General features: G+C 33.9%; 2 protein-coding genes and 1 non-coding gene across 3 annotated transcripts; all 3 read right to left on the bottom strand.

Annotated features, from left to right (window-relative positions):
• Window positions 1-14,065: 14,065 nt before the first annotated feature.
• Window positions 14,066-32,771, bottom strand: LOC136274526 (fucolectin-like). The gene is made up of 4 exons (XM_066081613.1): window positions 32,092-32,771; window positions 31,753-31,866; window positions 21,871-22,098; window positions 14,066-14,602 (listed from the first exon to the last, which is right to left on the bottom strand). Exons 1-4 carry the CDS (start codon window positions 32,114-32,116, stop codon window positions 14,388-14,390), a joined length of 582 nt encoding a protein of 193 aa, XP_065937685.1. The 5' UTR covers window positions 32,117-32,771; the 3' UTR covers window positions 14,066-14,387.
• Window positions 32,772-36,783: 4,012 nt separating this feature from the next.
• Window positions 36,784-43,734, bottom strand: LOC105322173 (uncharacterized). The gene is made up of 4 exons (XR_010712986.1): window positions 43,362-43,734; window positions 40,987-41,041; window positions 38,095-38,208; window positions 36,784-36,972 (listed from the first exon to the last, which is right to left on the bottom strand). It is a non-coding gene; the product is annotated as an uncharacterized protein (transcript).
• A 22,068-nt stretch (window positions 43,735-65,802) lies between these two features.
• On the bottom strand, window positions 65,803-69,254 carry LOC117685623 (fucolectin-7-like). The gene is made up of 4 exons (XM_066087310.1): window positions 69,156-69,254; window positions 67,850-68,026; window positions 66,553-66,780; window positions 65,803-66,017 (listed from the first exon to the last, which is right to left on the bottom strand). The coding sequence occupies exons 3-4, from the start codon at window positions 66,725-66,727 to the stop codon at window positions 65,803-65,805; spliced, it is 390 nt and encodes a 129-aa protein (XP_065943382.1). The 5' UTR covers window positions 66,728-66,780; window positions 67,850-68,026; window positions 69,156-69,254.
• Between the last annotated feature and the right edge of the window lie 2,835 nt (window positions 69,255-72,089).

A 72,089-nucleotide genomic window follows, 5' to 3' on the forward strand; every position in this document is an offset into this window, starting at 1 on the left:
GTGATTTACATTTGGATTATATCTTATCTACTTTTGGATTTTAATAATTATATCATGGGAAGGATTTAATTACTACCGGAATATTATACTGAGCTTTACTTTACGCTACATAAACATAAGAAATTAAGTAAAATCGATTAAAACTCGGAATCGCGCAGAGCTTAGAAGTATCTTTAACCTCATAATACACTTGTTATGGAAGGAACTCTGAACAATTTATTGTTTGGATTTAATAAGATCCGCAGTTCCTGTAAACAACACGGATTCGAGGATATTTGATGAAGCATGGAAGCTCACTCGATCATTGTCGATTAAATAAACGTACGACGAATATTTTATGAACGAGTTAATAAATTGTAACTGGAAAAATTTAAACTAAATCTTTCTTAAACAAATTCGTAAAAATCATGTGTAATGCAAAAAGTGAGGATGACAAAAACTAAGATGATCAGGATTATCGAGAAAACCATGAAAATGGAGCTATTACTTTGTTTTATTCACAACCAGTAGAAGATCAAGACATTGATATTTTTAAGCGAAAGCTATCTGTAGCGCGACCGAGGGGTGATGATGTTAACAAATATGTCTAACTCCACTTCAACCTCAGACTTCACAAATTTACTTGGGTCCTGTGCTACCCGCAATACATGCGTCGGATTTGCGATCTTTATAGATCAATGAAGAACAACACCATGCTTTTGTATAACAAATTGTATTGTACACCAATATTACAGCAAGTAAGGCAGGAATAATGGAGAAGTCCCTTTACACTTTTTCTCATCCTATATTTATACAAGTAATAGCTTTCCAAAAAGCTTGCCTGACTAAAATAAAATTATTCAATGGAAGCATACATGTATTAATTAGGCTATCTTATCAAACATGAATTTTAATGTCAGTCTTTTTAACCGGGTTTTCCAACGGAAAAATCCGGTTATTAAAATGGTGAAAATGGCGGGCGGGCGGGCGGGCGGCTGCCAAAAGGGTACCCTCATTGTACGGATAACTCCTCCTACAGTTCTCAAGATAGGAAGTTGTTCTTTTGCAGATCAATTGTACATATATCAGAGGTGTGCATATTGATAGGATTTTGATTTTGGCAAAATATTTCATATAGGGTACCCTCATTGTATGGATAACTCCTCCTACAGTTTTCAAGATAGGAAGTTGTTCTTTTGCAGATCAATTGTACTTATATTAGAGGTGTGCATATTGCTAGGATTTTGAATTCTGATAATTTATCGAAAAAATACCAGCTTTTGAACTTAGTCATTTTTTGGCAAAATATTGCATATAGGGTACCCTCATTGTACGGATAACTCCTTCTACAGTTCTCAAGATAGGAAATTGTTCTTTTGCAGATCAATTGTACATATATCAGAGGTATGCATATTGCTAAGATTTTGAATTCTGATAATTTATCGAAAAAATACCAGCTTTTGAACTTAGTCATTTTTTGGCAAAATATTGCATATAGGGTACCCTCATTGTACGGATAACTCCTTCTACAGTTCTCAAGATAGGAAATTGTTCTTTTGCAGATCAATTGTACATATATCAGAGGTGTGCATATTGCTAGGATTTTGATTTCCGATAATTAATGAAAAAAATACTAGCTTTTGAACTTAGTCATTTTTTGGCAAAATGTTGCATATACATGTAGGGTACTCCATTTCACTGGATAAGGGTTGACATGGATTATGGATACAGTTTACATAAAAGAAAACCCGGTTTGCTGTCACATTGACAGCTTTTCACTTGTTTTTAATTACCCACATTTCTAGTCCACATGGTGAGAAACATTGATTTTATACAGTATTGCATGTTTATATATATATCCCACCTGTACAAGTATATGCATATTGTAGATTGCTTTGCTTACTGCAGAAACTAATACATGCTATATTTAGACTGTAATGCTTGCTTTTTTTACACTGTAGTATATTGTGCATCTTATATATAGAGTGTTAATTAATGCATGTTTTCACTTATGTAGATGTTTCTAAAATTCTCATTATTTTATATTTAACTTTTATTTCAGTTGGATCATTAGCCTCCTCTAGTTTAACCGTCATTTTTCTCACTTCAAAATTCTTCTGTTTTTATATAAAAGAAAATTGGCAATTCAAAAAGCAAGAGCGGAGATGGATAATTTTGAAACTTACACAATTAGAAATCGATTATATAATTTCGAAGATGATAACGATGATGAAGTCACCCATTTCTACTCTGAAATCTAAACTGCTATGCATGATCTCATCTACTTAGTAACCTAATTAGGAACATTATCTTTTTAGTACCCTTTATTATTTTATCTTTTTAGTACCCTTTATTATTTCTTTCTTCTCTTTTTTTTGAGTTATATCTGGACTTATCCTTTATACATCAAACCAAATATATATAATAAGTGGGCATATTTTTAAAATTTATGAGATTCTTAAAAAAATTACAGAAAACTTCAAAATTGTTGTAAATTATGTTTCAAAAATGTCAAAAAACAAAAAAATCGCCCCCCCCCCCCGTAATTAGAACTCTCCCTCAAAGAAATAAACGACCCCCATCAGATATGGTTTTGATTTGGCTTTAATTATACTCTACACATGTGGCTTTCCTCTCTTTTGCTTTTGGTTAGACTAGATTGAATACATGTATAGCTTTTTTCTTTGCATTTGATTAATTACTCATGTGGGTGCTATCATCATCAGTGGAGTCACTTTGTTATGTATAGAATAATCTGTTAGCTATAGCTTCTTCCTAAGAATATAAAGAGGGTTTGATGGTTTTGAACATTTTTTATGGCGTCGAGCGAAGCTCGAAAGCCATTTAGGGATCGTACGTCCGGAAGTTTGCAAATTTTAAAGGAGCCAAACAACTCAAATGAGTGCAAAGTTTTCTTATGTGTTTGAAGAAAAACAGATGACATACTTCAACTTCGAGCAGAACTGTACGTCAACAAAACGAGTTGGCAGATACGAAATGGTTGATGTCTTTGAAAATGTTCATATTTTATTGTAGACAATATGCTTGGTTTCAGCAGTTCAGCGGACGAATACACTTGCACGAAGACATGCGATAGTTACGCCTACATACTCAATTTGGTTATGAAAAATACCAGCCTGCAAAACAGATTATTTTGTATCCATATCGAATATTGACAGTGCACAAAAGTTTAATCTTTTAGAAACAAAACTTCCTACATTAACCGATAAGTATATCTACAACCAAAAAATATTTTAAACCAACTAGTGAACTACTGTCACTTTGTAAACAACGTGAATGGGTGCTTTCTTTCATCTTTCCCTGATCTTTTCGGCCCGTGTCATTTTGACCCATGTGAATTTTAAACCAAATTGATAATAAGAGACAGTGTGTTTATTAGCAGTATACAAATTACAATATATAGAAATAAACACAATCATAATTTAAATATTTAATTCTATATGAATAGAGAGAAAAATATCTAAAAAAAAAATTTAACTCCTAAGATATTTCTAAACTAAGATTTTTATTCAACATTCAAATTTTTTTAAGAATTAGGTGAGTCAATTTGTAATGAATTGTAATTTAATTAGTTATGTGATAAAAACATAATTTTTTTTTATTTTTGAAAGTTGACTTATGTATTTGTCTTTATATATTTGTTTTTAAAAAGTAAGTATAATTGATACCAATTTCTAAATGATTGGTCAATAACCAAATCAGATTGATTTTTGAAAATATAAAATAAAATCATACTTAATTTTATATTTCTATTATTTTAGTTGACTGCGTAAAATATATATTAAATTCCATTTTTGTTAAATTGACCGCCCAACTCAATTTTTATAAAATTAATCTCCAACAAACAACAAGAAAAGTTGGTCTCATGTTAAGTACACACATTACTAAGAGTTACAAAATCATACTTTGTTTACAGGATTTTTTTTAATCTACAGTACCTAAGTGTGACTTTTTTATTAAAAGTCCAAAGTGCATAATACTTACTCTTTTTCATGTTTTGTAAACTATGAAATATTTACAATTGAATTTTTGTATTGTATGTACATTATTTTGTAGTTGTATTTTATGTATTTTTTCTTTTCCATTTAAAATATTTCTGTTTTGATCAGTTATACAAAATGTAAAAGCTTTTCTAGTAAGAAATTTAATTGCAAATAACTACCACATGTAAAGTGCTACAATTCAATGGTTTTGATTCCAATTAAAATGGCTGAATTTTTTTTATTAGAAAGTGTTAATTCTTATCTTTATACTTTTGTTTTTTTATTGCATTTCTTATTATATAATGCCTTTTTCGTATTATGTTCATGTGCTAGTCAAGATATTGCGTATTTCCTAGTCAGTTTGTTTGTTTTAAAACCAACAATTTTTTCAAACTATAAATGTACCAAATTGCATTTTATCTTTTCTCTCAAATGCATTAATGTTAACATTTTGTTATTTGTATTGTTTTTTTTTTAAATATTCAGATAAGTATTTGTTATTGTTAATAAACCTTCAAACTTACCGACGTTTTTATTTTATTTTAAATATTAATTATTGTATATAATATAATTGTATTTACTACAGTGGAAATAGTGGTAGGAATTCTCCTTAACGTGAAATAACACAGCTGGAAAAAGATGCTCAAATTAGCAGAAAATTGATTGTGAAATAATCATATTATTGTAAATAAACAGTACATATGTACATGTAATGAACAGTAATAATGTCTGAAAGAGATTTGCGGCCGAATCTTGACGCTTGCGTCAAAGTTTTCTTGTTTCTGCCTGTGAAAGTGGTGTATCCATCCACTGCCCTTCGATGTTGAACGGAGTGAACTCGAATATACAGTAAATGAATAACTAGAAGAAATAAACATTAACAAAATACAAAAGATTTTTCCCTCGCCGTTCCCAATAAAAATAACAGGAGAAACAAAAAAGAAACCAAACAGCTCAACAATAACTTGCATCCATCTGATGTCAAGATTGTTCTAGGTGTCATCACATCTGCAATAAAACAAAATTATATATATATATATATATATATTAATTTGAACACATATTTTAAACAGGGTGAACGAGAAAGAAGTAGAATTAGTTTAAACCATTTCAATTACCTCTTTATTAGCAGGGCAGAGGTTGTAACGAGCGACCCCCATTTGTGGGGGTGCTGTAGCTGCTCTGGGTGATGGTGGCCCCGCTCTGGGTGGTGCATCTCCCGCTCAGTGGTGCTAGAGCTGCTCTTGGTGGTGCTGTTCCCGCGCGTTGTGCTGCTGGAGCTGCTCTGGGTGTTGCCGCCACTTGGGGTGGTGCTGGAGCTACTCTAGGTGGTGTTGCAGCTGCTATTTGTGGTGGTGGCCCCGCTGTGGGTGGTGCTGGAGCTGCTCGGGGTGGTGCGATAGCAGCTCTAGGTGGTGCTGCCCCCGTTTGGGGTAGTGTTGGAGCTGCTCAGGGTGGTGCTGTCCCCGCTCAGGGTATTGCTGAGCTGCTCTGGGTGGTGGTGCCGGAGCTGCTCTTGGTGGTGCTGGTGGCGCTTGGGATGGTGTACCCGCTCTGGGTAGTGATGGACCCGCTCATATTGGTGGGGGTGGGGGCTGATTCCCATCTTCTTTCCATTTCCATCTAATAGAGCAAAAGCATAATACAATATGCATTGATAGTACATTTTATTTAGAGGAACTGCAGCTTACTTTAGAAGTTTGTTAAATGCCGTAAATGTCAAGGGAGAAGTAAGAAATGTCTATCGACCATACACACTTCTCTATTAAACAATTTTAGATGTCATGTGTTGTGTTTTATTTTTCCAAAAATTCAGTAAAGCATCTGACAAAGAAATTCCACTGCCACATAACTTTCAGAATTTATCATCTAAAGAAAAAAAAGCTTGGTTCAATGGAACATGTTGTAAAATTTTACAAGAATACTTTTTGAATCCCAAACAGACATTATGAAAGATCTTAGAGAGATTTTAACAGACATGGGTCATCCTGAAAAACTATTATCTTTCAAATCTTGAAAATGGAAGAGTACAATGCCATTTCTGTTTAAAATCATACACGTATGTTGGTTCCTTGAAAGTGCATGAGGAAAACGTTCATGGTACAAAAACTCCAGAAACAAAGAGATCAACAGAAAAGGTTAACGATGAAGTAGGAAACTATTGTCAACTGTTTTTTTTTTTAAATTTGCACAACTTCATAGAAACTTAGAAACAGCCGTTGACATGGAAGAATGAAACCGTAGTGTGCGGTCTGCAAAATATGAACTTCCCATCTATGTTAAAACAAACAAAACTAAATATGCCATTGGATCTATCCATCCTATTTCTTTAACAGAAGGAATACTGGATGAGGAAGAAAAGGAAAGACTTATTGCAAACAGGTGTGTAAACCTACAAAGTGGAAAGAATAATAACGTCGTTGGACGAATATGTAGAGTTATTGAATAGAGACAGTAAAATAGTTTGCTCGGGTTATAAAACTAAGGACAGTATTCTTAGACACTCAAAAGAGTTTCCACACTTTGTGAACTTTGTTAAGCACTATGATACTTTCTGTGGTGTAACAACCAAAAAGGGAATACACAACCTCCCTTCTTATGAACAGGATGTGAAAAAATGTTAAAGAATGCTTTTTTGCGTGTTAAGGGTAGAAAATTGAAATGCAAGACCTTGTGAACAAACAAAAATATTTTTAATGATAGTTGCAAAGGGTTTGCCACACTTGTCCATAGACACACACACACCTCTTGTTGCATTTCACTGTCTTAGAAACAAAACAATTTTAAGTTGCATTGTTTAAGCCAGCTGTTGTGATACTAATCATGCTAATTATGCATAATATTGATATGATATTTATAACGCTTTTGTCAAAATTGATAAGAATTGTTTTGCCATATGTCAGGTTTATACCGTGTGGTTTCATCAATATTGTTGAGCACCAATTTAAGTGCATCTTGTATTTGACAAAGTAGTATATGCCATAACAGATGTTATCATTAGAACTATTACCAAAATCAAAGTTTATTCAATATACCATTACATATGTTTCCACTTGAGTTAAAGAGTATGTCATTCAGTCAACTGTGGCTATAATATTAGTATAAAAACAGTTAACATTTTCAAAATGGATTACCAAAAGGTTTTATTTATTAACATGATTAAGCAGACTGGCTGGTCAACTAATTACCCATCAAATATACCATGAAATTTAATACATGTATTTGGTTTGTGTAGCTATAAATGATGATAATTTAGTAAAAAAAAAAAGTCCATTAATTAAATAATTAATCCATTAATAATTCTAGCTTTAAGATTTGATTATTTTCCTGTAATTTTGTACCAAGCTTTTCTTCTTAAGGAAATCAGTAGTCTGACCATTCAGCCCCCTTAAATAAACAATTGAAACTCATGTGAATATTACAGGTTATTATTAAGAACATTTATACATTCCATGTGTATATAAACTTTTACAACTTGTAGTACACAATTATGCAATGTTCAACACACTTCATGTTACGATGTTTAGTTTTAAAAATTATTTTGATTATAGAGAAAATAGTTAAATGAAGAAAAAAAAACCTGTGAAACTGATTGTTATTAATTAAATTTATATCACTCTTCAAAATGTGCTACAATTAATCAGACAAAAGATCATCAATATTGTCGTCAACCTCATCATAAGTATAAGATTCTGTATCAGATGAACTATGGTCACTAAATTCAACAGGATTCACCATAAAACGTTTCTCTGTAGGGGTCAAATCACGTGCCCTACTCTCACACTTGTCGGCACAGAGATCACAGCTTAAATGTGGTATTGTCTTATTCTTTTCCTTTAAAAGTTGGCCCTCTGAAAGAAAGGGCTCCAACATAGACTAACGTCTGCAGTCTTTTGAGGTGAAAACGTCCTTTTCCTCAGTGTCAACTGCCCTCAGGTGGTAGGTGGTAAAAATTAAAGAGCAGAAGGGCTATGTAAAACTACATCTAACCATCAAAATTGAGTTGTTGGATGAAGGTTGCGTCTTTGTAATCATTACAACAGGATGTGGCATCTTTTGCAATTTTCCTCACTAAACATACCAGAAGCAATTTCTTCTAAAAAAGTCATTAAGGTATTCCCTGATCGTAATTTTCTTCTGTTTACAGACATTCTCCTCTGCATAGAAAACACAAACATGGCTAATATATGTAGAATTCTGAAAAAAGTACACCATTTTATATGATGGCTTCAGATACACTCTTTCTTTGTGTTTTTACCATCGTTTTTAAACACAAAAAAATCCTTCCCTTTGGAGTAGGTGCCGTGCTCCTTGCAACTACACTGCTTCCTTTTGGGTGGCATTAATCTCCTATTTTAAAGTTATATGCATAAATTATTAATTTCTATCTTACTTACTCTATCTCTCTATCACACACACAAACACTTTTTTAAGATAACGTTGATAGTGTCTTATTTGTACAAATCATTTTGAAATGGATTTAGAATTATAAAGTATAAAAATTTTACAATATTTTACCAATAATCCACAAAATGAAATATTTTAAATGTTAGAATATTAGCAAAAGACGTTAAATGTGTCATGTATTTGTACAAAACGTTTTTATCGAATAAATGTTTATCTTTGCAATGCGTATCAGAGGCAATTTATGCAGCAAGTGGACTATCAGGATATCTTATTAAAGACAAGCACGCACTGAACGCCTAACTTTATGAGACGATGCGAACTTTTATCCGAAACTGCTTTTAATTGGATGATCAAAAAGTTACATGCTTCCGGTATAAATTCGATGAGTGAAGTTTGTGAACGGTAAAATGACGATTATCTCGCGAAAAGAGCATTAAAATGGCATGAAACTGAACAAGGTGATTCATCTGGTAAATATAAATATGTTGAAAACGGTTATCGTGTATTTAATCGATATAATTACGGGTTAAAACAGATAAATTGATCTCGTAAAAATGTAAACAAAGTACGGGGGTAGTGTCAAAACACGAACGGAAATTCAGAACATCAAACAATCAATAATATTAATAGAAAACTTAATTGATCATAGATGATCATATTACACCCCCCCCCCTCTCACTTAAAAAATGAAATTCTCCTGAATTGAGGACAGTATAATTGGAACATTTTTAGCAATGATGATATTAATAGTTATAAAAACTAAGCTTCCTGTCTCTTCTTATTTGATAATTACCGGCTTGGCTGACCCAGGAAGGCAAAAGAAGTCGTATTTACAGAAAAAGACAGATCTGGATGAGGTCAGGGATGAAGAATTGATGACACCATCCGTCTCAAGGGAGAGGGCCGTGAACTCCCACGCCTGCAGCTTCTGTTCCGGAGTCGTAGTTTTCCAGCCTGAGGGTGGCCAAGTGAGTTTGGGTCTATCTGGAGAAATCGGAAATGGTGCAAGTCCCGACCAGTTTCACCTTTCTGGGGGCAGCAGTGGCATGCTTGCAGTAATGTTGGGAACAGCTGGAGCAATGGCGACGGCATGGTAAAAACTACCTGGCTTGCTTCGCTGGCTGTCTCGTCAACCCAAAGCAAAATGCTGGTACGTTGAGGGAGGCCAGGGCTTCTGGATCTGCCAGTTCTACCAGAATGGATCCACTTGGAATACTGGCTGGCTCGTCGGCAGGAGTGTCCTCGGCAAGGGAAATTTCAGGTGGCGCTCGGAAATCAACTGCAAATCAATTGCAAAAGTTGGCTGGTCTGAGAGTATAAGAAGATGGGATGGGAGGAGGATCCTGAGGATGGCATGCACTGGACATCTTAGATGATACATAGGCTGGGGGGGGGGGGCAAGTTCTCTTCCTGATGCTCTGAAAGTGCTCTGGACCCACAGCAAGGACAATGGACAGCAGTCATGGAGGGCGGTGTCTGGAAAATCTACTGGACTTGATATCATAGTAACGTTTCTGGCGCTCTGCATTTGCCTTGAGATTATGCCTAGCTAAATCATGAATAGAATGGAGCTTGGTTTGGTAATAATATAATCTGGTTCTGTTTCATTTTCTGTAGATGGGGAGCACAGTACAGCTTCTAGAGACATAGTGTTGTTTCTACTCAAGACCATCATGTTTGGAGTGAAATGAGTACTACTGTTGACTGAAGAACAGTCTGCCATCATGACGTGGGGCAGAAATTCATCCCATTTTTACTGTTCTTTTTCACAATACATGGTAAGCATTGCAGCTAAAGTGCGGTTAAAACTTTCTATATTTCCATTGCTTTAGGGTCTCTGGGACTCACAGTTGCGCCCTTGATCAGTGTGAATCTGAAGAGGTGTACCGAATCGACAAATTGACTCATTTACAAATATTCTGCATACTGTCTCTGCTTCCTGGTTTTCTTTAGCATATGCCTCAGTCAACTTAGTGAAACAATTACAGACAACACGAATAAATCTGTTGCCTTCAAGGGATAAGGCAAGAGGACCCATGATATCCATCTCAATTCGCTCCATAAGATCACCAACTAAATACTGTCTAAGGGCAGATAGTCTTTTGTCTGGGGGTTTCTTTCTTGCAGAGCATATGGAACAGGTATTTATGTAATTCTTAACATTTTTTTATGGCAGGCCAGTAAAACTTATTTTGATCTTTCAAAGGTCTTCTCAATGCCAAGATCTCCAGCTGATGGACTGTCGTGGAAATATTTCATAACTTCAGTCTGTTTCTCCAACAAGCTGTGTCTTAACTTCCTGATCACCTGGTTGCCATTTGCGGTACAATATACCATCATGTAGAACTAATCTGTCCCATTGTTTTCATATTCGTTTTGCAGTGCACGACAGGTGAGAAATATCATTCCAGTCAGGTCTTATGGAACCATCATCGAGGAGCGTCATGAACGGGGAGATGTCCTTCTCCTGAAGTTAAAGCTGTCGGAACTGAGCAGGCTTTCAACCAGGCAGTGTAACTGTACTAGGGGGAGTGGTAGTTCCGCTTGTCCTCTTGTAATGACACAGACATGGCCTTCTTCAGCATATGAGTTTGTTTCATCTCTTGTATTTTCTGTCTGACTCTCAATATCAATATCAATATGGTTTGCTGTGTAGGAGTTCACAAGCACATCATCAGTGTAGGAGTCCTCAAACACATCATCAGTGTAGGACTTCTCAAACACATCATCAGTGTAGGAGTCCTCAAACACATTATCAGTGTAGGACTTCTCAAACACATCATCAGTGTAGGATTTTTCAAACACATCATCAGTGTAGGAGTCTTCAAACACATTATCAGTGTAGGATTTTTCAAACACATCATCAGTGTAGGAGTTCACAAACACATTATCAGTGTAGGAGTTCACAAACACATCATCAGTGTAGGAGTTCTCAAATACATCATCAGTGTAGGAGTTCACAAACACATCATCAGTGTAGGAGTTCACAAACACATCATTAATGTAGGAGTTCACAAACACATCATCAATGTAGGAGCTCTCCAACACATCATTAATGTAGGAGTTCACAAACACATCATCAGTGTAGGAGTCTCACACACATCATCAGTGTAGGAGTTTTCAAGCACATCATCAGTGTAGGACCCGCTACCATCAACCTTTGAAACTGACCTTTATTCTCTCTAAGGCTCATTGTTCCACCATCTCCTTTTTAATAACATATTGTTCTGCTTATGTGCCTGAATGTGGATATATGGATAAAAATCTATTATAAGATTATTCGTAGCAAATCTACCATTATGAAACCTCTTTTCCACCTCTGTTGCATTATCCTGTAGCATAACCATGTCTAGTTAGTGAACAGGAAACCATCTCGCATAGTTTGGATGGTCGTTCGCAAGGGATAACTTACACATATATAACAAAATAGCCTACCATATTATGCTACTTTTTTACTGCCATGGCGTTCCATACTTTTTTAAATGATGGAACTTTTGTTAACTTTTTTAAAAATATTTGTTCTTTTGCTGTTGCTGTATAAGTGTTGTTATGTAATATAATATTTGAATAAATATTCATGTGCATCTTCTATATAATACAAATAATGACTGCGGTTAAGAGTAACAGTGATTATATTAGCCCCCGAGGGACAGAATATAACCCGACGCAAAGCAGTGAACAATATATTTGTCCCGAGATTTTGGTCCTTGTACTAAAATTTCAGTCAATTTTATCAACTTTTATATTGTAATTAAGTAAAATATTTTATGTAATTCATTTTCATCTCATATCAGTCATCAATGATCTCATTTGAAATCTTTGTTAATAAAACCAGCGAGAAAAAATATGGCAATCATTTTGAAAGATCAAATTTGACTATTAATTAAGGGTCCAAATTTTATTAAAATTAATATATTTTGTTGAATTTTGAATTACCATCAAAAGTAGTATTGTTTGAAAAAAAAAACCCGGAGATGAAACAGATAATCTACTTGGCAGCCATTTTTAATATGGCGGCCAAATTAATATTTTTTTTTCATTTTGAATGTTAGAACGTCTAAAGCATTCACAACCTATCAACTGTGTAAAATTTGAACTCATAGGATAAAAAAAAGTTATTCTTTTGAAAAAGTTTATAAAACGATAAGCTTTATGGCGGCCATCCTGAAAATGGCGACCATATTGATTTTTGAGAGTTGGTCCATTGTTAATTATGCTTAGTAAATTGAACTATACCACCAAGCAAAAGTTGGTGCTTTCTTCATTTAGTTCTGCACCAATCAGCCAGACTATATATATGAAGGAGATACCACTTGCGATTACGACACCTTTTAAGAAAGTGTCTTTGAAACAGACCTCATAGCTATAAATCATGTAATAATGTGAACCAGTTTGATATTAAGTTTTAATGCACACTGATAATTTTCCTAGGTTTGAACTCAGATTTTAAAATAACAATAGAGAAGCCTCATCCTTTGTTATTTTACAAAATTCTTAATATAACTAACTGAAATGAGTTGATGCAACATTGTTTTAAATATATATTTGATTTTGTAATTGAGTTGGGTTTAAGACTCTTAAACAGTCTGATATTTGAAACATATCCAATATTTAGTTATTTTCGCGTGTAACAATATTTGCGAACATAGGTGAAATGTGTACTTTTTATTTGCGTGAGTTTTTTAGAGTTTTTTTTTTTGCTGATTCTTCATAAATTTTGAATTATTATGTTAGAAAGTGAATGAGATATAAGGGGGATTTTAACGGCATACGTGAGAATTTAATTAACGTAATTACGATTCTATACGGGGATGAAGTAAAATAATACATTCCTTATTCTTCAAAGAATAATGAGTTAATATTTTTAATGAAATGATAGAGTACGATGCTATGATGTCGTCCAATAGTTCTATCTAGTATGGCTATTTGCAAAATCAAAAAGAAAATACATGTTTATTGCAAAGTCAGTGTGACATTCCTTAACCCGAATTTACTTTATAACTGAACGCCGCTCATAAATAGGCACCGGCACACAATGTCAATTACCTTGTAAATAAACCCTTCGATTTTGTTACACCTGATTGCACAACTGAAACTCGTGGCCGACGACTGGTATTACTTTTGTGGTCTTTGGATTTAATGCATTTATTTCTTAATAATGTGCATATTCTGTTTGTAAATAATAAATTGACCGATTAATTTGATGTAAGTATTCTCCTGTGTGTAAAATTTGATAATTTCATTGAAACCGAGTAGCACGGCGAGGATGTATGTCCACACAGGTGAGACCTCTACAGCAAAGTACTTTGAACTGTTTAGAGGTATGTGCCTTATATAGGGGTTGTAAGGACAGCAGTAATGAAAAAGAAATATGGCGGAAAGTGCCTGTTCACGAGCGGTGTTCAGCTTTAAAAAATCTTCGGGTTAGCGACGGGTTGTAACTAAATCAAATGGTTTATATTTTAGTTTTCACAATTTTAAATGTTAAATAATCTGTACAGAGCAATCAGAACAGGTTTTGGTTTCAAATTGTCTTCAAGGATTTCAAATCTAAAACACTCAAATAGAAGAAAAGTTGTATATATTTTGTTGTGCAAATAATTACCATGCCCTGTTTACTGTTCTATTAAAGAGAAAACAAAATATACCATAAATGCAATTTATTGACACCACAGTAATTAAACAGAAATAAAACCAATACGTACTGATCAAAATAATTTAAAATACGTTGAATTAAGTATTAAGGTACATTAAAAAGCTTTACAGTTACATGTATATCCAATGTAAGTAAGTTTATAAATAAAAGTCAAACATGTAACACTAAAAGTAAAAAACATATAAAGGTATAAATAGGGCAATAGCTGTAGAATTTTAACTTGAAGCGATTTGAAAAGTCACATTGAATAGGAACAGATAATCAACTCCTCAGGATGCGAAAACATATACATGTGTCTGAAGTCGGCAACATTTCAGCTTAGTAATCGGCTTTAATGAATTTTAGACAGAGACGCCAAACACGACAACCTCACAAAGAGTGAGAGCTTTAGTTGTCTTGGAGATCTTAACGAATCTTCCTTGTGGTGACGTCGGACAGTCGATGACGACCAGCTGTGACGCGGTACCGGGACCAGCAAAGAAACCACAGGGAATGTTGACATCAGATTCTGTCAGCCCTACAGTGACAGTAACGTCCTGAAGTCGGTATGACAAATCTAAATAAAAGTCAAATAACAGGTGTAAACTAGATGCTGTTATCTTTTGTTTTGTAGGCCTAATGGTCACAATAATATGCACAATATATTTAATTGTACCATAGCTTGGCGAGATTTCTATTGTTAAAAGTGTGGGTTATATGTACATACCCCACCCTTTTTTAAAACTCCGCCAACTATCTCGAGTAAAAACAACATCAACAAAGTTGTTTTAGCGCATCCATAATACTCCACAGTAAGAGCTTCCTCCAGATCAAAATTGCCAAAACTCAACACGGATAAATGACTCGACTAATTTAGTTCGTCAAATAAATCTCATTTTTAACTCGAGAAAAAACAATATCGGCAATGGCTTTGTCAAAAAGACTTAATATTCCTCTCCATATGTTCAGACAAGTAGAGAAACGTTTGTTAAATGAAATAAGGGTATCCTGTTTAAAGGTTTTATAGAAAGTCAATCACGTGATAAGAAAGCGTTTGAATAGAAGACTTGTTTTGTGGACTGAGTGAATAGCGGTAGCCAATCGAATTTGAAATTACCCAATCACGGTTTCGCGAAATGCATTTCTCAAACAATTTTTTTTTGCTTAGTGATTGATTTTGTTCAAAAATACATGTTTTTTCAGCCACTTTTAAAAAACATACATTGATACATAGTATGAAATAAGATTTAAAAAAATTAATTACCTTCATCAATTTGAATTTAATTTCAATTATTTATTATTTATTATTGATGCATTGCCCAATTTAGGGTTCGTACATATGAAATTGTGTTAATAAGTTTAATTCTTTGAAGCAAATATCGGTACAATAAGTCGGAAAATGAATGAATATGAAATAAAAATATAACAATGAGAAGTCGATCTATTCATTAGGGCTATGAATGTTTTCAAAAAATGAAGAATAATTAATCTTTGTCTGGGATAGAAAGTCATTTTGGAAATTCACGAAGTACAAGACCAACGCATTGACACCGTATTGATTAGACGCAAGTGCCCTCCCGATATTACTATAATAATAAGATATAATGAATAATCGTAAACTATAGTACAAGTAACTTACCCCATATAATATTGTTGATTATGTGCAGATACGCTCCCTCGTGTCATTATGACCACGCCCATCGGGTATCTGCACATAACCAACAATATTATATGGGGTAACTACTACATATAAATATAACATAGAAAAAGCCTAACCCAAGTATTTCCCCTAAATTACACTTCCCAGAGCAAGTTTTATTTTTCATAATTTGCATGATTGACTCATCCGAAAAGGCAACACATTAACCAAAATATGATTATTTTGTTTATAACGTAAAAAAGAAAAAGTTGAAATTTTCTGAGATAATTCTTCAAGAAAAATGTAATACCGGTAAATAAGAATGTTTAAAGTTTTACGAGATCTTGCTTTGGCGATTATAATATTGTTCCGGGTCATAATTACAATGAATGTGCCTAATATTGACAAATAAATTTGTTGGAAGTTGACACATGGTGTGCACCTTAATTGTAAGATGAGGCAGGAATAAGTATGCTAATTCATTTTCTTTAGCGGGTTATTTTGATTTTTTTTCTGCAATGATGGCTTCCATTATAACCGGCAAGAATCATCAAAAAAGTATTTTATATTATGACACATACATATTTACATCTATTTTTAACATATTAATATATTGTTTGTAAAAAGTAGGTAAATTCCACTAAAGTGCTGTTAATGTACATTATGTACATCAGAGCGTTAGCAACAAGTTACAGTCGTCTCCTATTGGAATTTGAGTCTGACGTCATCATAATTGTTTTGTGCAGTCCGTGGTATTACGTAGGCTGCTGTACATGTAGGTTTCGACCAATCAATGAACGGCGTGTAGATTTCAGTATTGTTGTTTCTATAGAGCTATAAATTTACCATAACGTTTCGTAAGAAGTAGAGGGAATCATACATGGTGGATGTAAATATATCATTATTGTTGTAAATGAATAGTGTTTTTATGACTATATCGTGATGACTAGGGAAAACGTTAATTGTGTAGTAGACATTTGTTACTATAAGCAGTTTAATTAATGCCCCACTATGTATTTGCCCGATAGTAATCAGTCTATCATATTCTCAGCGCTGACTTTACGTCAAGTTTCTAAGTGAAAGCTTACTTCATATTTCTCATCTTCACTTACTTCCTGTATACTACACCAATATAAAATGGATATTTATTTCAAAGAAACAAAATGCTTGAACTGGGTTGCTTAAGTCAAGGGTTAAGGTCACGGCAAAGTTCTTTAAAAATATTAATATTTTAGATATTATATGTAATGTTTTCTATGAATATCGTAGGAAACAACCTAGACGTGACGCTTTTATATTTCAATAATTTGCAAAAAATAGGTAGCTCACATTAATAGAACTACTTTGTAATAACAGCCTTATAACCTATAACTAATAGCATTGCATTTTATAAATCAAGAGATCGAGCTAATCTGATATTATTTCCACTTTATGGATCTAACTGTATTTTAAATTGAAAAGTCCCTTACCCTTTAAATTGTGGGAACTTGAATCTTTGCTGCAAACCCACCACAAATATAAAGTTCTAATTCATTATGACATGTATTAAAATTTTAACTAAAAAATTCTAAAATTCCATCTGAACACCTGGTTTACACTTGCTTTTGGGGTCAACTGAACGCACTGAGGTGTGAAGCAGACCCATTTTTCATCTTAATATCTTACTGCCTGTAATTCCCGCCCATTGTACATCTATATTTTGAATACACATGTACCGTCTGTTGTCTGGGGTAAACTTCTGATCGGGGTTTACATTTTGTGTCCACTATGATTTTACTTTGGGTCCACTCTAGTAAACCCGGGGTAATCCCAGAAAGTAAACCCAGGGTTTAGTTGAGGTTTACTTTCTGTTATGTTTGGTCTGATCGATACTGTAGGATGGGAATAAAGGTGCATCATTCTAACCGTATATAGTCAATTATTATAACTTGAGTATATGTTACTGATCCCCGATCCCCCCCCCCCCCCCCCCCATTAAAAAAAATTCTGGATATCTAACAAACTCCAACGTTTATAAATTTTGTAAAGTTAATAAACGATATTGTTTATATTTTTTTTAATGAAAAAGTGCCATTTTTACCAGTTAATAGTATTTTTAAGACCACCAAAAATATTTCAATAGTTTTTTGACAATTATGGAAAATATGAATGTTACACAGGGGATTTCGCCACATATCATTCTCATATCAAAATGATATGATTCTTATATAATTGCGCTGATATGAGATGATAAAAAAGGGCATCATATCAGAATCATACAATGGGTATCATATTTGAATCATATAATTCTGATATGAGAATTATATGATAAGGGCATCATATCAAAATTATATGATCGCTTATATAATGATTATATAATTCTTATATGACAATCATGTAATTTTGAAATGATATGAGAATCGTATGAATATAATATGTGTGCAAACTATGGCTTTGCAAAGCAAAATATGCCCCCTATTTGACACATGTTTAATAAGTAGTAATAAGATACATAGAATGTATGCTATCCACATATTTCACATGCAAATACATGTAAAATAAATGTTTTCAGTCTTTTAAATCATTTGTTGATACTCCTCAACTTGCTGTTCCAACCTCCCATCAATTGGTCTTGAGAATTTTCATTGGTATTCCTTTCCAAGCCACTTGAGTTTATCTAAAATTATAGCTAGAGAAAAAACCCCCACAACAATTCTCAGAATTAAAACAAATTTAATTCCTGCAAATGATAACATTTAGATATTTCTATTCTTCTTGTTCTTTGGTGCTTCATTAGTTTTCTCAAAAACAAACATATTTTGACACTTAGAAATTAAGATATCAGTTTTTAAGATTTGTAAAAAAGCACTATGTTATAGTACACATGTAGCTTACGATGCGACGATATGTCAATGTTATTCACCAAATTTGGTGATGCAAATAAAACATGAATTTCCTATCCTCTTACACATTTATTTCCCATGTAATAATGATTGCTAAATCATTACATTTGCAAGCTTGGAGAGAGAGAGAGAGAGAGAGAGAGAGAGAGAGAGAGAGAGAGAGAGATTAAATGTCCAACTACAGTATCAATTTGACAAAGTAAAGTATTACCCTAAATTCATTTAGCCCTTCAAGTCTTTCCACCCACTTCTCTCTTTTTGATGTGTTAACCAAAGCACAAGACAAGTTTGGAGGTTTTATCCTGAAATGTTAATGCAACTACACTATACCCATGCTTAAGACAAAGAACATCACAACTTTTAAAAAGCAAAATCATTCACGTGTTGTTAACTATTAAATGAGCTTTCAAAAGGTTTAATATCATTCTAAGGAATCTGGAAAGTTTAAATATAAGTATTAACAGTGCAGTTAAGTTTTAAATTAATTTTCATGTTATTATATGTATCATACCAGATTCAACACAGGACGCAATCTTTCTATGAACGTGAGGAGAATGCCAGGATCTTGAAATTATAGTCATACATCTTCAGACTACATCCAGCCAAACCTTAATACTAAGCTTATGTATTTTAATAACCATTTGCTGAAAAATATAAAACACAAAATAAAATGATGAATATAAACATAGCTTAAACACATTCATATTTTTTAAAAAAATACTGACTTTCATACTACAATATTACTGAAGGTTTAGTAGAAATAAATACCATGCTACTATTTTGAAGATGTAAGCAAATTGTGAATAACCTGTTTTAATTAAAATGTAATATAATAACACTCATTTATGTGACGGTCTGGTCATTTCCAACAAATACTAGTACTTGTCTTGAGATAACTTGTTAAAGAAGAAAAAAAAAACAAACATTATTACATTATATACATATTTGTAAAATTTACTTATATTATCTGTTAAGTAAATTATTTTTTTAAATAAAATAAATAACAAAAATAATGTTAATGAATAGTTATACATAATTTTATGCGTGACATGTAACATAGATAATCAGTAAGACTTTCCCTGTTGATCTTAGACAGCTGAGAGGAGGCCTACTCGTTGCTTCACATCAAGCTTTGCTCTAGATTTCGGCTACTTTCATTTTGAAAGTTTTTAGTGTTCAGAATGCGCTTGATCTTCATAAATTGACATATATTTTGATTTGGCGATTGTTTTACAAAAGTGTTGTACTATCTTAATCAAATTTAATTAGCTATAGCTGCACAGATCTGTCTCTACATTGTGGGAAATAACGTTAGGCCTATAATTTAACACGTAGGTCTGAAATTTTTAATCATAATTTTTTTATTGTTACATTAAATTTTGTAACTGTATTTCCTCACACGTTTATATAAACACTCCGACTCTCTCCAGAGAGGGAATATAGTAGTTTTTATAAATAGAAATGATGAATGATTCCGATCGACGATCTACTCGAATTTTCTTGGGAAAACACAGCAACAGTTCTAAAGCACGTGCAGATTAATTCACAATCTACCGTCAGTTGATTAATATAATTGCTCGTAAATGAAAAAGAAATAAGACTGGTAAATCCTTACCTTTTTATCTGAAATCATCCTGCAGTTTCTGATCTCTTCTGCGTTCGTGACGTAAAAATATGACGTATACATGTGAACGACAAAATCGAAGCCGATTGAGGTTTCATTCCGGAATTGTTTACACCTGGCTTAAGTTGATTATATAATTCGTAAAAAAATATATTTTATTATATATGCCTTTTATCAATAATGATTTTATTCATTAAACAAAAATATAGGAAGTAATTAAGATGTATACACCATTTACCTACATTACTTGAAAGCAATAGAAATCCACTCATTAAATATTAAATTCGCTTATAATTTCAAATAAGCTTTCATATCAAACTAATAATAATCATGCCGCAATTAATTCTAAGGTATCTAAAATGATTTTCATACATTTCCTTTGGAAATATAATGATGTAAATCTCAATCATATAATTATGATATGAATCTTATATAATTTTGATATGATTTTAATATGATATAATTCTCATATGAACTAGTATTCATATAATTCAAATCATATCAGAATCATATGATAGGGAATATATAATTCTTGTATGAGTCAATTTTGATATCATTCTTATGTGATTTCGATATGATTCTTATATAAAAAGAACATATCAAAATCATATGTGGCGAAATTGCCTATGTAGGATTTGTTGTTGTTGTTTTTGTTTTATTTTATTTTGTGGTTTTTATTTGTGTGTGTGTGTGTGGGGGGGGGGGGGGGGGGGGTTAACCACTTTAGTAATCCAATTTCATAACATCTAAAACCTTTGACCTGTGGTCACTTGATGTTGTGTGTTGTGCACTTAGACAAGGCACTTTATCTACATTGTCTCCGTCAACCCAGCTGAAAATGGTTACCGGCTTAAGCTGGGGGTTAACCTGCAATGGACTGGTGTCCCATCCAGGGGGAGTCAATGACTCTCATCCGCTTAGCACCACGGAAACCGGGGACAAGCACCGGCCTTATGTGCCTTCATGGCACGGAGAAGGATTTAACTTTAACTTTAAAACCTTTTTGCCAATCTAATTTAACTTCAGAAAAATTTTTGTTGGGGGAACTAATGTCATTTTAGCTACTATTTACCCATCAGAATGACAATTTTTCACAAGGGTTTTGTACATCTAACCGATATCCCATTTCATAATTTAAGAGAAAATTCAGTTCTAGAAGTTTTTAGTATTATTTCTTAAAAAAACGTCATTTTTTGCTCCTTTTTGACTCTCAGGGTTAAAATAAAATTTCTACGACCTTATACATCAACCCGACGCCTCTAATTATATGCCAGAAGTTGATTTGGCTTATGCATAAACTAGTTAAATTATTGGAACTACATTTTTTGTAAAACAAAATAAATGTCATTTTCAGCATCTAATTGACCCCTTTGATGAAAATTAAATTTCTGAAACCTTATTGCAGATCTATAGGACACCCTAATCAAATTACAAAAGATGATTAGTCACTGTGTAAAATAAAAGAGGAATTTAAAGAGTTTCGGATAAATTAAAATAGTAATAATTTTTGAGGGCTTCATTCGATCAAATCTATGAACGAATTTAGGCAACATTTTCCTTTACATTTGCTATATAACGATTTGTAATGTTGTTGTTAGTTACGCTTACCTGTATTTAACTGTCTATTCTTTTGTTAATATAAGGTATGGACATAAAAAAGCACAATCAAAACCTGCAATATTGTTACTTTTTACACTAACCTCCGTATTTATCTATTCCTCTGTTGAGTATTCTGACAGATGTGATGTTATACACAGCCTGTAGATCCACCCTCCACCACGGATTTGTGTCGCCAAAATCTGTGTGTGTACACCACTTGTCTACGACAAATTCTGTACCGTTGTCACCATCCACTGCATATGTGGCGTTATAGTCACGAAATGTTGATGACTGTTCGGCAGGTTTACCTAATGCGATATTCGGCAGAACTGTCAACGAAATTACAATAAATAATAATATTTGCGTGATAAAGTTATGAGGATATAATTAACTCAATAGAGAAATAGCTGTGATAGTTGTTATAAAACTGAACTGTAAATGTAATATTTAAGCCATTTACTGCCACAATGGGCCTATATATTTAATAGTAAGATGACGACTGATCGGCAGGTTTAACTAATGCGAAGATCGGCAGAACTATCGGTAATAATACAGAGAAAAATATAGTATTGACTTTGATGGTTGTTAATCAAAAATGAAGCCGATCTGCAAAATTTTGTTTCATTTCATTTTTTTCGAAATATTAGGCTATAGACTATAGAGTTTTTCTTAAATGACTTCATATTAGATATGACTTTAGATATTATTAAAATACACACAAAAAATTATTTTGCATCCAAACTATGTCAACATCTATTCTAAAATTTACTGGCATTGGAGTGAAAAAATTATGAATCTGTTTTTTATGGAGGGTAATCGTGTTCAAATATCCAGACGTGTAAACTTGTAAATCCGAATATGAAATCATGTTGGTGTGTGAGCATGAATATGAATGAGTGTAATTTTGATCGTGTCACCTATAAAAGAGGAATAAACACTATAGAGTTAACCCCGCAGGCCTTCAATCGAATTTTTCCTACATATGCTCAATTGCAGCTGTAAAATGCTGTCTGCTATTTACATGTAACCTGCCACTATAATACACACTTTCTATCTGTAGTCTCTGCATTTGTATATCAGTGTTCCGAAATAGCACGGCTGACATGTTACAAATCACAAATGTAAAGTCTACAAGTTTGTCGAATATTGACATGACCATATTTGGAAACAGTGACGTCAACGATAGAAAAGGCTAGCTGCAGGTAAAGGCATGCCGTAATGGGGACGGAATAAATAAATATATATATATATATATATTAGGTAGGCTTATAATGGTTTTATCTCTGGATAATAACCTTTCTTGGGAAGTATGATTTTTCGGAAAAATAAATTATGAGCTTGGTGTACATTTTAACAAGAGAATGTATAAAAGATGCTAGGGAAGAGTTCGATCGGCTTCAGATATCTTCTAAGAACTGGAAAAAAACTACATATAATGACTTTGTTTGAACATACATGTATATAGATATAAATTGTTAAAGTCTAGAGCTAGGTTGAATTAAGAAAATATCTCCAAAAGCTTCTAATCGCTACCACAAAGTTGGGACAAGACCCCTCCACCGCGAAAAATTACACAGAGTCGGCCAGGTAGTCAATTAAATAACTTAGTTGCAAAGTAATCGATAAGAAAAACAAAATATTTAAAGACATTGGTTTTGAGATTTTGATTAATATGAGAAATAAGAAGCAAACCCACCTTTAAAAAAAAATATTCCAAAGTTAAGGTTAACTGTCGTGATATTAAAATGTGTATGAATTATTTTTAAAAATTATTCATTTTGCATTGTCGGCAATACATAGGGAAAAAAGATTATCATGCTGGTGAAAATTGGCATTTTTTTTTATTTCAAGCAATTATTACGGGAAAAGAGTATGACGTCCTGAATGTCAGTTCAATACAGACTCACTTATTGAAGATTTTTGATAACAAGTTTCCGGAGAGCTATTATAATACAACTTTATAGCCACTTGTGAACATGTACTGTTTACCATAAAGCAGCTACTTAATTTTGTAAAATATCGTCAATACAGTATATTTTAAAATATGTTATAATTAAAACTCTACTAGTTCATATACGATCAAATTCATCTGACCCACCCCGTTCCATACTTTTAGAAATCCAATTTCAGAAGAAAAAAAATCATCATTACAAAAACGTAAACATGCTAGTAGTAGTAAACCCTTACTCTTTCTTCAACACCTTTCCATTTTAACAAAACTTTGTGCTTTAATTAACTATTAACTATTATAAAACTTTTTTTTTTACAGTTTTAGATTGTTTTATTATCTATCTTTCACTTGCACAACAAAATCATTTTGATATTTAAAATATATAAATACATGTATACATTACAAAAAAGTGTGACGGACGGAAACACGGACGCACGGACACACGGACACACGAACGTACGTCCGGCATTTCTATGTCCCCGCTCCGCGTTGCGGTGGGGGACAAAAAAATCAGTTGATCACCTCCAAATGGATCTATGCCAGTGGTTGAGTTCATCCATCTCAACCGCTGCGTAAATGGTAAAGCAAGGCTTCCCGCCACAATATGTCTCATTCATAACTAGTTCAAATGGGGATCATGAGAATACCCCAGAGCACGCAGCATCGGGGTTGAGTGGGCGGGCTACCTCCCACACTTTTTTCGCAGCATACACTTTTCTTAACTTGACTTATTAGAAAAAAAGGAAGTGTCATAGGTGCACCCTATTCTCCACTTTTGTCGGAGCATGTAATATACGGCACTGATAATAAGGGATTTTAATTGAATTGAATTGAAGTTATAATGAAAACTACCCGCCTCCTTCAACCCCGCCCCCTCACCACGGATTAGGATTTTCCTTCATGATTTTGAGAATTCCCTCCTGTTTAAGCTCACCTGAGCTGAAAGCTCAAGCGAGCTATTCTGGTCACATTTTGTCCGTCGTCCATCTGTTCGTCCGTCTGTCTGTCCGTCTGTCTGTAAACTTTTTACATTTTGAATTTCTTCTCTAAAGCCGCTCGACCAATTTCAACTAAATTTGGCACAAAGCATTCTACATGTAATGGGAAGGCAAATATAAATTGCAAAAAAAACGATCTAAATTCAAAGCGGAGAAAACCTCGAAACTGTAGAAATAGGGGATGAATTTTTTAAAAATCTTCTTCTCAAGAACTACTACGCCAAATTCAATGTAATTTTCCATAAAAATCCTTATGGAAAGGAAAATATAAATTTCAAAAATTATTGGATAATTCTATTTCAAATCTGAGTTTTTACGAAAATAATATAAAAGGAAAGGCGTGTTTCAATCAGTTATAGCTTCGTGTTCGGTAATTCATGAGTCTTGGTAAAATGGGTAGGCAAAACCGGGCCGGGGCAAAAACAAAAGATCAGCAGTAATGAATCTGCCAATCTCATTAACATTTTCAGGATATGTTACTGACCAGTATATTTGAATTTGCTGTAAATGTTGCTGCAAAACAATGCGTATTTTGGAATTGACGATTGCCGATCTGCCCCGGCTTTTATTTTGCCCCGGCCCGAGTCTGCCCACAACATTTTACCAAGACTCGTATTCCTAACTTCTAAAACGAGGTTTTTTGTTTAAAGCAGCCATGACATATGGTGAACGGGTCGATCTGACAATGATGAATTTGTTTGTTGTGCAACAGTTCGCGTACGAAGGAATCTTTGAAACATGTGAATAACATTGGTGCCGATTTTGTGAAGTAAATTGAGGTTAAATATTTCAATGGGTTGACAGTTTTTACATATGACGGTAATATTAGCTTGTTTTGATTTTCGTTTTGTTTTCATTATTTATGCTTTGTAACCTGGGAATTATCGCCTGCAATTTGTACATTTTACGTATCAAATCAAACAGAGACTTTGGTAAATCAGATTGTTAACTGTTTACCTACGCAAATTAAGCAAAATCTGATGTATTAACAAATTACTAAAATACGATTCATTCTATCGGATATTCGGCATGATCTTATGCGTAATGGTGGATAAATGCAATGTGTTTTGTTGAGATGCTCAGCATTTTCTCGAGTTTATTCAGTTTAAATATATGTAGAGTTTCATATCGCTGACGGAAATATGACTAAAGTCATTTAATTATAATGCAGAAGACAAATTAAATTTTTGAATGTTTTTAATTTGTGGAATTGAGCGCATTGAGGTACAATTTTCTTCTTCACACATATAGGATTTTTTTTATTAAAATACAATAACTATTTTATATTATTAAAAAAAAATGACTAGTAAGTAGTTGAGGAAGAAAATGTACATATATGATATCTTATATTTTGATCGCTTTATAAAGTGGGGAAGGAAGGGGGGGGGAGAACAAAAATATGGGGAATTGGAAGTTAACAGTATATCCCTGCCAAATGTTTAGTTTTATACCTTGCGTAAGATTTTCTTATTTTGGGTAAAAATAGTATTCCATAAAGGTACAATGTCAAAGATTACGTGTACGCAAAAATAAGTGTAAAATTCAAATACTTAACAATATTTATTTTTTGTTATTCTACCGAGGGGTCATTGGCACAATATCTCTTGAACGCCCATTGTTGCTCACACAGGATGAATGACCATCTTTAGTCCTCCTTAAAGATAGCTTAAAGGTGTTTAAAGGTAGCTTAAAGACGATCTTTAAGCCACCTTTTAGCTATATGTGTTGCTTAAAGGTGGCTTAAAGAAAGCGTAAAGATAGCTTAAAGGCAGGTTAAAGACTATATTTAAGCCACCTTTAAATACAACTTATAGGTCCTTAATGTCCAAACTTCTTTAAGCCACCTTTAAGCTACCTTTAAGCCACCTTTAAGCCATTAAAAAAAATTTAATTCAATATTGTCCTTAATTTCCAACGAAATGTATTAACTTTATGAAAGAAAAGGTATTTAAACGGTTTTTGTTCTAGAAAGAAAAATGAAAAAAAAAAAACACAAAAAAAAACCGGCCTCGGCGAGAATTGAACCTGGGACCCTAAGTTTACTAGCATCACCAAACTTCCTCTGCGCCACGGCAACTTACATTTATATGTGCGTTTTTATATCCTATATATCATTGAATATTGAATCACTGTATTGAATGTGTTTACTTGAAAAGATTTTGACAAACCATTCAGTTTGTAACAATCAATTATATCTAATTTATAAATTGCATGCATGCATGTATTTAGAATGAAATACGGAACTTGGTCTTCAGTGAACAAAAATATATTATACCTAAATGGAAACCGTTAGGTTCACTATAGTAGGCTTTCTTAGTTAATAAATTTAAACCGAGTAGATATACGTTCATCTAATTTATAGCTATAAAAATGTAAGAAAGAAAATGAAATCATTTCTTTTATTAAATGCATTGATACTATTAGGGTATTTGTTCAATTTCCCGCAATTTCCCGGTTTTCATGATCGCAGCGCCGTTCCAATATGTTTAAATATTTACATGTAATTGTATGTACATGATTTTAAAACTATCAATTCTATAACAAACAAAATTACGAATTACCGGTGACGTATTTACTGCATGTGGCAATTGCAAATGACTTGTACATACAATTGTATGATGTGCCAGGCCGGGTATATTTGACATATTTACCGTTATAAATATATTTAAATAATCAACCCCTATTTATGATCACCGGTACATTAATTAATTAGCCTCAAGATTTTACTCTTACATACATGTATCGTTAATTTGTGGATGTAACATTTTTGAAACCCAGAGCTAGGAAATAATACTTTGAAAATGAATTACAAATGTAAATTAACTTTTATTCACTAGACTTATCGTATACTCGTACATACTAAGATTCAACGCCTTTAGAAACCATGACGTGCACCTGGGCACACGACACACCTGTTGTGTATATCTTGTATATTCTGTGTTAGTTCCAGGGGTTTTCTTAAGTTGGACAAACAATAGACTTTAATTAGATATACACAAACATGCACCTGGGCACACGACACAACTGTTGTGTATATCTTGCATATTCTGTGTTAGTTCCAGGGGTTTTCTTAAGTTGGACAAACAATAGACTCTAATTAGATATACACAAACGAACAAAACTATGTCTAGACAAACAAAGCAGTAATATCCTGCCCGATATAACAAATGCAGTTAAGAGTCTTTTCATCTTTAACATGTATCTAGAAGATCTAGAGTTAGAAATAATGAAAATTGAAAAAAAAATACAAACCTTAAACCGATTATCAAATTAAATCATGCATTTTTGGTTCATTATCTTTATTTTGTTTAATAACCGGATGAACTGAGAGAGAGAGAAAGAGAGAGAGATTTTTTTTCACCGATTAATTTATCACACTTAATTAATAGGAAACAAACATACTTTAATTAGTTTTATGCACATATTAAGATACAGAGACTGCGCTCATCCCTACAATAATTTTGAAACCCCCCAAAAATTATAAAGAATTTTATAACGGCATTCTGTGTCCATCGGAGCGGTGCTGATGATAGCGATCTGTGTTTCATGGAGCGACGATTAAAACCGCCTGGAACCCCCCCCCCCCCCCCTTTCCTTGGAAATTATATTATCACTCGGATGACCCCCTCCCATCCCTATAGAAGAGCTTTTGCATTTAATATATGTTTTTATTGTTTAGCTTGATCAATATTGACTTAAAGGCCACTTAAAGACAGTGTAAAGGCAGTGTAAAGAGAGCGTAAATGCCACTTAAAGATGCTTAAAGGTGGCTTAAAGGTAGCTTAAAAGAGTTTGGACATTAAGGACCTATAAGCACTTGCTTAAAGGTGACTTAAAGGCGGTTTAAAGGTTGTATAGCCTTTAAGCTCCTTTAAGTCACCTTTAAGCAACCTTTAAGGACTTGCTTAAAGATGGTTTTTCGCCCTGTGTCAGGTGAGCGATGTGGCCTCATATGCCTCTTGTTTAATTGCTTGACAAGATTTTTCGATTGAAGATTGTAAGTGCTTGAATATCCTTTCCTTTTACTTGATATCTCTTAATATAACAAAATCAATTTAAAATTTGATTGATTAATCTTCCGCTTTCATGCTTACTTGCAGTTATTTGAATGATATACTAAGTACGCATGTACATTCCTAGAATAATATAAAATTATTGAATTTCAAGTCATGTACATGCACTAGATTGAAGAAAAAGATTGAAATTTCTTTTAAAATATTAAACGTTCCGTTTATGAATTTATTATCAGCAGCGAAAATTAAAATTCATTTCTTAAAAGATAACATCATCGATCCATGCATTCCTCCACTGAAAAATTTTGTCAGCCAAGCTTTTCGGAAAGCTATTACTTGTTTGCAGGATAATATGTAAGATACAGGATATAGGCTATGATAGGATTGTTTTGACAACTTTCAAGATACATGTAGCAGCATTGTACACATAGTTTATTAGCTACTAGTATTTCTTTCCTGATTACCGACGAAATACAATATAAGGATAACCCACGAGGCACTCCGAAAAAATCATTCATCTAGCTTTCAAAGAGCGTTAATAACATATCGTTCATCGTGCATTGACCGTTCATTAGTGCTCACTAAATTCCGTTTAGCGTGCGCTTACCGTTCTCTCAGACTGCGCTTACCGTACGCTTAGAGTGCGCTCACCGTTCATCCACGGTTCAAGTGGGAAAGTAGAACGTTTCAGGGACTGTAACGGTCTTTGATTCTACCCATGTTTGAAACACCCTTAATTGTCCAGATTTTTTTATTTGTACCATAAATCTGCCTTTTACATACACTGACTTTCTAGTCTTCTGTCTTCTAGTGTTAATAATACGATCAGTTATTCAACGAAATGATTGGCAGTTGTTCCACGAAGTTCTACTACAAAACCATAAAGGGATCCGAGACGAGTTGCATTATGTACAACGTCTTTATTATTATTTTTTTGGATGGCATTATATCCATTGAGAAAATTGCAATAATTTTGTAAAATGCTTATGTACCATTTATATATATCTTAATTCAATTTCATTTATAAAGTGTGAAGGAAAAATTAACAAAAAATAAGATGAAAAGATAATGTGGATAAGGATCCATCAACAGTGTAGTGACGGCAGAAGTAAAAACGATTATTTTTTAACATTATATAACATTTTACTAAATGCATTTCCAAAGACCAAATAAAATTGGAGAGTTGGTAATGAAGTTATAAGCAAGATACAGGGCTCACAATTCTTTGTCATGTATACAAGGCTCCTGCCCTGTTTCTGTTCACATTAGTTCAATTTACCGGTCAAGCTGATTTTTCCATCTTCTTATTAATTTTAGGCATAAATAAACAGATCTTAACGTTTACTACATTCGTTTTTGGTCTAAAACTGGAGTTTCCACTTCAACGTTCAAAATGTAAACAAAGCTTTGTTGTCATAGCAAAGAATTGTTAGCATTTTAACTTGCTTATAACTCAAAGAATGACACTTAAATTTGGTTGCCTATAAAAAATGCCGTACTGAAGCAATGTAATTTTTAAAATCAAGAAAATAATTTTTGGCCAAATCCGTGACCATGCCTCCTTAATATGCAGTCAGTTTTTACTTAGTGTCAGCAGAAGAAGAAAAAACCGAGTTTTTGAATATTTAATACATGTGTGTATAAAATCATACTATATCACCATTTTACTCTGACTTGGATTATTAACCCTATACCCAGAGGTCATAAAATGTAAAAAAAAAAAAAATATGTATAAAGCTTTGTAGTCTTTCTTGATATACAGTCAATTTCTACTCAGTGTCCGCACGTGAAAAGAAGAGTTTTTAACATTATATGCAACGATACTAAACTAGCATTTTTGCATCGACCTAGAGGTGAATCGCGTAAATTTGAACACCTGAAATTTACAATTATGGTAGAGATATGAATGCATTATTTTCAGTAGATTTTCTTATATACGCAGAGAAAAAGTAAAAAAATTATAACAAATTTGGACCTGCCCATAGGCAGTCGTAACAAAGAGTCATAAAATTTACAATTTATGATGCATCATGTCACATTTTAATGGAAACGGCCAAAGTAATTTTTATTACGAAGTTATAAATGGGCAAATGTTAACGCACGACGAGCGTCGCATTAACACGGACGGCGACGGTGAAATACTAATTCTAATAGGTAATCAGAGTGCCTCAAGTGACCTAAAATTGAAAATACCTGATGTACTTTACCACAGTTCCTTTTATTTGAATGTTTGAAAATAAGGTATAAATACAAATACGTCAACATCAAATAAAGCTTATGAATGTGTAAACCTTTTAAAACTAGATCTGACCTCTTCTTTACAAAGAATATAAACGTCAAACATCCCTGTATTGATAAAATAATGAAACTATATCCAACAAAAAGAAGCTACAAATAACAGTTTATTTCTTTATACAAATAGAAAAGATAAAGTTGTAATAACATGTTTGTATTTAAAAATACGAACACTGGAAAGATAAGTATCCATTAAAAGAGATAATGACAAACATGAGAGAGAAAGACTTATACACAGAAATAGCAATCAAACTTAAATTAAGAGAGTCGGAAAGAAACACAGAAACAGAGGAGCAAGGCATACCTCAAATAAAGCTTATGAATTTGTAAACCTTTTAAAAATTAGATCTGACTTCTTCTTTACAGAGAATATAAACGTCAAGCATGCCTGTATTGATATAAAAACTATATCCAACAAAAATAATCTACAAATAACAGTTTCTTTCTTTACACGTATAGAAAAGATAAAGATGTAATAACATGTTGGTATTTAAAAGTACGAACACTGTAAAGATAAGTATCGATTTAGAGAGATAATGACAAACATGAGAGAGGAGGGCAGATACACAGAAATAGCAATCAGAGTTGATAAACATCAACTTAAATTAAGAGAGTCGGAAAGAAACACAGAAAAAGAGGAGCAAGGCATACATATTTATATTGATAGAGGGAAAAGAGAAATATACATTAATATTGATAGAGGGAGGAAGAATAATATACATTTACCTTCATTACAGAGTGCCCCTGTGAATCCACCAGCGCATGCACACGTGAAAGATCCATCGCTGTTGCTGCATGTTCCTCCGTTTTGACAAGGATTGTCAAGACATTCATTGATATCTAAAAGTTATGATTTTTACCTGTTATATCATCCATAATAAATACTAGAAAAACAATATTACATCAAAACTTTCAATAAAAAAATACAACACAGCAACATCAATTAATACATTAAAATGCATGTAATAGTCCTCGTATTTAAAGCCGACATGAATTCATAAATACGCATTATTTCTCTTTTATCTCCGACTACCGCCATATTAGTTGTGTCTCATCGATACACACCCCCTATATAACTGCATTCAGGCATTCCATACACCCGAACCTTGGACGAAAAGACGTGTAGAAAAACGTATTGAACAAAAATAATATGACAACCACTAAACTTGCAAGGTATATCTAAGCGAACAACGAAGTAGACAGACTGAAACCAAGGTACAGATACTTAAAAAATCCTCGATAATTGTAGACCGCTTCCTGTGTTGTTTTTGTTTAAACATCGCATATGCGCAAACCACACACTATGGCAGATCGAGCAATGTCAATAACAGGGTGGATTTTAGAAACTGAGCTTTTTGTAGAAATCGATGGAACGATGTTACGTGTTACTTTCATGGATTTACTATTATTGAGATACTGAGTCGGAAAGAAACACAGAAAAAGAGGAGCAAGGCATACATATTGATATTGATAGAGGGAAATGAGAAATATACATTAATATTGATAGAGGGAGGAAGAATAATATACAATTACCTTCATTACAGAGTGCCCCTGTGAATCCACCAGCGCATGCACACGTGAAAGATCCATCACTGTTGCTGCATATTCCTCCGTTTTGACAAGGATTGTCAAGACATTCATTGATATCTAAAAGTTATGATTTTTACCTGTTATATCATCCATAATAAATACTAGAAAAACAATATTACATCAAAACTTTCAATAAAAAAATACAACACAGCAACATCAATTAATACATTAAAATGCATGTAATAGTCCTCGTATTTAAAGCCGACATGAATTCATAAATACGCATTATTTCTCTTTTATCTCCGACTACCGCCATATTAGTTGTGTCTCATCGATACACACCCCCTATATAACTGCATTCAGGCATTTCATACACCCGAACCTTGGACGAAAAGACGTATTGAACAAAAATAATATGACAACCACTCAACTTGCAAGGTATATCTAAGCGAACAACGAAGTAGACAGACTGAAACCAAGGTACAGATACTTAAAAAATCCTCGATAATTGTAGACCGCTTCCGATGTTGTTAGCTCACCTGAGCAAGTAACAAAAAAAAATATTGTAATGTATTGGAATTTTACACTTATTTTTGCATACACCTAATTTTTGACATTGTACCTTCAATGAATACCATTTTTACATAGAATAAGAGAATCCTACGCAAGAAATAAAACTTAACATTTGGTAAGGGTTCACCGTTAACTTCATATTCCCCTTTATTTTTATTTTCACAACTTTGAATCTACACTACCTGAAGTTGCTTCCACACAAGTTTCAGCTTTCCTGGCTGATTAGTTTCTGAGAAGAAGATTTTTAAAGATTTACTTTTTATTCCTATGTAAAACTTCGACCCCATTGTGGCCCCATCCTACTCCCGGGGGTTATGATTTTTACAACATTGAATCTACACTACCTGAGGATGCTTTCACACAATTTTCAGCTTTCCCGATCTTATGGTTCATGAAAAGAAGATTTTTAAAGATTTATTCTATATATTCCTATGTAAAACTTCGACCCCCCCCCCCCATTGTGGCCCCACCCTACCCCCGGGGGTCATGATTTTCACAACTTTGAATCTACACTACCAGAGGATACTGTCACACAAGTTTCAGCTTTCCTGGCAGATTAGTTTCTGAGAAGAAGATTTTTAAAGATTTACTCTATATATTCCTTTGTTAAACTTCAACCCCCCCCCCCCATTGTGGCCCCAACCTACCCCTGGGGGTCACGATTTTCACAACTTTGTATCTACACTACTTGAATATGCTTCCACACAAGTTTCAGCTTTCCTGGCTGATTAGTTTCTGAGAAGAAGATTTTTAAAGATTTACTTTTTATTCCTATGTAAAACTTCGACCCCATTGTGGCCCCATCCTACTCCCGGGGGTTATGATTTTTACAACATTGAATCTACACTACCTGAGGATGCTTTCACACAATTTTCAGCTTTCCCGATCTTATGGTTCATGAAAAGAAGATTTTTAAAGATTTATTCTATATATTCCTATGTAAAACTTCGACCCCCCCCCCCATTGTGGCCCCACCCTACCCCCGGGGGTCATGATTTTCACAACTTTGAATCTACACTACCAGAGGATACTGTCACACAAGTTTCAGCTTTCCTGGCTGATTAGTTTCTGAGAAGAAGATTTTTAAAGATTTACTCTATATATTCCTTTGTTAAACTTCAACCCCCCCCCCCATTGTGGCCCCAACCTACCCCTGGGGGTCACGATTTTCACAACTTTGTATCTACACTACTTGAATATGCTTCCACACAAGTTTCAGCTTTCCTGGCTGATTAGTTTCTGAGAAGAAGATTTTTAAAGATTTACTCTATATATTCCTATGTAAAACTTCGACCCCCATTGTGGCCCCACCCTACCCTCGGGGGTCATGATTTTCACAACTTTAAATCTACAGTACCTGAGGATGCATCCACACAATTTTCAGCTTTCCCGATCTTATGGTTCATGAGAACAAGATTTTTGAAAATTTCTCGAAAATATTCATAAATTCCTAATTATCTCCCTTTGCAAAAAGGCGGGGTCTTTAATTTTCACAACTTTGAATCCCCTTAGGCTAAGTATGCTTTGTGCCAAGTTTGATTAAAATTGGTTAAAGAATTACTCTTAATATTCCGAAGTAAATCTTCGACCCCCCATTGTGGCCCCCACCTACCCCTCAGGGGGTCACGATTTTCACAACTTTGAATCTACACTACCTGAAGTTGCTTCCACACAAGTTTCAGCTTTCCTGGCTGATTAGTGTCTGAGAAGAAGATTTTTAAAGATTTACTCTATACATTCCTATGTTAAACTTCGACCCCTCATTGTGGCCCCACTCTATCCCCGGGGGTCATGATTTTCACAACTTTGAATGTACACTACCTGAGGATGCATCCACACAAGTTTTAGCTTTCCTCGCTGATTAGTTTCTGAGAAGAAGATTTTTAAAGATTTACTCTGTATAGTCCTATGTAAAACTTCGACCCCCCCCCCATTGTGGCCCCACCCTACCCCCGGGGGTCACGATTTTCACAACTTTGAATTTACACTACCTGAAGTTGCTGCCACACAAGTTTCAGCTTTCCTGGCTGATTAGTTTCTGCGAAGAAGATTTTTAAAGATTTACTTTATATATTCCTATGTAAAACTTCGACCCCCATTGTGGCCCCACCCTACCCTCGGGGGTCATGATTTTCACAACTTTGAATCTACACTACCTGAGGATGCATCCACACAAGTTTCAGCTTTCCTGGCTGATTAGTTTCTAAGTAGAAGATTTTTAAAGATTTACTCTATATATTCCTTTGTTAAACTTCGACCCCCCATTGTGGCCCCACCCTACCCCCGGGGATCATGAATTTCACAATTTTGAATCTACACACCTGAGGATGCTTTCACACAAGTTTCAGCTTTCCTGGTCTTATGGTTCATGAGAAGAAGATTTTTGAAAATTTCTCGAAAATTTTTATGAATTCCTAATTATCTCCCTTTGCAAAAGTGCGTGGTCCTTAATTTTCACAACTTTGAATCACCTTAGGCTTAGGATGCTTTGTGCCAAGTTTGGTTAAAATTGGCCCAGTGGTTCTTGAGAAGATGTTGAAAATGTGAAAAGTTTACAGACAGACGGACAGACAGACAGATGGACAGACAGACAGACAGACGGACGACAGACAAAATGTGATCAGAATAGCTCACTTGAGCTTTCAGCTCGGTGAGCTAAAAACATTTCATACGTGTGTGTATAAAATCATACTATATCAGCATTTTACCATGACTTGGATTATTAAACCTAAACCCAGAGGTCATAAAATGTTAAAATTATGTAAAAACGTTTTGTTGTCTTTCTTAATATACAGTCAGTTTCTACTCAGTGTCAGCACGTGAAAAGAAGATTTTTTAACATTATATGCAACGATACTAAACTAGCATTTTTGCATGGACCTAAAATGAAACCCATAAATTTGAACAAATGAAAGTTACAATTTTTGTAGAGATATGAATGCATTATTTTAAGTAGATTTTCTTAGATACGCAGAGAAAAAGTAAAATATTATAAATGGTCAAACTTAGCAAATTTGGTCCTGCCCATAGGCAATCGAAGCAAAGAGTCATAAAATGTACAATTTATGATGCATCATGCCACATTTTAATAGAAACGGCCAAAGTAATTTTTTTACGAAGTTATAAACGGGCAAATGTTAACGCACGACGAGCGTCGCATTAACACGGACGACGACGGTGAAATACTAATTCTAATAAGTAATCAGAGTGCCTGAAGTGACCTAAATTTGAAAATACCTGATGTACTCTACAACACTTCCTCCTATTTGAATGTTTGAAAATAAGGTATAATTACAAATACGTCAAAATCAAATAAAGCTTATGAATTTGTAAACCTTTTAAAAATTAGATCTGACTTCTTCTTTACAGAGAATATAAACGTCAAGCATCCCTGTATTGATATAAAAACTATATCCAACAAAAATAATCTACAAATAACAGTTTCTTTCTTTATACGTATAGAAAAGATAAAGATGTAATAACATGTTGGTATTTAAAAGTACGAACACTGTAAAGATAAGTATCAATTTAGAGAGATAATGACAAACATGAGAGAGGAGGGCAGATACACAGAAATAGAAATCAGAGTTGATAAACATCAACTTAAATTAAGAGAGTCGGAAAGAAACACAGAAAAAGAGGAGCAAGGCATACATATTTATATTGATAGAGGGAAAAGAGAAATATACATTAATATTGATAGAGGGAGGAAGAATAATATACATTTACCTTCATTACAGAGTGCCCCTGTGAATCCACCAGCGCATGTACACGTGAAAGATCCATCGCTGTTGCTGCATGTTCCTCCGTTTTGACAAGGATTGTCAAGACATTCATTGATATCTAAAAGTTATGATTTTAACCTGTTATATCATCCATAATAAATACTAGAAAAACAATATTACATCAAAACTTTCAATAAAAAAATACAACACAGCAACATCAATTAATACATTAAAATGCATGTAATAGTCCTCGTATTTAAAGCTGACATGAATTCATAAATACGCATTTTTTCTCTTTTATCTCCGACTACCGCCATATTAGTTGTGTCTCATCGATACACACCCCCTATATAACTGCATTCAGGCATTCCATACACCCGAACCTTGGACGAAAAGACGTGTAGAAAAACGTATTGAACAAAAATAATATGACAACCACTAAACTTGCAAGGTATATCTAAGCGAACAACGAAGTAGACAGACTGAAACCAAGGCACAGATACTTAAAAAATCCTCGATATTTGTAGACCGCTTCCTGTGTTGTTTCTGTTTAAACATCGCATATGCGCAAACCACACACTATGGCAGATCGAGCAATGTCAATAACAGGATGGATTTTAGAAACTGAGCTTTTTGTAGAAATCGATGGATCGATGTTACGTGTTACTTTCATGGATTTACTATTATTTAGCTACTGAGTTGGATATAGTTCCGCCAGGGTTTTCAAAAAGACGCATACGTTATGCATTCGTATGAACGACAGACATGTTCGATATGCATAAGGGAGCGCAATCTGTGCAAAATGATACCTTGATACCTGGAAAATTCTTTTGAAGAATAAATAAAACTTGTATTTTATTGATTGTTGTTTCCTTTATTCTTTATCACAAACATTTTACTACAATGTGTAGTTCATGCATTTACAAGTCCGTGCAACCTACATGCCTCGATCGGAAAGCAACCGACCGTAACTTTCTCAACTACTGTAGATACCCCAGTGGCAGTAGAGGAGCGATCGAAACTAATATGGCGAACAAATGATTTATGCATTCATGTCAGCTTAAACGTATAACAATTTTGCAAAGGAGAATTTGGTTTTAAGTTGGATTTCAAAAATTATCCTTATTTTAACGGAAGGAACATTTTAACAATTGCTGCCTCCACAACTATAGACATGCTTATTTTACATTTGATTTTAAAAAAACAAACGTGAAAATTTACGCATTTTATTGTCGTTTACCTTCATCACAAACTATCCCGGTCCATCCGGCGTCACATGTACAGTTGAATGAGCCGGGTGTGTTCGTACATGTGGCTCCGTTAAGACATGGGTCATTCTGGCACTCATCAGTATCTTGAAATGTATGAATGTTAAAATTAACTGGACGTGATTCATTATAATCATTTTGTCTCTTTTAAAAGAAAAAAAAATAAATCAAGAGGCCCATGGGGCCACATCGCTCACCTGAGAAACAATGAGCGTTAAAAGATATTGTGCCATATAGCCCATCGGTAAAATAACCAAAAAAAATATTGTAATCTATTGGAATTTTACACTTATTTTTGCATACACGTAATTTTTAACATTGTACCTTCAATGAATACCATTTTTACATAGAATAAGAAAATCCTACGCAAGAAATAAAACTTAACATTTGGTAAGGGTTCACCGTTAACTTCATATTCCCCATTTTGTTGTTCTGCTCCCCCCCCCCCCCCCACTTAATAAAGCGATCAGAATATACGAGATGCAAATGTGACCATTTCTTCCTCAACTACTTACTAGTTTTTGCATTTCCTCAAATTAAAGACATTTACAAATTTAATTTGTCTTCTCTATTATAATCAAATGACTGTTGTTTACCTCGAGTAAACTCGTGTGACTTTTATAACTTCATTCACACTTGATTGATGAATACATTTGAATGAAAAATGTTTTCACGTGACATAAAAAGAACTACAGTATTGAGAGCACATCACTCTAATTTACTGAGGCCCATCTATTAATTTCGTCTTATTTCATAAAAAACAAATGGTTACAAACCAGGATAATTTTTCGCAGTAATATTTTCTTAAGAATAACGTTAATTCCTTTATCCCCGCAACAAAAATGTGTCAGAACTATGGAAACTGTTTTAATGGTGTCGTTTTTATTTACTCGTGTCTGAAAAACTATCAAAAATATTGTAGATTTTACATTATTCATTGTATAAAGATGGGCCCCAAAGAGAAGTTATATATACAGCATATCAACCTTTACTTTTTTTGTACAAGTATTTAATATACTATAATTCATATAAAATGTCTTATGATCAACCAAAATATCAGCGTCAATCGTAGAATATTAAGCAAGATACAGAGCTCACAATTCTGAGTCATTTTGTTTACATGAGTTGTTTACATTCAGTTTAAGATTTTTAACTTGGTATTTCCTATTCAGAAAAGAATGGCCTCAGAACTGGAGAAAATGCTAAGCATCTCAACAAAACATATTGCATTAGTCTTCCATTACACAAAAGCGCATACCGATTTATCGATAGAATGAATTGTAGTTTAGTACTTTTTAATACTTCAGATTTTGCTTAAATTTGCGCAGGTAAACAGTTAGCTGTCTGATTTACCGAAGTTTAATTTGATACGTAAAAATCACAAAATACAGGCGATAGTTCCCAGGTTACATATCATAAATAATGAAAACGGAACGAAAATAAAAAAAAGCTAACACCACCGTCATATGTGAAAACTGTCAACGCATTAAAATATTTAGCCTCAATTTACTTTACAAAATCGACACTAATGTATTTTGCATGTTTCAAAGATTCCTTTCGTACGCGAACTGTTGCTCAACAATATCAAACAAATTCATCATTTTCAGATCGACCATTTTCGCTTTATTGTCAGGGCTGCTTTGAACAAAGAACCTCGTTTTAGAAGTATGGAATACGAGTCTTGGTAAAATTGATAAGCAAAACCGGGCCGGGGCAAAAAAAAGCCGGGGTAGATCGGCAATCGTCAATTTCAAAATACGCTTTGTTTTGCAGTAATATATACAGCGAAAACAAATACACTGGTTCTTAAAATTTCCTGAAAATTTAAATGAGATTGGCAGCTTAATAACTGCCAATCATTTGTTTTGCCCCGGGCCAACTGCCATTTTTTGTTCTGCCCCGGCCCGGTTTTGCCTACCCATTTTAGCTAGACTTATGAATACCGAACCTGAAGCTATAAACTGATTGCAACACGCCCTTTCTTTATTTTTTTCACATAACTCAGATTTGAAACAGAACTAGACCATAATTTTTGAAATTTATATTTTCCTTTTCATAAGGAGTATTTATGCCAAATTACATTAAATTTGACTCAGTAGTTCTTGAGAAGAAGTTTTTAAAAAATATACCCCCCTTTTTCTACAGTTTCGAGTTTTGAATAAAGCTCGGTCTTTTATTTCTGCAATTTATATTTGTCTTTCCCTAATGATGCTTTGTTTTAAATTTGGTTGAAATTGGCCAAACGGTTTTAGAATGAAGTTCAAAATGTAAAAAGTTTACAGACGAACGATGGACAAAATGTGATCAGAATAGTTTCGAGTTTTGAATAAAGATCGGTCTTTTATTTCTGCAATTGATATTTGTCTTTCCCTAAGGATGCTTTGTTTTGAATTTGGTTGAAATTGGTCAAACGGTTTTAGAATGAACTTCAAAATGTAAAAAGTTAACAAACGAACGATGGACACAATGTGATCAGAATAACTCAGTTGAGATTCGGCTCAGGTGAGCTAAAAAAATATGACTGGTAAATCTTATAAATTAAGACGTTTTGCTTATAAACTAAAAAATGCTAGAACCAGATTAACACCTATGGCATTTCTATAATATGCTTCTATAATACTGGTATATCAAAATGAAAGAGAGGTGAAATATCAATTATATATACATACACCTGACACTAATATAAACCGCTAAACCTCGTCTTACCAGAAACGGCAACACCGATAGTTTATTATTGAGCTAAGATATATCTTAACTATATGAAATACAGACACATAGTTATTTTTATGGTCTTGTTACTTAACGATATAAAGACAAACACATCACTTTTATTATGGTATTGTTACTTTGTGGCATCCACTTACTGATTTTGCATATTCCTTGAGCTCTTAAGAATAATCCATCCGGACAGTCTTTGCTCTGTAAAAATAGAAACAATGTCAACACATTAAACATAGATATATAAACGAATGAAATACTAATTAATTAATCAAAATTTAATGACAGGTTAACGTTTAATCACTGTTTTTTGAAGTAATTGTTATCAAATATATCACTGAGATATATTACAGTTATTTTTCATATACATGTAAATTGAGTTTAGATATTAAAACTGATTCATGTCAGGTAAACAAACTTTGCAGACAGCAATTGTTTTGGTTACATATTGTTTGGATGTCTTAAAAAAAAGTATTATAAAACTTGATTTTAGAGAGTAAAAGGAGAAAGATAACAGTGTATAATGTAGTTGGCCTCTGTAATGTACTACAATTGTACTATATTGTACAATAGTGAGAATCCGCGACACACCCTGCTGTGGCTACAAGTTTAGACACCTTTTTATGTCAGGATGTTGTTATCATGTGTATTTTGTTCTGAAAACATATAACGTCCCTACTACAGCAACTGACGCAAAAAGTAGGATTTAATAATCAAGTATAATGATTGAGAAAGTCGTTAACACAGTATAAATGTATGAAACTACAACTTAATACTCTGTCAAATGCTTTCTAATTGTACAAAACATATATCAAACACCCCAAATTTAATTCTATGAACGATTTAAAGAAAAGAGTTTCATTCTAGCACCACAATAATTGTCATTTCAGCTGTAATCATTCAATTTTTTGAGGGGGTTTCAACTCCATAGGATCCCACTGCTTAAGCGAATGACTGAATTGTATCGCGCAAATGATGAATAAATTTCATAGCTTAGCATTGATTACATTAGATCAAACAATGTGGTTGTAAATGTGTAAGATCTGTCTTGATAAAAAAATATCACGAATAATTAATGTTAATGTCATTTTTGCGTATGACAACATCACAAATTGAATTTGTACGCCATGATTAAAAAACCTTGATCCAGTCGTCGACCCTTTACAGAACTTCCGATAGACCTCTGATACATGTAACACATCGAATACTTTAAACTCGTGGTATATTAAGAAATCATACAAAATGGCGTAGCTTCTTATCGTTTTAAGAACTGGTTCGACAGTCTTGAATGTTTATAATTGGTTTAGGATCTTTATGTGGTTGTGTGAAAGTACAAAAAAGGAAATGAGACGTTAATGATCCCGTTTTAGCTTGTATCATTGAGTTTAGTTCAAACACCTAGATAATATGTTGTCCTTATTTCATACACACACATATATATATATATATATATATATATATATATATATATATATATATATATATATATATATATATATATAGAATATACTATTATATATAAAATTATTTACGAATAGCGGTAGTCATAAATGCCTCCACCAGAAAGGCCCGAGAACGTGAAATTGTCCCTGGTCGATTTTAACTTGAAACAAACAATGAAAATTCAGGAGCAGTTCATGAGCTTGTAATATAGAGCCACCCCCTTTTTTAAATACCAGATTTACAAGCAAAGCTCAAGTATGTTAAGCCCAGTATGGACTGCATTCACTTAGCGATCGCTCTACGAACAATAATGATATACTAAATTTTAGTTTAAATATAAATTTGAGTTTAACAAACTAATAACATTTGATTGCTTTATTTAAAAAAAAAATAATAATAAAAACATGTATCGCCAATAGGATCAAACAGGATTTATGACAATTCAATATACCCTTTAGTACTTTAAAATTTTTAAAAAGTAACATTTCAAATCAGGTTACATTCTTATTTTCATTATTATGGACACAAGGCCCAACCGAAAATTCTGATTCTTTAATTTTCCACTCCCCATTCTCTATTCCCTTTCAAAAATGTTTAACACGGAAAAATAAAATACAAAAAAAAATTTCAGCACATTTAAGCACATTTTTTCTTTCACTACCAAATAGATATAAAGATAAAAAAATAAAATATATTTAGATGTGCATTGTCGCTAAAAATTCTAATTTCATTTTTTTCTATCCAACGTTTGCTTTTTTAAAAGTTTTTGAGAGAGAGAGGTCTGAAATAATATGACGATTTTTATTAAGTCAGAATTTCTTTACTCAGATTTAATTCCTCTTATGACTGAAATTATTTTATTTCTTAATTATATATTAAAATAAAAACGTTCAAAATATTTCTGAAGATTTTTATGTTGAATGATTTTTTTTAATTTAATGGCTTAGACAATAAGTTTTCAGCAGATGTTTAACATATAGATACAAACTACGCCAAATTCAAATAATGTGAGTAAGGTGTACTTAATCTCAAAAATTATCTATCTATGTTCTAAAACCCTTAATATAATTGTACTTACAACTGTGTTTTCATAAGCCTCACACTGTGTAATGGTGTTTGAAAGGTTGGCATGTCCATAACGGAATCGGCAGGTGTATAAACCATCAAGAAAGCAAAAGTCCACAGCGTTACAAAGTAAATTCATGCCACAACGCAATGCACACTCTATAAGAGACTTTATTTCCAGGATGTGTACAGCAAAAACACCTTCATCCATGCTCTCGGACACATAGCCTTGCTTGATAAAGTCCGAAGTTAAAGGTAACAGTTGTCCATAACTATACATCAAGATAAAACAAAGTAAATATGAACTCGCTGCAAAGACGTTCATTGTGCAACCTCTTATTTCGTCATAGTTTTGAACGATATTTGACATGAACATAGAATTTATACAAAAGTTCGATCAATAATTATTCCAGATCAACCAATCCGTACACATTTGTCATTTTCATAATAACATGATGATAAACAACTCATGATATGGAAGGGATGGTACACCGACTCAATATTGATTTGTGGTTTAAAAAATCTATTTTATTCTCTAGATTTTAAAAGCAAGAAAAACATAGCAGTTACAATCATAAGTCTTTGATGCATGTTAAAAGATATTTTATTAAGTTATTGATGAATAATTTCCGGAGATAATATAAATCAGTATCCTAAATCTAAATTGAAAATTTCTATATACAAGTTAATCAAAAATAGACGCATAATAAACATATTACATGACTTGCAAATGTATTGTAGTGAAGTTATTGAAGAATAAAGGTTTTTCATTTTTCTAGACTTTTTTTTCTTTAAGCAGGGTCACAGATTCTTTAAATTATCATTTTGAAAACTATGATTATGAAAAAAGCATCACTGATATATTGATTGTTTCAACACATCGTTATTTTGCAATGATGAATAATTGATACATGTATACTTTAAAATTTTAGCGACTATGAGAATATCTTTATTCTTATTTTGCAGTATTATCTCCCAAAATTATCACACAAAAACAATTGAATAAATCTAATAAAGTAAAATATAATATAAAAACGACTAAGACACGATTTGAGCTCAAAATTTTCAATTTTGGTTTTCCAATTTTAATGTTTAGAATTAATCATATGGGTATTTTTAATGCCTTGTCAAAATTTCAAAGTCATTCATTGAGTTTAAGCAAGATATATGGATCTGGAAATCTGTGTTATGTAAACAAAACTCGATCTAGTCTTGCTATTGTTTACATATTTGTTTTATTGGTATAAGTTTCCATCAAATGTTGCTTTCTTTTGTTGATAATAATATTTATAAACACATTGAATCAGTTAACCTTGTTTGCCATGAGTCATTTTGTAAAAAAAATGGTAATTCCACATCTTTCATTATTTCTAAACAAATATAAGACTCGAGCTTTGTTTATATAACAATGAATTCTTACTTTATTATCTCTCCTCTAACTTGACTACGAACATATAAAGTTTGGTCATCCATTCAAAATGTGTATGTAAACCATTTTATAACATTTTATGCATTGACATTGAAACGAAAATTTTGATCTAAAATCGTGTTTATGTCCTTTAAAACCTGTGCAGACGTTTACCTTTTTAATCTTTCGTTTAAAGAAGCTTTCCAAGTTGTAAGTTTAAAAAATATGCATCAAATAATGGTCCATATTCAAACTTGCATGGTTGATTAAACTTATTAAATAACTCATAACTATCTTCAAATAAAAGTTAGAGTGATTTTGATTATCAGGATGCTACGGCAAGTGTAAGATTTAAGACTCAATTCGTGTAGTACTTTTTTTTGTAACATCCAGATAATTCTTTCATTGCAGTTATCTGCATCTTAATTGAGTTATTTTATTGATTAACAGTAAATGTAACATCATGAAATAAATATTTTATCTTGAAAACGTGTTGTTGAAATTGACATTCTGAAAAAAAATTCTTTGCAATTCCCCGAATTATCATTTATTTCGATTGCTCTTAAAGGAATTGTATATTTAATTAAAAATGAAAATTTGAAAGACAAACAATTTCAGAAAATTCTGAACAAAAGTTGAATGGGTCATTTTTACGCTTTTGGTCTTTATTTTTTTGTTTTTACTGTCCGTCGTCGAGTTATAAGCGAGATACCCAGCTCACATATCTTTGTTATGTTAACAAAGCCCGGCCCATGTTTTTGTTAACTTTGCAGTTTGAATTAGAGGACCAAACACCACCATTATGTTAAATATCATGTATTCCGGGTTTGCAGAGTGTGACCCGTAGGGTTCTGTGTTGATATGTTTGTCTGTCATTCTCCGCCTGTTTTCCTGTTTAATAAATGCTGCGTTAATACCTGTGTGTTTGTTGCTGTGTTGGATATACATTAACTGGCAGCGGTCATTTACGAACCCAGGCTATTGTTCATGCATGTTCAACTCTCCTAGAAGCGGACAGCAACAGCGTGATAAAAGATTCACCCCGGACACTCAGGTATTGTCGTATTTTGTACAACACCTTGAACAACATGTCGAATAGGGCGCCAACACAGTGGTTCTTGACAAAAGTAGAAACAGTTAACTACTTCGAAAACTGGAGACAAAATTTATTATACACTCTCTCCCTGGACACTAATTTCTTACCATATCTAGAGAACGGTGCAACTTGGGGGAAGAAAACCCGCGCTAACCCCCAAAGAAAATTCGTGGACGACGATGAAAATGTCCCCGAGGCCAATTGCAAGACCCGCGCACAGAAAGTCAGGACACTCGAACCCATGCTCGGTCAGATAGCTAATTATACACCTGTTATTTCGAGGAGCACCATAAAAAATAATTCTACGACACTTAGGAACATATGGCAGATTATTCTCCTACACTATGGATTTCAGTCCACTGGTGCCCATTTGCTGGGACTTTACAAACATCCAACTACAGCCAAACGTAAGACCTGAGGACTTATTTCAGAGACTCATGGCGTTCACTGAAGATAACCTCTTGAAAACTAAACTGGGTATCACACACACTGGTCAAGAAATCCATGAGGATGAAGAACTTACCCCTACACTGGAGAACTTCATTGTACTCACTTGGCTTACCCTCATCCATCCCGATGTTCCAAGATTAGTGAAACAAAGGTATGGGGCCGAATTAAGATCACGTAAACTAGCTACATTGAAGCCTAATTCCCTAAGCCCTTGATTCGCTACTAGAAGAACTACGAACCACAGAGGATGCCAGAGGTATGCGCACTCAGTTTTCGTCAAAAAACTCATCACTGCAAGTCCAGAAATCATCCCCTTTGTGTAAAGCTTCTGGTCGTCCTTACAATCACTACCTTAGTAATTGTTCATACCTACCCCAAAGTGACAAAATGTACTTTGCCAAGGCAAGACAGATAATGGGTACAGACAATAACCAGTGCAGTGATGAAGAGGAAATATCATTCCCTCAGGTTGCCTCTGTTTCCAAGGTAAATATATCTCCACACATTGATGCATTTCTGGCACATCATTCTGTTCGTATTACCATTGACAGTGGCGCAACTGGTGACATGATTCGATCGGATGTTGCCGACAACCTACAAGCATATTCACCCCTTCTTCACAATATGCCCACCGGGCCGATGTATTATCACCGCTCCATGTATCTGGTGAGACTCGACTTACCTTTAATCATGAAAGGCAAGAGTTAACATTTGAAAGACTAGTTGTTGACAATCTGGACACCCCGATTTTGGCTGGAATTCCAATGACATTACAATTAGACCCGCCCGACAGGAAGTCAGAATTAGTGACAAGTGTGTATTCCGGTATGGCACTAAAACTCGGAAAGGACGTCCCTCCATTCGGCTCACACAAGTACTCCGAGCTCCAGTGGCACACACTACAACTCTGTGGCCGGGAGAATACATTGAGGTCAACCTTCCCGACAATATGACTAGTCCGGTTGAGTACAACACATTTTCGCTGGAGCCCACATCATGTCAGAGTTCTACAACAAATTGGCCCCGTCCTTCATTTATAGAGAGTGTAGCAGGAAAAGTACGGATTGCAAATTTGTCAAATGATCCTTGTACCATTAAAAGAAACCAGCTCTTGTGCCTAGTGAGATCCACTTTCTCCCCGGATGTTTCTCCATATGAAAGCACTACGCCTGACCCAAAGCTCAACACAAAAGACAGCAAAAAATCAACCACACATTCTGCTGCAGTCAACCTTGACCCTGATAATACCCTTTCTCGCGAAATGAAAGCACAGTTCAAACAGACTCTCGACACATACGATGAGGTGTTTAATCCGGATTTTAAAGGTTACAATTGTGCCAGTGGTCCACTCAAGGCTGTTGTTAATATGGTGCCAGTCCAACCTCCTCAAAGAAAGGGACGCTTACCTCAATACAATAATCAACTACTTTCAACACTTCAGGACAAATTTGACGAGTTGGAGGCATGTGATGTCTTCACTAAGCCAATGGTTGTGAAAGTTAATCTCGAGTATGTAAACCCATTAGTCCTAGTCAAATGTTGGGAGATACAGCAAGCCCCAGCCATCGCTTATGCCTGACGTAGATTCGACTATCCAACAAATTGCTCAGTGGAGATATATTGCAATAACAAACATTACACAGGCATTCTATCAAATCCCTCTGGCAAAAGAGTCCATGAAGTACTGCGGTGTGGTAACCCCCTTTCGTGGCGTCAGAGTTTACGCTCGTTCCGCAATGGGTATGCCTGGCTCAGAGACCATTTTAGAGGCTGACCTGTAGAGTTCTGGGTGACTTAGTCCAGGAAGGTGTAGTTGCTAAGTTAGCCGATGATCTGTACTGTGGTGGATCTACCCCTATAGACCTCCTTAATAATTCCACAAGGACTCTTCAAGCTCTACAGAGAAATGGCCTTAATTTATCTGCATCAAAAACCGTGATCACTCCAAAGGAAACCAAAATCTTTTGGTGGATATGACGTGAAGGCACTCTTCGTGCAAGCTCTCACCGAATTGCTGCGTTAGCCAACTGTCAAGCCCCATCTACTGTCAGTGGCTTGAGGTCATTTATCGGTGCTTTCAAAGTCCTTGGACGTGTCGTAAAAGGATGCTCACAGGTCATTTCTCCTTAAGATACCGCCACTTCTGGCAAGGACTCTAATGACAAAATTCAGTGGACTGACGATCTCCATAACCACTTTGAAAAGGCCCAGAAAAGTCCCTCATCCAATCAGACAATTACTCTACCGCAAGCTTCAGACCAGGCGACCGTTTCACTAACAATTCTTAGATTGTAAACGTAGGAGTATACTTACGATTTCCGGACGTGCACGTATCCGAGCGTTTCACTAAACCTATCGTAAACGTAGCACCTACAATTTGCGAGACACGTCCAACTTTGCGGAACTCTTCTGTCAACGGAGGTATTTTCTACACCAAGCAGACGTAAACAATCTTTGACAGATGACACGATCCGCGAAATGGACGACAATTTTTGCAAAGCGAACTGGACAGAGGAGTCCATCAGTATACTGGTGGATCTTGTTACAGATCCCGAGCGATGAGCTGTAATTCTCGGGAAATTCAGCCCATCGCTCACTGTCCAAAAGAAACAGCGGGTTTAGGAGGAAATTGTTAAGTGGTACTTTAAAAAAAAATACAATACAGTCATATCGGACGTAGTACCTATATGATAATTGTGAAATATATGTCTGCATGTATGTAAAATAATATATGCTAGTATACCTCTCAAATTTTTCATCGTATGATTTTTTCTCTCTGTAAATGTAAATATCTGACAATAACTTTTTTTTTCCATTGATATACAGCTCAGTTAAAACTTAGATAAAATTTACTAAACGTTATTATAATTGCTTAGTGACAAAATAGTGAATGAGGATATCAATTAAATCATGGGCACTGTATATTAATTTTAATATTGTAATGTTTTGAATGTATGCATTATACTCTCTCTCTCTTTTTTTCTCTCTCTTTACTGCATACCTAATCATCGAGCGAACATTGTCAATGTGTAATTTAATAAAAAAAAAAAAAGGGTGAAAAAAATTAAAAGTATATAGATTTTTTGGTGAGTAATGTCTTTGTACAATGAATCATAGTAGTTGACACTAACACATTTCTGTGACTGCATGTTGTATTTTTCCTCCGTGTGTACATTTAATGGAAGATATAATGGCAGATAACTCTAAATATACATAGTTTAAGTCGGACTCGGTCTTCAGTAAATTTATTCACCTGTGTGCAAGCTGATAGTGCATGGCTCCTGTGGGTGTCCGGCTCAGCGTCCTCTCTAACAAGATCTATGAGGCGGAAAAGAAATTCCCTTGGTAGACGATACCGTTCGATCACCTCCGTGTCATTCAGAAAGTCTAAGGGGTTTGTCCTCCAAAAACACGAAACACGTTCTCTTCTTATTAATTTTCTCTGCTCGTCGTCTGCAAATAAAAACACGGCGGCCATTTTTATTTGTTTACGTGCACGTAAATCAATTTACGAGTGCCTCTGGCTGCTCGTAGATTTAAGAGCAACTTCCATCGTAACTCGCAACTCGCAACTTTTAGTGAAACGCACTTACGTGCTACGTTCACGTTTACGTCTACGATCTACGATACGTTAGTGAAACGGTCGCCAGATGTGGATAGTCACTGACGGTGCTCTGCGTAGTGGAGGACTTGGGGCTACACTCTACATAAAACGCAATGACAAAATTTACCTCTCTGGATTTTTCAGTGCTAAGCTCCGAGCTAATCAGCATACATGGCTGCCCTGTGAGGTCGAAGCACTTTCAATATCAGCAGCTGTAAAGCATTTTAGTCCACACATTGTACAGTCGTCACTTAACGCCTGTGTTCTCAATGATAGTAAGCCATGTGTGCAGGCCTTCGAGAAAATGTGCCGTGGCGAATTTTCTACGAGCCCACGTGTATCAACATTCCTGTCAACTGTGACCAGGTTTTAAGTATCTTTTGCGCCATGTGTCTGGTGCGGCTATATTACAAACAGATTTCAGCAGTCGAAATGCTCCCGCTTGTGATGATCCCTCATGCCAAATCTGTTCCTTTGTTAACACTACCGCCCAGTCAGTTGTTCAACGAGTAACCACTGAGGATATAGAGGAGGGGAGAGCCAAAATTTACCACAAGAACCTCGTGGCTTGCCATCCAACAAAACTGTCCAGACCTGAGAAGTACACCTGCACACCTTCTGCAAGGCACAAGACCATCCAAAAAGTTAACCAATGTTCGGGATGTGAAGCGTTATTTACAGCATGCAGCCATTGCCAATGATGGGTTATTGGTAGTCAAACATAATATACCATTCCACCCAACACAGGAGTGCATTATCGTTCCTCGCAGCGTTCTCGACGGCCTCCTTATTTCTATACACATTTCATTTAACAATCCATCGCCTAATCAACTAATAAAAGTGGTAAATAGGTTCTTCTTTGCACTTGACATGGGCAAAGCTATTAACAACACCTCAGACAAGTGTCATCAGTGCACTGCATTGAAAAGTACACTTAAATTTCAACCAGAACACTCTTTAAGTCAACCACCTGACAAAGTTGGCTATATGTTAGCAGTTGATGCCCTTAAGTGAGAACGCCAACTCGTACTGGTTCTGCGTGAGTACATAACTTCCTATACACGGACGTTACTCATTGAAAATGAGCGCCATGAAACACTTCGGAAAGGACTTCTCATTTTGTGTTTAGAGCTACCACCGGTAGATGGCCCATTTGCTGTAATCCGGACAGACCCTGCACCTGGATTTATGCATAAGTCAACGAAAAACTCTAAGCCAAGCATCGCATATTTATTGAAGTGGGACGTATAAAGATCATCAATGAAAACCCCGTAGCAGAGCGAGCAATACAGGAACTAGAATCGGAAATCTTGCGTTATGATCCAATGTTACGCACAGTTACTCCATTGTCTTTGTGTTTAATTACCTCTCGACTGAATACACGAATTAGAAGTAGAGGACTCTCTGCCAAGAAGATGTAGACCCATCGTGACCAGTTCTCGCATGATCAGATCCCTGTGGACGATGAGCTCATTAAGCTCGATAATCACCCGCACAGTCAGGCCTCTAACCAACCCGGAAAGAGCAGTGCCCCTGGATGTCGGAGCAAAATTGGTGACTTGGTGAACGTATATTGTGACCGTAATAAATCAAAAACCAGAGACAGGTACATGTATATCGTAATATCTTGCGATGGCGACTAGCGACCCATTAGTACGTTTAGTGGTTCCCACCTCCGACGAACAGCTTATCGTGTTAAAGACAGTGATTGCTACTTAGTACCATCGCAGGAAATACGTCAAGACAGTGTTCCGATCAACCTACCCTCTAACGATGAGTGTGATGAGTCGCCTCGTGAATCGATGGACTTGGAAAACAACTAAACCAATCCAACATACCACTCACCACCACCAATACCTACTATTCTCTCCATTTCATCCCTCATCACCTGCAGATAAACTCACAGAACCACTTAGCTGCATGTCTGTAGCTCCCGGTCTGAAAAAATTCAGATGGACGACCTGGGAGCTACATATGCCTACCATAGTAAAAAACTGCAATTTACGGCGCAAGAAATTGCGCTAGTTTTGGACTGATTTACCTTATTTTCACACAAATTCTTTGAAAACAAATAGTAACATTAAATTCTTCAGACAATTTACTACTGATATTGTTACTTAACTTGCCTCCGACTTTCTTTGAAACATGCTAACCGACCTCGGAAATAAAGTATATTAATTCACGTCGAGATCGAAAGTCGCCATTTTTACATGTAAACAAACTTCACCACTTCACTTTAGAGGGCTGGTGATCGTGTTTAAAAGAATATCAGAGACAAGTAAAGTGACGATATTTGTAGTAAAATGTCCGAGGAATTAATATGGGCGTTCAAACAATACTGTGCCATGTGGCCTCTCGGTAGATTAACCATAAATGAATATCCGAATTTTACACTTATTTTTGCATATACCTAATCTTTGACATATTTACATTTATGGAATACATGTACCATTTTTAGCGAAAATAAGATCATATGCAATATCTATACTACTATATTAAAATAATAGACTCGAACTTTTGGGCTTTAATACCGAGAAATCGGAAGAGTACTGTCTTTTGTTTTTCATATTTAAAACATCATGGGTACTTGAAGATTACCAATTTATTTTAATTTTTTCTAAATCAAGCTTTGATTATCAATAATCAACCAACATTCCTTTAAAAATACCGGAACTTATCTGGATTTTTGTATTTTACAATATTGCGCATACGCATTACATTCACGCTAAATCACGGGAGGCTAAGTTTACGTTTCGTCAATATCACATTTGCATGGATAAACTCAGAAACGATAATACAAATACGTGTAAATTTTCATTGAACATTTGCTATCTATTATGTTTATCAAGGAAAATACAAGAGATAACTCTCAGTGCGTTTAATATGAAAAATCCCGAAAGTTCCGAATTTCAACATGGTGTGTAAATTTGAAGCGAGTAAAAACGTTGGTGAAAAGGTGTTGAATTCTTCATTAACATGAATTTATTTTTTAGATGAAAAGTATTTACAGCCTCAAAATGGTTTGTTATGAATAATTTGACTGTCATTTTCAATGCAGCTTCATTAATTTTCTCCAAAACCGTTTCGGAGCGATTCTGCAATTTTTTGCTACATTACGGGTATATGAGAGGCATTTTAACTGCGGTGAAGGCCTGTCCCGAGACACAGATTATTCTAACTACATGTATGTAGAGTGTAGTGAAATTAATAGCATTATTATAGGCTTAACAGCAGCTTAAAGCTTGGTTATGTAAATGTCAACCATAAGGTGTGTATCTATTTCTTGAATGTTCGATATCATATGCAATATAAAAAAAAATTCTATATGTGAAAGAAGAAAAATGTACCTCAATGCACCAGAAAGATTGCGCTCAATTCCTCAAATTAAAAACATTAAAAATTTAATTGGCCTTCTCCATTTTAAACGATTTTCGTTTACCAGGCATGAATTCATTTCATATGACGTTTCATATCCAAATTCACTTGACTGATGAATAAACATAACTGAAAAATGTTGTCACATGTTAAAGAGTTATACTTGAAATTAATGTATTGGCAGGCATGTCGCTCTTTTGTACAAATTATTTTCAGCTTTATTGATAAACAACAGATGTCCACAAACAAAGATGATTTTTCGTTGCAATATTTTTTTAAGAACACCGATAATGCTTTTACATGTATCCTCAAAATAATAATGTGTCAGGACTACGGAAACTGTTTAAAAGACGTCGTTTTCATTTACTTATGTTTGAAAAACTATCAAAAATTTGTGTTGATTTTATGCAATTCATTGTTGAAGAAGGGGCATAAGAAACTAAAGCATGACATCTGCTTTGTGTACAAACATACAGTAGCATTGTGCGCAAAGCTCTGTATCTTGCTTATAACCCGCAGCTTAACTCCCAGGTAAGTAAATCGAAAATTGTAAATAATTAAAACAAGAGAAAAATGCACTAAAACAAAGAAAAAAACAACTAAATACGGTGTTGACTATTGACCCCCCTCCCATCTTGATCTGGGAACTAGTATGCATCATTAGTCTTATTCCTGAATTGTTTCTCTTCTCTCTCCCGATCTGTCCTTTTCTCCGTCTGTCCCTCTCTCATTTGCATTTATCGAACATCTGGAAGGCAACATTGTATATTGTTACATATCAGTGAAATATCAAGACGATTGATGCTGTGACCTGGAAAATACTGAAATGCTGCTTTAAAAAAAGCAGCGTGATTTTATTTTTAACAAAACTAGACTGTCTCCTTACATTTTGCATAATAAAAAGAGCTTACCCTATGTAAAATCGGCAATGACTATTATCAGAGAAAATTAAATAGTTTTCAAAATATTAGCATATATGTAATTAAAGAAATTCAATTGAAACAAAAACAAAAAAGAAGGAATGTTTGTAAAAAGATTTTTTTAGAAATATGAAACCAATTAACCCAGACTAACATACACCTATACCAACCATGCCATAACAAATTTGAAACGTCAGCATCACATGTTTCTTTAGGGTCATATAGGCAATAATATCAAAATGCAATACAATGACAGAGGCACAGCTGTATCTTTTTAAAGCTACAGCACAAAACAAAAGTTAAGAAAAAATCAAAAGTTCATTTGATAGAAAAATCCATTAATGTCAAGGAAGGATTAGGATTTTTTTCAACAAAAAAATGAGCTCTCAAAAATAAAAAAAATCCCTGCAAAAAACAGCACCAAATAAAACTATATTGGAAGATCCCTACTAATGCAGGTCAAGTTTAAAAACAATAAACAACATCAAGCCAAATTATTATTATTTTTAAATCAAGTGTTGTCAGGAACACTTATAATTGTAAAATCTAAAAAGGAGGGCTTAAAGAGACATGGTGACTCAAACTTACATATTTTTTTCGTAAATATATTTCATAAAATTGAAAGATTGTGAAGAAAGATGACCAAAGCCAAGTTTTTGTGCATTCGTCTGCACCGGAATGCAGACAAAACATGCAATTTGAATGCACCGGGAAAACGAAGATTGCATGATCCGGAACGGTTTTTAGTTTACGTTTAGCGTCACGTGATATTAATTGACAAGCGACAGAAAAGGATGGAATCGGAATACAACGAGGTAAGACTTGCAAGTACAATCGCATATAGCGTTAACTGTTTAAACGGTTTGAATGTAAATATTTTTTAAACATTATAACGGTTTTGTCTGGATAATTACCTCAAAATAATCATAAATGGTAGATTTCATTGTGTGGGGCCCCATGAAGGGACACGATATACCGACAGTTCGGCGGGAGAATTAGACTGAAATTGCTTAATGTGTCAATTAATGCAAAACTGTATTTCCTTTTAAGAGTACAGACGATGAATCGACCGAGGAGGAGACAATTCAGAGAAGGTGTCTGGAAGGGGGAGAGGGCGACCTCGAATGGTCCGGGCTGAGTCGCAACGGCCGCGGGATACCAGGCCTGGTAGCAGAGCCAGCAAAAGAAAACAACCCGCTGACGATGCGCTTGCAGCACTGGAAGAGCGTAGGCGAGACATTGAGGTATATACTAAATAAAATTATAGTTTTTTATTTCCATTTTGTATTAAGTCGGACATGTAATTTCAACAGACTGAATAAAGTCCCTCTAGCTATAGGAGCATGTACAGTACAGAATAATACACAGAAACAATGACAATACTGGTATTCATAAGTTTGAATATAATGAAATTGCATACTGCATGGTTCCTTTTGCATATATAATGCATGATTCCTTTTGCATATATAAATTTTGAAGAAATGTATTAATTATGCACTAAACCCTTATTATCGGCTAATACAGGGTGTTTCAATAAACATGTCCCAACTTTGGATGTCTATACCTTTGCACACACATTACATATTTTCTTTACAATAACTGCATCTGACAGCGTTTATTCCGGCAAAATGTATTACAGTGCAAATACAATGTACTATGATGTCATAATTAATATTTGATGACATCATCAAAAGTCAAGTATTCAGGTATTTGAAAATGGATGATAAAAATGATCTGTAATAATGTACAATAACATACTAAATTTATAAATTTGCATTTATATTCTTTCATTTTATATTTTTTAGAGAAGAGTTGATGCACTCTCCCCTACTGAGATGAAGGAAACTCCAATAGGAGTTGTCGAGGAGAATCCAGAGTACTTGTTTGCTATTCTGGGCTCCAGCAACAAGGAACCACAGCAACCTGAAGGTCCTGGGCCCTCGCAGTCACAACCGTCTTGGTGTGTCTGCAATTTTTGTAAGGAAATGCCAACTCAAAGGGAACGACTGTGTTGTCAAAAAGATCCGGAGAGTTGCATTTCTGTAAGTGGATTATTTTGTCACCAAAATTAAAAAGTAATGAAACTTTTTACAAGTTGTTATAATCATAAATCATTCACATGTATCAGTATAATGTTTTATGTCATCAACAGGATTTCAGAGTTCTTATGCTCGATGAGGCTGTCCTGGCTGTAGCCAGACTCTACCGGCAGGATATCCTGGCATGGATGCAATAATGTTTAATTTGTAGAAATAATAGGTATCTTACGAACATTCAGGGAAACTGGAGTCGAAACATGGGTATACGCGTAGATCGTAATAATAAGAAACTGAGGCAACCAAAATTGACAGGAATGTAAAAAGCAAGAGAAGATCGCCAATATACGATGTCATGATTTTCCCGCAATTCTTAGTAAGTATAACAACCTCAGTACATGTATTTTAATTGAACCTCAACATTCAGTTTTTCATTACGAAATATGTTTGCTGTCATATATAACATGTCATTCGAAAATGCAAACCAAATACCAATAAATTAATAACATTGGTTGCATATTATGAGTGTATGAGTACTGGATCAGACAATGGTTGCCATTATAAAGAGAAACAAAGGCCCATGACGAATAAACAATGGTTGACGTATACCGGTCTCTACTAGCGAATGAGTAGCGGATGCCACTTGTCGTTAGTTTTCATAAGCATTAAAGCGAGATGGCAACGCTTTTGTTTAAAATTGTATTTCCTTGTTTGCACAACTACTTTTTAAAGAACAATTCATCATAAAGTTATAGATCAATAGCGTTGCGTCTGAAAAGAGGAAATGCCATTTTAAAAGTATTTTAAATGCTTCTGTTCTGTGGCTAAATTACACGGTAACGAATATCAAAACAGGAGTGGATTCTTGGATAACATTAAATATTTTATGTTTACTTTGTTTTTTTCCTGGCGAAAATTCGAATAATGAAAATCGATGAAATCCTATATTTATTTTATAATATAGAAAACAATGAAAAAAGCTAGCCTTTACCTAGTCCTGTTATAAATACCCGTACGGAAAAAAAATCCATCCTGACTTAAGGCGGACAGAAGGAGGAATTTAATAGGCGGACTCCGTCTTTTATTCCTGTGAATGCATTGTAAATGTTACAGATTCAGGGTGGAATCAGGGCGGTATATGGCTCGAAATATTGAAATGAGATAAAGGGTATTCCGTGTAAAAAAAAAACCCACCTAAACACGTCTAATAACCTGGAAAAGATTCTTCCTAATCAAAATTGGATGAATTCCGCCTAAGACGTAAAAGGATTCCGCCTTGGATATTCATGGAATCCATAATCATAATAAGGGGGAATCTTCCTTAAAAAAAGGTGGAATCCGCTTTTTTATCCGCCTTACCATGATAAGGCAGACTCCACCTTAAACAATTCTTGACCTGTGATTTTTGTAAAAATGGTGGGTAGGGGTAGATTCATAGTCTGTCTCAAATACTTTATTCCTGAAATATGCTCAGTGTTCCAGACCCTGTAATTTCTGGGGGGGGGGGGGGGGGGTTATTCCTAGAACACATCATATTTATACATGTATCACAACCAAAAATTAAAATATCTTACTAGTTAACTTGATTTCTTTTTATTTTCATAAACATTTTCCAATATTAAGTACAGCTATTTGTAAGAACCAGGCAGAAACATAGATGACTGATTCATGATAGTTAAATTGTTTGTAAAAATTGGTACAAACACATTGAAATACATCTATATAAATATTTTTTCGTAAATATAATTTGATTCTGTGCATTGGTTTATAAAAAGAAATGAGCTCAACGAAAACCATAGTTGCTGATTCAGTCTACAGTCTCTAGTGTATAGTGGTTACACATTTAGGTTTGTTTCTAAAAATCTTACATTTCCCAGGTATATGAAAAACAAAATTGTGTTTAATTGATTATGCAGAATTTATATCAACTGAAAATTCCATGAGTTATTCAAACTATGAATATATATTACGATTAAAAATTATGCAATTTCATCAAAATCTAGTTATCCCCCTTTGTCGCTCTTCAGTGTTGGAGTTGAAAAGGGTAGTTATGTTCTTCCGTGTGGAAGGTCATGGATGGTGAGGATTATGCAGGAAAGAAAATGTAGTTTTATTTGAAATTAAGAAATATATTGAACATGGAGATTAATATATTTCATATTAGGGGAATATAAGAATCCATGAAAAGTAGTCTTGTATCCAGTTTCTCTTCAATTTTACCTGATAAAAGCAAGTGTACCACATCATCTTATTTCCCAAATGAAAACAGTTTAGTGTATGTGAAAAACTGAAGGAGAAACATTAAAAACCACCTCAAATCATGTATCATAAGAGATATAGCTTCTGAATGACATTTAATACGTTACCGTGCTGGTGTTTTCTGCTATTTGGGGACTATACGATATGTCCATTTCATCGATACTCCCTTGGAATACGATGGAAGAAGACGTCATCCTGCTCACACCAGAGTCAAAGTACAAAGGCAGAGGTTGGAAGGATCATAACTTTGTCCATGTCTCGGCACTTTCATACAGTATATGGATATATTGTCCCTATTGGCTCAGGTATATATATATGTATGGTATTTGTGTAGTAGAAGTTACATATATCATGTCAATGAATAGATTTTGCATACATGTTAAAAATGCAGACACATCAATTTATATAATATTGAGAACAGGATAGATTTCAGAATTAACAATGGCACTAAAACTCATCTTAATCAATGTCAATCAATTTTTTATTCTATAACATTTTATACATGTAGTAGGTTATATGGAGATAAAAAAAATTGTTATATTGATTTAAATAGGGAGCACCTATAATTAAGTGCGAAATGCCACAATTAATATATCACTCATGTATCTTTATTGATTGCCTTTTAAAAAATTCTATAAAATTATCTCAAGACAAAATAAAGGAAAATATTTTAGCTTCTGTGTCTTTTATGTATAATTTAAAATACATTTTTAGGCTTGTGCAGTAGATGTAGAAAATAATGTAACCCAGGAACACTTTCCATGATTCAGGAACATCTGTCTCGTGTATTTCATACAAAATGCTTTGTGAGGCATTTGCCTTGACCGATACTACCGCAGTTTTAACTGGTCCGTCATTATAACTGTAAGGTGGCAGGGGACAGTTTTTTTTTTATACAATTCATTGTAGCCAAGGGATGCATGTCTTCGGAACTCTGTTACTAGAATTTCCTCAGTTCCCATTCAGCACAAATACCTTTAATTCACTCTTTATAAAGCCAATCACCAATTTCTGAAGAAAATTACTAATCAAAAGCTGTAATATTCTCTACCTACTGGTTTTTATGAGATTTTGACCCTTTCATATTCTGCTAATTTTTCAGCTTTTTAGACCTCCCCCAGCTAATTCCCTGCATAGGTTTGACCTTCCGTACCGCGTGCATGTAGCACTATCACATGTCACAAACTTACCGGTGAATAGTTTTCAATGTCCCATCCACCTACTTTTCGTGTTATTTTACCTCCCGTCTGTAACTTGCAATTTCACTGTGTAAAGTCAGCACAACAGTCATAGCCGCAGGTTTCGCATTTTACTTCTGATTCTCATGTACCTAACATAAGGGGCCTACATATTGCATATCAATTTCAACAAGAGACACCCCTCTAACTAAAATCATTTCATGAATTTTAGCAACACTCATAAGCCTTCAAGTACAGCAACTCTCAATTTTACAAAAATATTGACGGGTACTTTATTCCAAACTGTCCCTTGCTACATAAGGAGTGTAGTGATTGTCGACCCATTCATCGTACGACTGGCCCAAAACCAACCGGCAGTGACGTCACCCGGAGGGAGCCACTGCAAGAGAGACGAGGTTCTATCTACCCCAAAAGACGCCCTGCAGCCCTAACGGAAGACGGACTTTACCAGAAGCTTGATATCATGTATCGGTGAGTTCAGTAACCAACATTGTAGATAAATATTTTTGGTAAAATCACTATATTGGCGCGCCAATGTAGTATATATTGGGTCTGTGTATTACAATCACAAAAAAATTGTAGCTGCAGGTCTGTAGCTCCCGGTCTGAAAAAATTCAGATGGACGACCTGGGAGCTACAGTTCCTCCCGTAGTAAAAAACTGCAATTTACGGAGCACAAAAAATTGCGCTAGTTTTGGACTTAGGGTTGGGCCACAATGGGGGGGGGGGGGTAGAAGTTTTACATAGGAATATATAGTCAATCTTTAAAAATCTTCTTCTCATAAACTAAACAGCCAGGAAAGCTGAAACTTGTGTGGAAGCATCCTCAGGTAGTGTAGATTCAAAGTTGTGAAAATAATGACACCCTCGGGAGTAGGGTGGGGCCACATTGGGTTTTACATAGGAATATGTAGAGTAAATCTTTAAAAATCTTCTCAGAAACTAATCAGCCAGATGATTCTTCATAATTGTTAAGACTTTGGCCCCAGGACAATTCTTCGGCCTCGAAAGAAGGTTCAGAGTTTGATGTAGGTTTATATCCTATATATAAACAATTGTTAAGGATATTTTTGAGAACTGCAATATTCAACATGTGAAATGACTATAAAATCATCCTGTTTGGAAGGGGACAAATGATTATAAACATAAGAATATCCAGGGGGAAAATGGATTTTTATTTATACAGGATCTACATGTATTATTAATACATTGTCAAGATAGTTTGTATTATGACTCCATTAAGCTGATTTTATCATCCTTATTTTTCCTCAGGTGAGTGATGTGGCCCATGGGCCTCTTGTTCAGATTTAAGAACTAATTTTACCTGGAAAGAATTTTCTGTTTTTGTCCGAGATAGATTTTAGTTCTAGGAATAAAACTTCTTATATAATGTTGATTACTGTGGAATCATTAAATTTTGTCGGGGCCAATTTTCGTTGATGGCTTATACAGGTTCATGAGGACGTATTTTTTTGTATTCTCATATATCTACAAAAGGAACTATGACTTTATTACCCAAATAAATTATTCGATATTATTTCGTGGATAAGAGGTAACCACGAATTCCACGAAAATTGAGCCACCATGAAATCTGATGATTCCACAGTACTTATTAATTTATTTTCCTGCTGGTCGACAAAAAAGTCAGTGCCTAGTGTGCCAAAGAACCAGCAGTGTCAAAAAACATTCCGAGTAATATTCCTGTTCAAAGGAGGAGAAAAACAAGATATGAAGACAATTTTTTTTAAAGCTGAAGTGTGAAAAATAGCGACATCAATCCACCAGACTTGTAAGGTATTTATTAGACCCGACTCTCCAAACCACAAAGATAGTGTAATGTTTTGCAAAAAGCAAATTGCAATTTAAAATATGCAAGTAGTAATAGTTGTAAAGTGTTGACAATATTTTTTAAAAGGAGTTGATATTTGATACCAAGGAGGAACTCATTCAAATATTGATTTCAAGGCTGCCAATCGGATTCAAATCTTGCATCAGTGCAACATTGTCGTCTGTTAGCAATCTGAAACTCGTCTATAACATTTTCACAAGTTGTTAAACAAATTGTATTTCAACATCACTTATCACTATATATTATGTATGACATTTAAAAGCATTCACCTTTAGTGCCTTTGTTCAACTATATAAAATGAATATTGATTATACTTTAATAAAAACGACACATATTTCTGTGTATTAATCAAATATTCCTTTTACCATTTAATGCTTACACACAAAGGGCAGTGAAGCTTAACAAATTAAAAGCATCAGGTTTTGAGCTACAATTATCAAGGAATGGTAATGCTAAAATATTAATTGTTCTTTTTATACTGATGTTATCTTCTTGCATTGGATCTTTATGAGTTTGCAGAACTTGACATATGGCAACTGTGGTGTTTTTTAAAGCTTTTTAGCTCACCGAGACGAAGTCAGGGGGAGCTTATGCTATACCCTCGGCGTCGGCGTCGGCGTCCGGACCTGGTTAAAGTTTTTGTTGCAGGTCTTGTTTCTAAGCTATTACTTGTCCTATCTTCACCAAACTTGCATGGATGATGCATCTGGACCTACTTATGGACTTGAAAGACTTGGATGCTAAATCTTAGTGCTAAATTTCAGATGCTGGAGGAGGTTAAGGTTGTTGGACCAGGTTAAAGTTTTTGTTGCAGGTGCCCTTTGATAGCAATATCTAAGTTACTGCAGGTCCGTACTTCACCAAACTTGCATGGATGGTGTGTCTTATGATACTGATGCACCAGACAGGCTTGACTGCTGAATCTGAGCGATAGGTTTCGGATGCTGGAGGAGGTTAAGGTTTTACGAGCAGGTTAACGTTTTTGTTGCAGGTGCCCTTTGATAGCAATATCTAAGTTACTGCTAGTCCGTACTTCACCAAACTTGCATGGATGGGGTCTTATGATACTGATGCACCAGGCAGGCTTGGGTGCTGAATCTGAGCTATAGGTTACAGATGCTGAAGGAGGTTATGGTTTTTAGAGCTGGTTAAAGTATTTGAAACAGGTGCCCTCTGATGATTATATCTTAGTTATTATTTGTCCTAACTTCACCAGACTTCCATGGATGGTACGTCTTATGATACTGATGCACCTGACAGGCTTGAATGCTGAGTCTGAGCCATAGGTTTCAGATGCTGGATATGGTTAAGTTTTTTTGGAACAGGTCACATGTTTAAAAGATAATAGTACTATTTCAAACTTGCATAGTTGATTAAACTGTAATATGAATGAATCACAGAGGAAGCTTCAGATGCAGAGCTTGATCTCGATTATCAAGGATGCTAAAAAATATATCTTAGTTATTACAGGTCCTAACTTCACCAAACTTGAATGGATGGTGTGTCTTATGATACAGATGCACCTGACAGGCATGGATGTTGAATCTGAGCCATAGGTTGCGGATGCTGGAGCAGGTTAAGGTTTTAATTGCTAGTGCCCTTTGATGATGACATCTTAGTTATTACTGGTCTGAACTTCACCAAACTTGCATGGAGATGCGTCTTATGTATACTGATGCACCTGACAGGCTTGAATGCTGAATCTGAGCCATAGGTTTCGGATGCTGGATGAGGTTTAGTTTTTTTGGAACAGGTCGCATGTTTTATAGATGATAGCTTGCATAGTTGATTTAACTATATTATACATGTAAATGAAACGCAGAGGTTGCTTCAGATGCAGAGCCTGATCTCCATTATCAAGGATGCTAATGAAATTTCCTACCTCACTCAAACCAGCTCGAAAGATAGATGTGTTTGTTGATAAATGATATAACATGATTCCTATGATATAGTATTATACGGTATGAAACATTATTGTTTAATATGATACAATTTAATATCATATGTAATATTATAAAAAGTAATATGATACGATATGATATTGTATCAATTTTTTTGATATTTTATGTTATGATATTGTATCATGATATCGGTATGTATAGTATTGTATATTATGATACAATATTGTATAATATTGTATTGTATTATTAATTTATTTTTTTATCACATGATACTATTACATAAGATATTGCAAAATATGATATTGTATCCTATGATACAATATTGTATATTCTATAATATTGTATCATACAATATTGTATAATAAAATTATATAATATTAGTTTCTGTAATATAGATTTATATCACATGCAATTGTATAATATGTAATATTATATAATATCGTATCATACGATATTGTATAATATGATATTGGTTTATTATATGATATATTATCACATCATATGAAATTGTATTGTATGATATTGTAAAATATATAATTGTATCATATGATACAATATGTTTAATATAATATTGTATTATATAATATTTTACTTTTAATTATCACATAATATTGTATCATTTGATATGATACAATGTTGTATCAAATTATGATGTATCATATGATACAATATCATATTATGTATAAAAATTATACAGTATCATACAATATCATACTATATTATACAATCTAATATCATATGTTTCAATGTTATGATGTATTATGTAATATGATATTGTAATATAATAAAATAATGTAATATATTGTTTTATATATTATGATATTGTATTATTTGATCAAATACAATAACTTATAACACAATACAATGTCATGTCATACCTTACAATATCATATCTCATCATTGTTTATTATGGTATTTTATTGTATTATATGATATGTGTATCATAAATGTTGTAAATATGATAGGGTGCAATATTTAATTTTACATTATTGTATTGATTAACATATGAACATATGATTATCATACAATTTTTTAACAGATGATATATGATATTGTGTCAAAACAGAATCCATGAATATCGAAGATCATAAAGTATGATTTTCATTTAATATGATAAAGGTGGTCTCATAAGGTGAAGTCTCATAAGGGTGATGTCTCATAAGGGTGATGTCTCGTCTCGGTGAGCTTTGTAATCTGTGATTACCTATGTTTTCAATATGTTTAAATTGTGTGTCATATAAGTATCGTACGAAAAAGTTAGAAAAGAATCAACAGAAATCATACAAAATTATTTTGAAACAACACAAACAGTTTAATTTGTTTTTAGTACTGCTTTAATAGAGTAGAAGAAAACAATCTGAAAATTAGCCTGAATGTAACCTGTTTTGTTTTATGTTTATTTTTGTATCAGCTTAAACCATAAAAAACGCAAAATTATATCAATATTATTGAATTAAAATTTGTGCATACTTAATAATATTTGAATTTGACAACTCAACCCATAAGGAAACTACTGCCTTAATATTTGCTGCAGAAGTCGATGCGAGTTTAATCGCATGATATTTTAGTGTTAGCTAAATTAATGGAAAGTCGCTAAATATCCAGATATAATAGTCCAATTTTTTTTCAACTTAAACACCAAAGACATCACTTTTATGAAATGATGTTATTGAAATTGGAGGTAAGGGTCCAAAGTGACGAAATAAGGTAAGCTTACTGAGAAACGTCATTAAAATATAGGAATGGACACGACACGGTCCTACTAACTTCCCCCATATATCTTTGAGAAAAAACTAACTGCGTGGCTATAATTGATGCATGTTTATGAAGTTGTCTACCTAAATTGTGAAATTCATGACCCCTGGTCCGGGGTTTAGGCCCTGGGAGAGGCGTAATATAGTCTTGTGGTAAAACATGTATTAAATCTCTGAATAGGTCATTGTTGCTGTTGTTTACGGACAGCAGTGGGAGGGGCATGTTGTAAACTGCGCAACTGAAATATATCAAAGATGTAGCCTGTTTTTAAACAAAGGATCTTTTGTAGACTAACAAAAATAGATTGAATTGTATTTTTCGAAAATGATTAAATGTGAAATTACACTATTTAAAAAAACGAATAAAAACTGCACGTTTTATAAATCGACTCAACATTAATTACGAAAGAATAAAAGTCATATGCAATCTAACCAACAAGTGCATATATGTGGTCACAGCTGTATTAGGCAAAGTTTTACCAAAAGTTCTTAGTAATGTGATTTAGAAATGAATAAAATAATCAATTTTCCAGGATGCCTAAGTATACACATGTATCTATACATACGATAATGTTCCAGCTAAGTATTCATTTATTTTATTTATTAGATGGCGATGCCAAACACGTCCACTTCACAAAGAGTGAGAAACTCAGTTGTCTTTGAGATCTTTACAAATCTCCCCTCTGGTGATGTCGGACAATCAACGACGACCAGCTGTGACGCAGTACCGGGACCAGCAAAGAATCCACAGGGAGTGTTGACATCTGATTCTGTTAGACCAACAGTGACGGTAACATTTCTTAGCCGGTCTGACACATCTAAAACAAATATCAGATATTATAATGTTAATAAGATATTGTAAACTAGACACTTGTTGCTGTAGCAAAAAAAAAGGTCTTCCGTTCCTCATGTATTATTCGGTACCAAAAATGTATTTCTCTTTTGAAAGAAAATGGATACATGTACAATATATACTGTAATAATAATAAGAAAGAAAGAAAGAAAAAACCTAACAATCACTATAAGGTCTTCCGTTGGAAACGGAAAACCTTAATAAAACAGAACTTATTAATAGAACTGCATTTTTGAATGATCATAATAGATTTTGTATGCATGGTGCTTTTGTACATTAATCAGAATATGAAGTACTCCATAACGAAATATATTTGCGACTAAAGAATAGTTTGTGTAAAGTAAATTTTATTCGGGAAAATAAGAGAGTAACAAATCAGATATTTCGGTTAATTTCAATAATTAAGTGAACGTTATAGCTTGGAACATCAAAATTAAAATAACAGTATTGTTTTCTTTATTATATTTTGACTTTTCAGTGTCGTTATTTTGTACTCTTACCTAATTTCCACTTGTATATTCCTCTGTTGAGTATTCTGACAGATGTGATGGAATACACAGCCTGTAGATCCACCCTCCACCACGGATTTTCGTCTTGTTCTCCTGTGTGTGCACAATTGTCGTAAATGAAGTCTGTACCTCTTTTGCCATCTACTGCATACTGGGCATGGTACATCTCAAACGTTGACGACTGATTCGCCGGTTTATCAAATGCAAGTTCAAACAGAACTGTCAATGATATTACCGAACTGTTTAGTAATGCAATATAGCACAGAGACCAGATGTCTTTAGCTGTCAACGATATTTAAAATTGAAAACATGCAAAGTTATAGTGATAATGCAAATGAAAATGCAATAGTCATCGTGAAAAAACATCATTGATTAAGTAGCTTTTTTTAAAAACTAAACTTATCTCAATTAGTAGACGAATCAAATCAGATCATGAATAAGTACATTATTTTACAAGGTCGAATCTTTCAAAGTACCGTACATTTACCCTATATGCACTACTGATATACGATAGAAATTGTGTAGGATCCAATCCAGTTGATTTTAATATCTATGGTTTTAAAATCTATATATGAATAAAGTATTATTCTGATAACGGATTCCTTCGCTAAAAGCAGTAAGAATAATGTTTAAAAGTGTGCAGTTTATTTGGCGTACATTTCTATGATACAGATGTTTATCATCACGGATTGCAATTATTGAAAAAAAAAGGTTTGAAAAAAAATGTTCACAATGTAGTAATATGCTCAAGATTAAAAAAAAAAAGTAATCACAGAACACTGAAGAGTGTATTAAGTTTTTTTTGGGCATTAACATTCTTAATTTTTTTTGCATTTTGCAACTAATTGAATTCACGTAGATGAATAATATAAATAACACGGTATTTATTTAAGCAAACTGCTTAGAAAACTATTTTTTGTAGGAAGTCCAAGGTAAGTTTCTTTTTAGACTAGGCTTGAAGACCAAGTCTGACTAACTTTAGTTTTTAAACGGGCGTGAGATATATGTGAATAAATTTATGAGGAAGACAATATGGAGACATACATATTGATGAAAACAGTGTCATTTTGAATTTAACTCATGAATGAATGAAAAATTTATTGTTTGTGTTAGGGTATTTTGGTGAATGCTTTGTTGTATTTGATAACCTTAAGTTGGATTAAAAATTTCAGTTGACAATACTGGCGCTGTGACCATGGTGTAATACCTGTGTTATTGCAACAAAACAAAATATATCTTTCTTTTTTTTTTAGATGTGTTATTTAAAAAGTAAGCATTAACCATTTACCCTCTTTACAGACAATGTCGTATTTCCACTCTCCGTTTGACTGACAATTCAGCCGTCCTGAACCAGACTGGGAGTATCCGTCAGCACACGAGGCGTGTATCCTCCTGTGTATACCAATGGCGTCCTCACGTCGTGTTGTATTCAGGTCTATTCCTTTTAGATCGGGTATTCCACAATCTCATGAGTGAAGGTACATTTGAAACAATCATTGGTAAAATTTAAATTTTAAGAATTAAGTCAACATACTGTTTATTGTAGCTGCGTTATAAAAAGGGCACCGCTAAATGGAGCATCCCCTCGCGACATGACTTGTAATTGTACTAATCCTCTATTACTACAAAAAGTTTTTTTTAACTGTACTAAATTAAAAAAAAATCAAGTAATTAATTTGAACTGCCTACTTTCAAATTACTTTTACAGTAGTGAAGCGGAAGTAGTTATCGTCAAGTCGTACATAAAATGTATGTTTAAAAGTGTGTTATTTTAACGATATACTTCCAATTGCCTTGAAAACAGGGTTTATCCTTTTACCATGCCAAATAAGTGTACGAAGTTTGATATATATCCGTGCAAGGGTTTTCTTTTATTAAAGACCAGTACCGATCATACCTAACCTAACACCAGAGTAAACTCCAAGTAAACCTTAGGTTTACTTTATTGGGTTTACTTAAGGTTTACTTTTTGAAAATTTGGGTCCACTCGGGGTTTACTTTGGGTTTACTCGATTATTGCATTTGGAGACAACTATACGCACTGCAGTGTTAAGCAGACCTGTATTTTATCTTATCATCATACTGCCTGCAATTCCTGCCCCTTGTTTATTCCGACTACACATGTACCGTCTGTTTTTAGGGTATACTTCTGATCGGGGTTTACTCTCCGTGTCCACTCTGGGTTTACTTGGGGTTTACTCTGGGTCCACTCTAGTAAACCCAGAGTTTAGTTGGGATTTACTTTCTGTTAGGTTGGGTCTGATCGGTACTGTAGTTGATTTCAAGCTGACGAAGACAGACGTACATACACACACACACGCGCGCACAGCAGCGATGCTGATGGGCAACAAGTTGCGCTAGGGAGTAAAAAGAATAACAATGTCATCAGTTAGTCTTATGTAATGAATGATCTTTGACTTTGAATTTAAATATATTATAATCAATTATAGTAAACGAATTCAATATCTGCATCTTATTTAAGTACAGAATAAAACTAAAGGTACCTTCTCAATATTGGCATGTATGAAGTTTTATAGAAGTCATATAAATATTTGTTTATATGTTAAATCAAAACAATTGATGATCGATATTACCTGACAAAACACATTCAAAGACAGTATCCTCAGTATATCTCTTGTGTTTACATGTCTCGTTGAGTTGACAATTCGAGCTTGAACAAGCTCCAGCCAGATCCTATTAAAAATGATATTCATGTTCGTGATACACAGTTAGTTTACTAATAATAAAATACCGAAACGTATTCAAACCTGGTTTCTTATCTAAAGGAGCTAAATTCCCTGTTTGATTTTTTGTAAAATATGTATGTAAGATTGTTTTGTAGGTTAAAGAGTGCTAAGACTACATGAAAATAGTTAAACACGTGTCATTTTCTGTAGGATCGCCGATGTGAATATATCGCCTTATTTTTGAATTTTAACTGTACATAACACGACACAAACGGTTAAGATTTAGCAAAAATGTCCATCCCTTCATTTGTTTTGTCCGTTTTATCAAATTATAAAGACATGCTCTGTGTTAAATAAGAATATTTTAGAACTGTATCTCTTTTCTGTAGTTTTATTTGGGTTTAATTCAGTTAATGTAGTTGATTTGATTGAAAACGGTAGTACTTTTGATTTAATACGACGCCTTATCAATGTAGGAACATGCTACTCTAAAAGAAATGAAAAAGCCTGGAAGAAATATCTATGAACAAGTGTAAAACAGATTTTAAAAAAACCCTGCTATCTAAATGGTGATATAAGTATCATGACCTGTACGATATATTAATAATGTTCTAAAAAGCTTATTTAGATATTCCTTTCGATATATTTTGTCATATTTAGCTTATATTTCATAGAAGTTAAGAAAATAGTTAACTCCAATTTTGGCCTAAAATTAGTTTATTTCATGCTATATATCAAATTTTTGAGGTGTGACCACTACTTGTTTTACTTTTAAATGAGACATTAAGAGTATGTCTATCTGTATGCAAAGTTTTGAAAAGACGACATTATTATGATCGTTGTTATTCACGTTATAGTTTGATTACTCCAAAAGTTTTGTAACATGTGTTGTTGTGTTCATTATGTACTGGCCTTTAAAGCCACCAGTAAAGCAAGAATTTTTAAACTTTGACTTATGTTTTACATTATAGTCACAACATGTGTTCAGCTTCATACTGTAATAAAATCATAGCTAAATAGTAGTTCAAACTATGAATATTTGTTTGATTTCTTCAAAAAATCAATTTCTATGTCAAATTTTAGCAAAAATTTTAGGTAAATTATCATTTCTGTTTGGAGCCCAATATTTCCAAACAATGGCGCGTGACATGGGTCACAAATAAAATAAATGACCTTTCCCCATTTTTATATCTAAGTGGTTTTCGGATGAAAGACATTTCTATTATTTCAGGTGCCAACATCCTTAAACTGTTTTTCCTTAAGATTTTGGTTCTGAATACTGTTCGTTATCATAACATCTTATTTTTACTCATTAATAATTATAGAAATAATGAAATATGCTCATTTTATAAAATATTATAAAAGGATTTAAAAAAATGTTTTTTTCTTTTTAAGTAGACTTAGTATTAAGATAGACAGACAGACAGACATTCTTTATTTCCTCTATAAGTTAGAGATTAAATCCATCAAACAAGTGTTTGGTGCAATGTGAGGGTTTTTTTTTTTTGGCTATTAGTTAAAGCGTGTGTTACTTCAATGCATGAATGTTAACAAATATAACGTTGTAGTTTTATTTGCCATAATCAGCATGAATCGGTAATCGTTCATGTGGATAAACAGTTTACTTTAAAAAAGCGTAAACTATATCCATACCCTTGCTAAATGTTTCAATATGATTAAGAGAGAAAACATGTGTGCATTGATATACTTAAATCTTAAGGTTTTACATACCAAACTATATGTATAATTCTGTCAATTTTTTGGTTTACCAAACTTAGCACCCTTTTCAGCATTAAGTTAATTATGAAATTGATCAACTCCTATTTTTAATCTTTCAAAGTAATAGGTGATTTTAAAGAATTATTAAATCCATCTTCTTCTTTTTTTTTTATAGAAACGGTGTTTTGATGGGTCCAAAAGTTGTAACATGATGATCATGTGACAACTTTTGGACATATAAAAAAAACGTTTCTTTGTTTTTGCTGATTCCATTGAAAAAAATTTGATTGAACAAATTTATTTTATTTGAAAGATATATATCGACTTTGTTATCAAACATTTTAAGTTTTTTAACGTATAAAAGTGTAATATTTTCAATATAGAGTTCCACTCACATCACTACAACCAAGACTTTCAAATATGTGTAACAACTGAATGGTGTATAGATGTAAAGGAGTTGCAATACAAATGATTAAAAATATGCGATTCGATTTTAGTGTCAGAGACAATGTACGTAAGGATTCTAGCACATTTACCTTTGGCCAATGTTCCTTGTCACTGTACACCCAACCAGCAATCTCCACGTACTTAGTCTCTGCTGTCGTCTGATTATCGTAATTGCTTTCACAGAAATTAGCCCCTTTGAAATAGTTGACAGATTTACACCTTGGTGTAACTAGACATTCTATCACACAGTCCAAGAAACTGAGTTCTGTGAATGACTGAATTACTTTCCCGTCCAGTCTGTGTCCTCGCTGAAGTTGAGAGAAACCCGGCTTTAGGCTGCCATAACACGGCACAAGGAAACTGTATAAAATCCACCACCATCTACCAATTTGTAACAACATCATTGTACTGTAGGAGGAAGTTTCATGAGAAATAAAGTTCCTTTCTCTACCAAGAACAGCTTGAATAACGCACTTCAAAAGAATAATTAGGACCTTTAACAGTTTGCATTTGTAATGGATTTCGTTAGTAGCATTCTGCATTATTGACAAGTTGGTAATCAGTAACCGTTATCATTGATAAACGTATTTGATAATTAAAGAACTTCAAAAAAAAAAACAACAAAGTGGTTTCCAGAACTTTTTAGTTAACTTACTCTTTGTGTGAATAATAAAA

Source organism: Magallana gigas, chromosome 1 (assembly GCF_963853765.1).
Source record: "Magallana gigas chromosome 1, xbMagGiga1.1, whole genome shotgun sequence".
Classification (NCBI taxonomy): Eukaryota; Metazoa; Mollusca; class Bivalvia; order Ostreida; family Ostreidae; genus Magallana; species Magallana gigas.

Excerpts from the sequence above, each read along its gene's own strand:
- LOC136274526 (XM_066081613.1), bottom strand. The coding sequence starts at position 32,116 with ATGCCTGAATGCAGTTATATAGGGG. Across the intron at positions 31,867-32,091 it reads TGAATGCAGTTATATAGGGG|ATATCAATGAATGTCTTGAC; the intron begins GTGTGTATCGAT and ends CATAACTTTTAG. Across the intron at positions 22,099-31,752 it reads AGGGGCACTCTGTAATGAAG|TTCTGCCGAATATCGCATTA; the intron begins GTAAATGTATAT and ends TTTCGTTGACAG.
- LOC117685623 (XM_066087310.1), bottom strand. The coding sequence starts at position 66,727 with ATGTACCATGCCCAGTATGCAGTAGATGGCAAAAGAGGTACAGACTTC. Across the intron at positions 66,018-66,552 it reads AATATACAAGTGGAAATTAG|ATGTGTCAGACCGGCTAAGA; the intron begins GTAAGAGTACAA and ends TATTTGTTTTAG.